The following is a 71,730-nucleotide window of genomic DNA, read 5'->3' as shown; positions in this document are numbered from 1 at the left end:
CGTTATGAACCTCTTGGTCATGTGACCCGAAGGCAGCACAAGGGTTAATCGATCAAGTTTTGCTTTATAGCTGCCTATGTCTTTTGAATTAAAGTGGGCAGTGAACTCGGACAGGTTGGAATCCGTGCCGGAGCTGTCAGAGCAGTTCATTTTTGCCACTGCTATACTGCCAAAATGGTGTAGTAAACAGTAAAGTCATGAGGGGTCCGGAGCTCTATAGGCCCTTATGAGTGTTGATGGTCCGCTGCTTTCGTGACTGTTCAGCGACATGCATCTGCAGGTATGCTTGGCTCAGGTCAATTTTGCTGAATCTTTTCCCTCCTGCTAAGCCAGCAAACAGATCCTCAATGAGAGGAAGCCGATATTGTTCCACTTCCAACACAGGGTTAACTGTCACCTTGAAATCCCCACAAATCCTGATCGATCCTTTTCTTTAAATTATAGGAACTATGGGCGTTGCCCATTTACTTACACCGACAGGCTCAAGCACGCCACTCTCTACTAACGATTGTAACTCTGCTTCCACTTTTGGTCTAAGAGCATAGGGCACCGCTCTGACTTTCACGAACCTTGGTTTGCTACCAGACTTCAGATCTAGTTTTAGTCACAATGTTCTTGATGCTTCCTAGTTCGTCTTTGAACACCTCTGCGTACTTCTCTAGTACTGTGGTTAACCCTGGTTCCGCCTTGGAGACCATGAAGATGGTTGTCCAGTCAAAATGCATCTTTTCCAGCCAACAACAGAGAGATGGATAATTGCCTTGCATAATGTAGAGCGGCAATGTAGCTGTTTGCTTATTCAGTTGGACCCCTACCTCAACTATGCCACTGACTGGCACCGTTTCACCAGTGTAGGTCTTTAAGAGGATGTTAGACTTTTTTTCTGGCAGATGTTTTAATGCCTTGTTGTAGATGCGGTCTGACTAAATTGACAGGTCCAGTGTCAATCTCCATGTGAGTGGGTTGCCCTTCCAATAATGGAGTAACCGAGTACCCCTGTGACCCTCCCTTAATGGTCAGTATGTGAACTCTTCGATCATCTGAGCTGCTACTATCTCCAGATGAGTCATTCTGGTATTTACATTTATGCATTTAGCAGACGCTTTTATCCAAAGCAACTTCTAAGAGAGAGCTTTACAAAAGAGCAAACATAGGTCACTGATCATAACAACGAGGTAGTCCCAAACATTGCAAGCAGCCAAAACATGAAGCATACATTGTGAAAAACTAAACAAGTGCCAAAGGGAAGACCCATAAGAGCATGCAGTTTTACAAGTTACAAATTAAAACAACAAAAAGTCCAAGACTGTACCTGTAGAAGAACAATCAACAGTAAAATATTTCACAGCGAGTACAAGTGTTCAAGAATAAACTTCGTTATAACTAACCTACAAGAGCAGCAAGTCTCTCAATAAGAGTCATTGTGATCCTGGAGGAAACTAACATCAGGTCCAATCAAGCATTCCTAAGTGCCATTGTACTCCCGTAACAAGTGCGTCTTAAGCCTTTTCTTGAAGGTGGGGAGACAGTCAGTGTCCCTGATGGAAGTGGGGAGCTGGTTCCACCATTGGGGGGCCAGGGAGGAGAAGAGCTTGTGTGGGACCACCAGGCGGTTGTCTGAAGAAGACCGTAGGTGACGGGTGGGCGTGTAAGGCTGCAGGAGAGACTTGATGTAGTCGGGTGCAGTCCCGTTCACTGCTCGGAAGGTCAGTACCAGGGTCTTCTGATATGGGCGTTGATGGGTAGCCAGTGGAGAGAGATGAGGAGCGGGGTAACATGGGAGCGTCTGGGTAGATTGTAGACCAGGCGGGCCACTGCGTTCTGAATCCTCTGAAGAGGGCGGGTTGCACATGCTGGGAGACCAGCGAGCAGCAGTAGTCCAACTTGGAGAGGACCAGTGCTTGGACTAGTAGCTGGGTGGAGTGCTCAGACAGGTATCTCCTGATCTTCCGGATGTTGTAGAGGGTGAATCTATACGACCAGGAGACTGCAGCAATGTGGGCCGTCAAGCAGAGCTCGTCATCCATGGTAACCCCAAGGTTCCTGGCAGAGGATGAAGGGGTAACCGTCGCAGATCCCAGGGTGATTGTCAAGTTATCAGGGGATTCTTAGTTTCTGCCCAAACTTGAAAAGGGCCTTGGTCATCAACAGGGTTAAAAATGGAAACAACTCAGGCTGTTTCTTCATTCTTCTTCTATTTATTTAAATGAGTCATTGATTCAGTGCGCCACACCTTTTCAGGTTGAAAACCTTTACAAGAAACAGACACAACACATTCAGCACTCATAAGTCTCACGAGATGGTTTCACCAAACAACACACTTCACACAAACACTACTCCCACTCTACAATAAACATGCCATTACATGAACTAACAAGCACACAACAGTCAGATATCAATTACTAACTAAACCCACCTAAGCACACTTCCACAATAGCTTATCATTAAAAACATCAACAGATAACAGTATCAACCCATTGTCCTACCAGTAGCATCCCTGGAAATGCCCAGCAAGCCAATTCACCAACCGTTAGCAGTCACCGTGTGCTTGACCAACCTCACACACACTACCTGTGCTTAAGTACCCTGCACTTCTTATTTCCTGGCATGAGGACCACTTCCTGTTTCAGAATAAAAGTTGTAGAACAAAAGTCCCTTCCCAGTTATGATCTGACTGCACAGTGATTGACAGATCGTGGGAGATGGAGGGTTTAGCCGGGGTGATGAGAAGTTCTGTTTTGGCGAGGTTCAGCTGGAGGTGGTGCTCGGTCATCCAGGCGGAGATGTCTGTGAGGCAGGCCTCAATCCTAGCTGAGATCCCCGGATCAGTCGGGGGAACGACAGGTACAGCTGCGTGTCATCAGCGTAGCAGTGGTAGGAGAAGCCATGGGAGGTGATGATTGGTCCAAGTGAGATGGTGTACAGGGAGAAGAGGAGGGGTCCAAGGACGAAGCCCATCTCAGAAAGTCTGGAGAGCAGGATCTGGTGGTTAACCGTATCAAACGCTGCAGAAAGGTCCAGTAGAATGATGACGGATTACCTGGAAGCTGCTCTGGCAGACTGAAGGGCAGTGGTGACTGAAAGGAGGGCAGTCTCTGTGGAGTGGCCAGTCTTGAAGCCCCATTGGTTGGGATCAAGCAGGTTGTTCGGAGAGAGAAAGTTTGACAGTTGGTTAGATGTTAGCACGTTCAATTGTTTTTTAAAAGAAGGGTAACAATGATACCGGTCTGTAGTTCTGGAGGACGGCAGGGTTAAGGGAGGATTTTTTGAGTAGAGGGGTAACTCTGGCCTGTTTGAAGGAAGAGGGAAAGGTGCCGGAGGTAGGAGAGGAGTTTAGGACATGGAAAAGAAAAGTTATGATGGAGGGGGAGATGGTTTGAAAGAGAGGGGATAGGATCAAGGGGACAGGAGGTGGGGCGATGAGAGAGAATGAAGTCAGAGATCTCTGCCTCGGACAAGGGAGTTTAGACTTAGTTGGGTCAGTCATGGAGGGTGAGAGAGTAGGAAAGGTGGGTTTAGGGAACCAACTGCTAATGTCGGCGACTTTTTTCTCAAATAAGGAAGAGAAGTCGTCTGCTGTCAGGGTGGAGGGAAGGGGTGGGGGAGGTGGGTTAAGAAGGGTGGAGAAGGTAGAGAAAAGTTTGTGGGGGTTTGAAGCAGAGTTAATTTTGTTCAGAAAGTAGAGGGTTTTAGCACCAGTTATGTGAAAAGTGAAAGATTTAAGGAGGGAGTGATACTTATCAAGGTCCAGACCGTCTTTGGACTTGCGCCATCTCCTCTCAGCTGCCCGAAGGGTGGACCGTTCTTCACAAATAACATCCGCAAGCCACGGGCAGGAGGGAGAAGATCGTGCAGGCCTGGTTGACAGGGGACAGAGAGAGTCGAGGGATGCAGTTAAAGTGGTTAACAGGGTGTTGTGGCAGTGTTAGTGGGGTGGGACGAGAACTCGTCAATGGGAGGGAGGGAGGATGTTACAATAGAGGAGAAATGGGAGGGGGATAGGGAGCGGAGGTTGCGCCGGAAAGTTACAAGGGGAGGGGAGGTAGGAGGAGTTGGAGGGAGAGAGACAGAGAATTGGATAAAGTAGTGATCAGAAATGTTCAGTGGGGTTACAGAGGTTATGTCAGTGATACAGTTACGTGTCAGGATGAGGTCTAGCTGTTTGCCTGCCTTGTGGGTCGCCGGTGTGCTCAGCAGCGTCAGGTCGAAGGAAGTCAGGAGAGACAAGAAGTCGACGGCCTGCGTTCCTTGGAGGTGGATGTTGAAATCCCCAAGGACTATCAGGGGGGTTCCATCATCCGGGAGGAGCATGTCCAGCTTCTCCACAAAGTCGGTTAGTGGTCCTGGTGGGTGATAAAGAACAGTTAAGCATGCTTTGATAGGATCAGTTAGTATCACATAATGGTGTTCAAATGATTTGGCAGTAACAGAGAGTGGTGTAGATGTGTATTTAATATGTGGGGAAAGAAGCAAACCCGTCCCACCACCCCGCCCGGTTGAGCGGGGTGAGTGAGTGAAGGAGTGGTTGACGGAGAGAGCAGTTGGAGTTGCAGTGTTCTCTGGGCAGATCCACGTCTCTGTCAGCGCAAGGGCATGAAGAGAAGCATGAGATGTAAATGCCGGGATGAAGTCTGCCTTGTTCACAGCAGAAGAGAGAGGGCAGGTGGAGAAGATCTGGATAGGTAGTGAAGGTTAAAAGTTGACCGTATATACTTTGTGACATATCTACGTCTATGGGTAGTGTACTGAACAGGAATGCTAAGGAAACACATGCTAGCTATGAATAAGTTCTAGGTAGAATATAATCTAAATGTCGTTCCAACAGCCCTGGGGTCTCATTTATAAAACTGTGCGTAGGATTCTTACTAAAAGTGTACGTACGCCCAAAAGCCTAAAATGGCGTACGCACACAAAAATTCAGATTTATAAAACCGTGCGTACGCACACCTGTACACACTGTTCCCTTTATAAATCACAGATTACCCACAAGTGTGCGTAAGGTGAATCAGCATTGTACCCCGCCCTGAACACGCCCATTTTTAACCATATATAGTCAATGCAAAGCACCTCATGAATGCTAATCTTGTATCTCATCATGACCCTGGCATACGATTGTTCTTTATGGTGAATCATAGCGCATGACAACTTCTCAGCAATGTTAGCCTATTGGTGGAACCCGAAAACTCCAAAAATGTGGTGGCCGGTGGATCACCAATAATTGGTCCAAACAGCTCCTGTTCGGATATAGTTTGTCCCCAATACGAGCCCCTCCAGACCCAACTTCCCGACCAAATTTTTTTGTGGGCGGGGATAAGTTGGGCTGGCAGCCAGGCTAGTTTCTTAAGTCTCTTTCCCAAAATTCTGCATTGGTGCAGAATTATTGCCACTACAAGTAGTTGCGCGCGCCATAACACCAACAGCAGAACGTTATCCACAAAACAACAAAGCGTACAACACTGCGTTACAGAATGTGTATTCACACACATACGTGATGCTATCTATCTTTACATTAGCGACAGTACCTCAGCTGATATCTGCAGAGCTAATGTTACAGCTAGATTCTAAGGGTAGCAAGGTAGGTAACCATATAGTAAGCAACAAAATGATATAGCGTTAGTTGACCTACTTGTCCGAGGTTTGTAGCTGGACCAAGGAGTACTGATCCAGAATTTAATTTCAGACGGTCAAAAAGGCCAACTTTGTATTGGCTCAAGTTAAGGAAACAGTGGTGGCTGAAATTTTTGGCGCAGACATGCCAAACTTTGAGAGGTTGTGTCGCGCATTTGCAGCAAAAATCAAATTAAGATACTGGTTGTGCAGAGGCTCCTTGTGACGTCACAAGGAGCAGATTTTCAAACGGATCGTTTGAGCCTTCATTTTCTCAAAGGCGGAGAAGAACACCCAGAGCTTGGTTTACACCTATTGAAAATTCAAGCCACTGGGGGACCAAAGGCAGGCTAGGGGAATTCATATTAATGCTAAATAACCTCCTAAAGTGAAGTTTTCATGTCATGTGACCTTTAAATAAACTTGGTTATATAAATCTCACGTACCCCTTACAGTACCTGTTGGGAAAATTGAAGATGTAGCACATTTATCCTGTATAAGAATGATTCTGTGTTCAGCATTCCTTTGTGTGTAGAGAGAGGCCTACCCCCAAATCTGAACTTTGGGGAACACGAGGCATATGTAAACAAGGTGACCTGGGCTGACCACTCTCTCTTACTAGAGAGGCCATAAAAGATGTCTGGCCTTATCTGTGTTGGGTGAATCATGTGGTCAAGCTTACAGGGGTCAAAAGGCACACACACTCAAACACGCACGCACACACTCCTGCGCCAGGTCTATGCAAGGAGCCAATGAAGAAGAGCAATGGAACATTTGCATGCCTTTGTCTTAACCAATGACTGTAAAGAGCGGTTCTGCTTAAATAGCTAGCTAGCACAACATGCTAGCGGACAAACTTTGTATTGCGGTCAGACTTTGTCTCCTTGCTGGCAAGCATTAAACTATTGTACTTTCTTTGAATCCGACGACTCTGTGCATTACTTGAGAAATTATCCTAACAAATTGGTCCTTGCGAGCCGGATCTCAATATCTTTTTCCGCTGTCCAGGGTCGGGACCGAATCCGTGCACGGCAGGGGTTTCTAAACTCCTGATAAAAAGACCTTGCAGCTAATTGCTGTTTCTCAAAGGCCGGTCCCACTGGAGGTTGGTAAAGAAGTGACGAGATTAAAAGAATAGCCTGAAGCACAGTCTCGTTGAATTTCAAGGTGAGAACAAGATTTGTGTTTTATTTTTACTAATATGTTTAAGGCCAAATTGATTTAAAAATTCCATAGTGTAGTCGTTAAAGGTGCACTCTGGTCCTTATCTGCTAAGATCTGGTTAAAGCCCAGTGCAGCAAGTAGGGCGTCATATTTACTGAGATCCGTGATCTGTGACGCATTGGGAGCAGAAAGATCGGTGAAGTAAATAGACAGTAGGTTTTGCTAAGAATATGGCGCCGGGAGATCCGGGAAACAGAATCAGTTACGGCCTGACCGACCAGAACTGAGATATTTGAAACATATCTGAGTTTGGTGGTAGTTAAATACCTAACCAAATGGAAAGATTATTGCTGATTTATGTGGGAATGCCATTGCAGTAAAACTGAGGGATGAAATACTCCGCTGTGAAGTTGTACACTAAAACTCTAAATGGATCCTGACCTGTAAATGTATATTGGTTGAATTTGACACATAATAACTGATTGTTATTGCTGATGAATTGGGAATTGTAATTTACACATGGTAAAGGCGTTTGACATGCCATTAGAGAGTGGAGTTCTGCATTAGTGCGTTTATTGTTGCTGAGATGTAATTGTTTTGATAGATCTGGGTCTGGTGGTAGACACGTGCCTTACAAACATGTGTTATTAAATCCTAGCCAAACGAACAGGTTGAGGCCTGGGCGACCAGGACTCAGATATATGTGTGAACAAAAGATAGGACTTTTCAGTGTACAATGCAGAATTTGAACTCTCGATTTTTAAGTTAAAGTTAAATTAGACGTGCAGTTCTATCACCTACATTTGCTTAATTCAGATCCAGTTGTGAGATAGTGAAGACTAATCACAGAGTCATACTCGCTAAGATATAGTGCCGGAGTCCGGGAAGCAGCGTTAGTAACCTATTTTACTAAGTTCTGTAGAATACCAGTGAAGCGGGTAGGCTGTCCACAGCCTGTGATAAGGCTACAGGTAAAAGATATCTCCGTGCGCCCGTAAAAAAGATCCAGTCTGAAGGACTGAAGTGTATACAAGGGGAAATAATTCGCGATTGTTGTTAAGGCCTAATTTTTATGTTGTTATTAAAATAGTACTAAGAGTTGATAGAATTGTAAATATCGAGGTTCTATATAAATATAACCATGGTTAATTGTTTTAAAAGTTGTACATTGGAAGTGTGAAATGCTTAGAAATATGGAAACCAAAATTCGGGTTCAATGGTGAAATTGAAGTTTGAATTCAGTTTTGGGGTTAAAGAGTGAGGAGAATGTGGTAATTTGTCTCAAATGAATCACAAAGAGGGCTGACATGATTCTAGGAATTTGCCAGTCCGCTGTCTGTTGAATAATGTCAGAAAAATTGCCAGAAAGACAGCGCTTGGATCGGAAGGATCAAGGCTGTGGTTTCGTGAGTGTCCAGGGAGACAGGAAAAATGGCAAAGGTATTTGTCAGAGTTTACAGACAGATTCAACGGCGATGGCGGCGGGTACAGGCTAGTAAAGGAATTGCAGCTTGACATATGAGATCAAAGATGAGTAATCGCATGACGCATGCGCAGAGAAATTGAGAGATTGAAAAAGACGCAAATTTAGAGAAATAGGCGAATTTCATATTAATGTGGTGATTTTTAAAAACATGTTACGTGATGAGTATTTTGAAATATTTGCTAACAAGGTTTTTGGTTGTTTGAGTACATTTTACATGAGTTTCAGAAATTCCGAGGAAAGGTGGGGGCTAAAATTGTCCCGTTACGTTGAAGTTTTACAAAGGTGATCCCAGAGGGTAATTCTGCATAAATATGTGAGTATTAATGCTGAAGGATGTGTCCGTTTGGATGAATTCGAAGTTTGGTGGTTAACGAATGCGTGATCAACATTTGTTGTAATTCCTAGCCAAACAGGGAGGTTTTTGGAGCCTTTCCGACCAGAACTTGTATTTATAAGCGGCATATCTGTGTGAAGGTATTCAATAAGAATGCAGAAATTACACCCCTGGTTTAAAAATTGGTTCTAATACCTACAATCAGAAGAGTTATAGAGCAAAAATAAGTGAATAGAAGGTAAACGCCAACTATCTGTGTTGTTTAAAGAAAAATAAGTTTTTGCTTTGTTCCAGAGCGCGCTGTTTGTTTGATTCGAGTTTGAAGCGGGCGCTGATGGAAACAATGTGATAGATTTGAGTTATTAAAAATTAAGAGTAATTGAGAAAGTAACAAGAGTGTTGCATTAGATCATAATACAAACTATAAAATATTAAAATTAAATATTTTCATTTAGGGTTTTTGGTCCGCAAAATTGAGATTTGAAGAATTGTCCGTGCATTACGCATGCCGTGGGCACAATGGCTGGTAAATATAAGAATATTCAAAGGAGTATTCTGTATTACATGCTTTGATAAGACTTTTGAGAAGTTATAGAATAAGGTTTTGTTTTACGGGCTTATTTTACTCTTGTTAAATTGTGAATTTAAAGGTTTAAAACAGAAAAAGGGAGAATTTATATTTTCTTTTGTCTTAAGGGCATTGTTTGGTTGACGTGATTACGGAGTGTAATACTGGCATGAGTGACTTAGGTCTGGGAGCAGTTTTAACTGTCCGAACATTGATTTGGTGAAACAACATTTATGATAACGATAGTTTAAAGCAAATTGAAATGTGACTCAGAGAATTAGTAGAAGGCTAATTTTGAAATCAAACGGTGAGATTTAGCCAATAATGGCAACCTTGTGTGTTATGGGAACTTATGGGAAGTTTGTGTTTACACAGGAAGGTTGTTTTTTTTATTTGGCGAAGGAATGTGTTTTGTTTAAGGATTTCAGTTCATTTGGAATTGTAACTTTATTATCTACATCTGATAACCACGTGCACATCAAATATCCATTGACATGAAAACAATTGATTGCACTTTTCCAGTTGGGTTGTTTTCACAAATGTTTTATTTGGGTTTGAAGAAATGTATGTGAAAAAGTTATGAGGAAATGATTAGAAAGTTACCTAAACGATTGGTTTAAGAGGATCATAGAAGGTTATGAAATGAAACAAGAGAACGTTTTGTGGTTGTGAAGAGATGATTGGTTTAAACACTTTGATGTTCTGAAAAGGGAACTATTGCATATACTTTAAGTATATGGGAAAACATTTTAAGTAAAAATAGTCAAATCTAGGGTTTTTAAGAGTTTTGATAAAGGTATTAGATGCAGTTTGGTTATAAATGAGAAAGAGAAAATAACTAAAATATACTTTTATTTTGAGTTTGATTGTAATTTGGCTTTAAGTTTTATTTTGATGTTTTGTCAAGAGCATGACACAATGGTTGGGATAAACAGTTAGTCTGTGGTGAGATTGTATTAATGAATGGTATTAGTGCATAAGGAGGGTTATTATAACCTTTTGTTCTGAAAGAATTTGGGAAGACTCATTGTCTGATAAATTGTGGTTATGATGGTTCGTGCTAATTAGCTTGTTTTGGACTGCAGCCAAAGCAGGTTATGAAGTTCTACCTATCTGACCTTTATAGAAAATATAGTTGGGAAAAAATGTTTGGTTACTTGCTACATTAAGAACATTATGTGGTTTATATTTTCATTTGAGAAACATACAGAATAAATTCTGGTTTGGGATGACAATGGTTTTTATCATATCTTTGACAAAAAGAGGTGTGATTTGGTTAAACAGAGAATCTAAAATGATATAGGTCTTAAACTTAACAGGTTTTAAACAAAGAAAGGTTTTTGGAGTGAAAGAAATTAGACTAACAGTTGATTTTGTTTAAAAGGGAACAAAGAAACAGATTTCTAGACATAAGTAATAGGAGTTGAATATCAAATGATGAGGTATTGTCTTGTTATATATGTTTGCTCAACAATGGATAAATAGGGCAATGATCACTTGGAAAGATAAGAATTCTGAAGAACTTGTGTTGGTTCTACTAGAAGTAGTCCAAATTCCTGAAGAGGTGGATCAAAACGTTAACCGATTTTATACAAAATGCTAACTAGAAAAGAGATATCTTCTGCTAAATTCTGTTCCAGGTGAAGCAGTAAACTAAAGCGTGGATGAGTTAAACCAGGAGATTGGGTATTGATTAAAGTTATTAAAAGAAAAAACTGGTCCAGCCCAGGTGGGGGGGACCATAACAGGTACTCCTCACCACACCCACTGCAGTCAAAATAGCAGAGAGGACGTCTTAGATGCATTTGTCACATTGTAAGAAAGTAAGGGACATTGATACAGGGACTGATTAGTTACGCACCACAGTCTTGAGGCACAAGTCTGACTACAAAGGGGAGTCATTCTCTTAAAGAAAGGCGCGTCTCAACCTCAGTGAAGAAACCAACAGCCAACAGAGACATAGGGTGTAGACTAAATAGGCTAAAAAGATAGGAGACAGTAAGCAGGGACAGGTAGAAAAGATGGATGACCTATTTCCTCATCCGTAGTATTGTGACATCCGTGGTACCATATTTAGCTTACTGTTGCTAATATTCATAATATTCTTCCCTATACTATGGTTTGAAAAAGTGATTGCTCCTGTATGATGCTCCTAGTGGAAACAATAGGACAGATAAAGACAACAACGCTGAAACGAGCAGAACACACTAGTATTAAGAACTGGATTTACTGACAGAAAATTAGTGGTTGGAATGGATAGTGTTTAAACTCGCAAAAAGGGAAGTCCAACTGTCTTGCATGCGCCAAGCTAGACCTCAACTAGGCACAGTGCTATTCCGGCTGATTCAACAGATTACACAGGGTATAATGTGTGCTTCAACATTATGACAATAGTTTTATGTTTACTGAACAATGAAATAGCATCTCATTACTGTTCGCTATGGTTAAAAGATGCAATGTTTTAACCTCAGTGACTATCTACAAGGAAAGACATTGATTATGAAGAATTTGTTTGCTCAACTAGAAGTTCATACTGATAACATTGATTTTATTTTTATGGGAATGCTAAAACATGTGTGGCAGCGAAAGAGGCAGCCATACAAGTCTGTCTGTCTTGACATTAGAAAAGGTATAATGGGGATGAGACTGTCTTGAGAGATATGCAAGAATTGTCACCAAAATGAGGGGTTGTGTAAATCCACAGGAGGAACTTATGTTACTGAAGAATCTATTTCGTTATGCTATAATATTGAGCCATGAGATTCATCATGTCTCAACAGGAGGGAGTGATAACGAAAGAGTGTTCACATCATGTGGATTTGCAAACTATTCAAGAAAACTTTAAGAAAAAACTTTTTTAGCATACCCGATTTGAGTGGGAGCAAGATATGCATGAACTTTATTGAGCTAAAGAAATGTTGTAAAGATTCAGGAATGGGCCGATGACGAGTCAGTTGCTTTCAACTGACCTCTGTGAGAACGTAATTTTAATTACTGTGTAGTCTACTTCTTCTGAAATTCGCAGACAGGAGAAAGATGCTGTCTCAATCCAGTGAGAGGTTCCTGACCTAAGGAGACTGGATTGTGGTGACGGATTTGACACGTTAAGTCCTGGAAAATGACCCAAGGTGAACGAGGTCATTCCTGTCTAGTTTCAGAGGTGATAAACAAGGAGATATCATGGTACACGTGAGTTAAGCGTGCATTTTGTTTGACGTCAAAATAAGGAAAACTCCGCGCTGTGCCTGTAGTACAGTGCATTGAGGTTGCCGTTGTAACTAGACTACATCTTCTACGAGAAGATTACACAATCACCATGCACACAATCATGGCATCCGTTTCAACAAATTGGACATTGAGAAACAAGGAAAAGTAAAGATTTAACTGTTTCATTGATAACAATACAAATGTTAAATAGATTTAGAAGTGAAGTTTTAATCTTGAGATAAGTAGGGAAACTTTTCTGTGGAATAAAATTTAGGTACAAACACTCCTATCATGATACGTTCTACCAGTTACGTAAATATGTTCCAGTTGATTTGTTATGTTCCAGGGCAGAAGTTTGAATGTTTTGAGAACAGTTATGGACTGTCGGAAGAGGTGATAACAATGCTGTTTCATTTATGTGACTTGATGAAGTATTACTTGGGAATTGCATTAAAGCTTCATGTTTAGTTTTTGAGAAACTTGGTTATACTACAGAAAATTGATATTAATTTGAGAAGAAACAGAAATTGATAACATATAATGAGATTTCAGGATTTGTGCCCAAGTGATGTCTTATCATGCAAAGGTTGTAAAAGAGTTAGCAGCAGGCTGGAAAGAAATGTCTGTTGATCGTAAGTCCTGACTGCTCTGTAGGAGATCACCTTCGGGGGAGGGGGAGAAGCTTTTGCCACCTATAAAATGGAGATAAGGTTGACTGGGGGAGTACATTTGGAGACAAAATCTGGGGTGACTTAAGGGTTAAACAGGGTTTTGTTTGGGTAACTGAGGTTTATGACTCCCTGACCTGGAGAGAAATGCTTATCACCTAACCTGGAGAGGAAGAGCACAATCAGGGCCTGTCTTAGAAAAACCTGACTGACAGTGTACTGAATGTTTGATGGTTTTAGAGATGACCATATTGACAACAAGTAGGCAAGCTCTTATATCCTGAAAATTTCTGTATTGATTTCTTTGTTGCAATCTTTGTTTCAATTTGATTTTGTGTGGTTAAGGAGATCTGAGATGAGGTCCAACTCATCAGACGTCAAATTACCATTCTGCTGCGTGATGACGGGTTTTACCCAATACCATGGGCTTCCCTCATGTCCAAGCATTCACACTACTAGACTATAATGCTGTGTAGTCTTATTGAATTTTACACATTTTTGATTTTTATGGATTATTTTATTTTATGTATTTTTATTTTATTGACTGTGTGTAGGCGTGGTTTTGGAATAAGACATTTTATTCAGGATAAACAGGAGGGATATGTTGGGAAAATTGAAGATGTAGCACATTTATCCTGTATAAGAATGATTCTGTGTTCAGCATTCCTTTGTGTGTAGAGAGAGGCCTACCCCCAAATCTGAACTTTGGGGAACACGAGGCATATGTAAACAAGGTGACCTGGGCTGACCACTCTCTCTTACTAGAGAGGCCATAAAAGATGTCTGGCCTTATCTGTGTTGGGTGAATCATGTGGTCAAGCTTACAGGGGTCAAAAGGCACACACACTCAAACACGCACGCACACACTCCTGCGCCAGGTCTATGCAAGGAGCCAATGAAGAAGAGCAATGGAACATTTGCATGCCTTTGTCTTAACCAATGACTGTAAAGAGCGGTTCTGCTTAAATAGCTAGCTAGCACAACATGCTAGCGGACAAACTTTGTATTGCGATCAGACTTTGTCTCCTTGCTGGCAAGCATTAAACTATTGTACTTTCTTTGAATCCGACGACTCTGTGCATTACTTGAGAAATTATCCTAACAGTACCCCATTTGAGAATCACTGCTATAGACTGTGTAGACAAGATACAACAAGCCTATAGGAAGACTGAGATACATCTTGGTACTAAGTGATCTGTCGCTTCAGTAGATAGAGAGGCAGTGCCAACTACCTCCTGCCTTTTGTTAAACAAAAAACCCAAACATTTGGCAGCCGAACCACAAGGTCTGCCATGAGAGGCGGCTGTATAGTTCCCTTAAAGAAAAGCACTTTTGGTAAATCCGCTTTCTCTGTGAGAGCTTCAAATGTCTGGAATACACTGCCATCAGACACACATAACTGCACCACCTATCACACTTTTACCAAAAACATGAAAACATGGCTAAAGGTCAACCAGATTTGTAAACATAATCCCTAGCTATGTATTGTCGCTTTCCATGTTGTTTGGCTTGTAAGGTGTGGAAACACTTTGTTGCTTTTATTGATTTTGTCTTGTTGCTAATTGTTATATGTTGCTCCATCTGTATGCTTTGTCTTGCTTGTCCTATGTTGCCCTGCATGTGTTTATTTTTCAATGATTGTCTGTAATGTAACAGCAGAGAATGTCTAATATAGAGAGAACTGCCACTCTCGGGAAACTTCCGGGTTCTGAACTGGTTGAAGTTCCATGTGAGGGCGCTAACGAGCGAGTGCAGAATGAATGGAGGTCTATGGAGCTAAACCCCCTTTAAAATCCACTTTTCTCAGGATAAAAATTTTTGTCTAGTAATTTGAATTCTGAATTTCTAAAGGGGAGGCAAAAAATATACACACTGCTGGCTAAAGTCGCCTTTCTGTTCTAAAAAGCTTTTGAAAATGTAATTGACGTCATACACATCGTACGACCAGAGCTACTGCTTTACGGCAAGCTCTGGTCACTTACTTTTTTCTCTCAGGCCATCGACAACACAGCAGACAGGTTAGGCTCTTCCTGTCAATACACATGCTAGAAAGAGTTTTGACTTGCTAATGTTGTTGCTAATGTTGCTAATGCTCTGACATTCTGATTCCGCTTCGGATGCCATCAAGCAAGAAGTCCTTCACTAACCATTCAGCATTCATTAGCAGAATGCTAGCGTGTTATAGGCAACAACGACTCACCCTGTAAGAAATCAAAAGGACATAAGTACTCGTTCATTCAACTTTTGACCTATAATCCATGTTGAAAATGCAAAAACTACAATCAATCGGAGATTTCTCAACGACAATCAGGCAAAAGAGATAAATTTAGCCGTTTAGCTCCATAGACTCCCATTCAACATGCACTCGCTCGCGATCACTCCCAGTGGAACTCTGGTGGAACTGCAACCAAACTCGGTACAATGGGGCTTAATAGGGAGTGGCAAGGTTCTCCTTAAACAGGCTCTGCGGATAGTCAGGAAAATCAGGAGGTACACGCAGAGCTCTGCGAGGGCTCTGCGAGGACACGCAGAGGGCGTTTCTTGACGGAGAGGGCGTTCCCCGTGTGCGTGTGCGTAAAAACGCGTATAGTATAAATCAGCCTTAAGTCGGGAAATTAACCAATCATTTGTTTCCTCTAACTACAGAGCCTATGCAGGTCACATGAAAAATGATCCAAAGACTCGTAGAAAGACCGAGTCGGGAAATGAACGAATCGTTTCCTCTAGCTACAGAGCCTATGCAGGTCACGTGAAAAATGATCCAAAGACTCGTAGAAAGACCGAGTCGGGAAATGAACGAATCACTCGTTGAGAGGACTCGTTACTCCCGAGTCCTTATAAGGATTCGTTCAAAATGAACGAATAGTTTACGAACGACACATCACTAATATCAACCCGTGCACCCCACGGCCCCACCAGCACAAGCTTATTATGAGTACGAGTGATTGTAATTCCTAAAGAGAAACCTTGGCTTTGGAGGATGTCATCCGACCACTTGGTCCCACCCTGGACAAATTCTGTTCCTCAATTGCATATTCTGCCCTCTCTTGGACGCCCCTCCTTGGAGAACCAGCCCCTTCCCAGAACTTCATCACACATCGCCTTCCCCAGAACCTCTTCACAGATCCCCTTATCCCTGAACATCATCAGACATCCCCCTTTTCCCTGAACATCTTCACAGATCCCCTTATCCCTGAACATCTTCACACATCCCCTTATCCCTGAACATCTTCACAGATCCCCTTATCCCTGAACATCTTCACAGATCCCCTTATCCCTGAACATCTTCACACATCCCCTTATCCCTGAACATCTTCACAGATCCCCTTATCCCTGAACATCTTCACAGATCCCCTTATCCCTGAATATCTTCACAGATCCCCTTATCCCTGGACATCATCAGACATCCCCCTTATCCCTGAACATCATCACACATCCCCCTTATCCCTGAACATCATCAGACATCCCCCTATTCCCTGAACATCATCAGACATCCCCCTATTCCCTGGACATCATCAGACATTCATCTTCATCCTCAAGTATTAGTCACAATGTTTCACAGTCACTCACTGTTATTATGTATTGCATGGAGCGCTGCCCCACTGTCTCAATTCATTCAAAAATCTAATACATGCCATTTCCATGTTGTTGTTCCCCTGTTTTGTTTTGTTGTCACCATATTGTATTGTTTTGTTGTCATTGCAGCATTTTTTGTATTAATGTCATTGTTTGTTTTGTTTGTCGTGTATAACAAGGGTTTTCAAAGTGGGTGCCGCGGCACCCTGGGGTGCCGTGACGCATGGTCAGGGGTGCCGTGGAATGGCCCATGGTTTGATCATTTGATAAAAAATCTTTTTTAAATTCATTTTATTGATACAATATCAATAACAAATTTAGGCTATTTGCGGCTCAAAAAACAATCGGCTACAGTTCACAGTTGATTCAGGGCTTAACAAAGAAGTAACCGTTTGGCCAAATAACACTGTGTAGTAGAGTAACAATTGGTCATACAAAGTTTTGTGTTGGACATCAAAATTCAAAATCAAAAATAAAGTCTATTTTTCAACTTTCAACTTTATTATCCAAAAAGCAACACAGCTAGCAGGCAACATGAATGATTTTATATTTGAAATATTATCTTCTATCTATAATTGCATTTGGTCTCGCACACGCTGAAGGATGTAGATTGTTTGTGTCTATTCCAATATGTAATGATGTTATTTAATGACACAAATATGTGTTCTAGAAAGAGTGGTCTGGAGTCTCAGAGGTCCGATAATATCAGCTTTAATGCAGCAGTTGGAAATCAACAAGTACAGAGCTCTGGGGCTGTCTACGTTTTCCTACCCGCAACACGAAGTCCAACTGGCTATCTGTCCCTGCCCTAGCATATATTATACAATGCAATTGAAACAGAAATATCCAAAAAGGGTTGTGCTTGGTCTTTCGTGTATCAGGGAGTTGTTCTTCCCTACGCATCCCACCTGCTCGGGTGCTCTCTCAGCCCGGTTTCAAGGTTGCTTCTGAAATGGAGAGATAACAACACAAAATACAGCCTGTTTCCCCCACCCTGTGTGAGACACAATGTTTTAAGCCTGAGCACACTTCTAAGTTCATAAGACATACATTTAATAAGCACAATACATAACTTTAATACATGCATCCTTTATAAAGAGTCTTGTTCCTGTTGCTATATAGTGCACAGTGCCCATGATGCATTTGGTGATTAAGTTGCCACAAATATTAATAGCTGGAATTATAGATAATGCCATGCCCGTGATACAGCTAATGATTATAGTTCTAGAATTGTACTGTAATGTATTATACATTCTTTAACGCAGACTGGACAACAGCTTCTTTCCAAGGGCCATCAGGCTTTTGAATGGACATTAATATGGACATTGACTCACTTCATACTAGTCACTTTAGACACTAAACTTGTGTCCAGTCTGACCTTGTTTTGTTCTGTGTATCTGACAATAAAAGACTTGAACTTGAACTGGTTTACCTAATTACAAAAACAATAGAAGGAGTTATGTGTCTATATACATTTTTCATTGATTTATTCTCTATGGGTCAATCACTAATCAACTTTATCAACAAACCAAAGGTTGGATAACTGGTTCAGATAGTAGTAGAAGAATGTGCAAAGAACTTTGACGCACAAGAAGTTTGACGTTTCTGTGGTCATTTCTGACAAAGATATTGAGAAAACACTGAAATATTGGTGCTTTTATTGATATTTTGGCTATGGCTCTGGTTAATCAATAATCATCTTTATCACCAAAGCTTGGACAACTTGGTCAGCTAAGAGTAGAAGAATGTGAAACAGGTCTCAAGTTTCTATGTTCATTTTTGACAAAGATATTGAGGAAACATTGAAATACTGGTATTTTTATTGATTTATTGGCTATGGGTTAATCAATAATCAAATTTATCATCAAACCAAAGGTTGTAAAACTTGTTCAGATAGTATTAGAAGAATGTGAAACAAGTTTTAAGTTACTGTGGTCATTTTTGGCAAATATATTGATGAAATACTGGAAAATGTGTGGTTTTATTGATTTATTGGCTATGGCCCTGGTTAATCAATAATCGTCTGTCACCAAACCAAAGCTTTGTCAACTTGTTCAGATAGTATTAGAAGAATGTGAAACAAGTTTGAAGTTTCTGTGCTCATTTTTGACAAATATATTGATTAAATACTGGAAAATGTGTGTTTTTATTGATTTATTGGCTACGGGTTCATCAATAATCAACATTATCACAAAACCAAAGGTTGAACAAATTGGTCAGTCAGTAGTAGAAGAATGTGCAACTAGTTTGAAGTTTGTATGGTCGATTTTGACAAAGATATTGAAGAAACATTCGGACTCTACTCTTTCACCCCGGTCCCTAGATATGACGCGGAGCTTGAACGGAGGTACGAATTTGAATGTCGAATCTCGAATATGAAACTGGTTTCACCTCGGTGACTTACCGGTTTTTCTTCTCTGTCACCTGTCGCCAATGCACGCCCTACATCTGACTTCAGAAACCCGTGAACAACAGGCTACCCGGAAATGGAAATTTTGTAGCAACTATCATGGTCGGGAAACGGAGTTTCTACAGTCTTCTGACTTTTATAATTTTACTTAGTTACATCTTAGAAATTGAGAACAATGGTAGGTTATATATAATTTACAAATAGTAGCTTATAATGTGGTCTGAACGCATCACATGCAATGGTGTAGCGTATTCCCGAAAATTACAATAATTTTGTAGGCACTGGAGATTATAAGACTTGGCTACGCTACTTTTATTTGGCATGCAGGTGTCCAAAACACTTCAGAATGTAATAGGTATTGCTTGTTTACTTTCAGATATTTTCAATGGACAGACATCTAAACCCGTCAGCTACACTGTGGTGAAACCTCAACTGATTCGGAGATGGAAAAGAAATTCAAACATCCCCAAAGAAAACAAGGTACAAACTTCTTAAACCATTTCACACTAGTTATATTTATATAGTTATATTAAACTAGTCATATTAATAGTTACATTAATGATTCATTTTATTCCAGGCAGACGAAACAGATCACCTGGCTTACACTTTGAACATAAATGACAACAAGCATATCCTCTATCTTAAAAAAAACAAGTATGGCTTGAATTTGCTGAACAATTTCTAAGTAGTCTCAAACGTTTCAGCAAAAATGCATGTTGAAATATTTGAATCCATTTTATCCACCAGAGACTTTCTATCACAAGACTTTGTTCAGTATTCTCATGACAAAAGTGGGTCCCCTAAAACAACGTACCCAAAACTAAATGTGAGTAAAATGTTTTTTTTTCTTGCAAGTATTATTTCTCTTGTAATTCCAGGAATCTGTGTGTGTGTGTGTGTGTGTGTACAAATTAGAATGGGTTTAGTTTCAAATCAGAGATCAGATCAGAGAACGAACCGGGCACTCGGCAAAGTTAATATCTTGCAGGTGTCCTCTTTATAACCCAACAGAGTACAGTGCCGCAATTGTCATTGTTTGCATAAGCATTTCAACATTAAATAATGAAAGATTATGAAAAAATAATTTGCCGCAGTTTGGCTTGCTCTCTTTGCGTCACGCTCCTTTACTCTGATTGGTCCTCTGGTCTGCAGCAAGTTTCCTATGAGAATGTCAACTCAAGACCACGGCACTCTGCAAAGTGTATAGGTTTAACAAGTACTTCAGAGATTACATAATTTCAATTGTGATCTGAGAAATATAGGTAGGATACCAAAACCACTGAGAAGAACTTTCCGCACCAGCTGCATCACGGGCACTGCACTGTCTATCTAAAATTCCAGAAATCTGTGTGTGTCACCAACATCATCGCAGCACTGTGCCCCGTCTATAATTCCAGGAACTTGTGTGTGTGTGCCACCAATTTAATTACATGCACTATGCACTATCTACAGTTCAAGTAATCTTTATTTGTATGTTTCACTGTCATCTCAATCACCGACTGCATCACGGGTACTATGCACTAGTAGGCTACTATAAAATAAAGCAAACATTTGTCTGTTTCAAGATCCTCCTGACTGATTAGGTCTGTCAGAAACTATCTTGTTTATGATTATATTATTATTTGCAGGACCATTGTTACTACCATGGGAAAGTAAAGGGACACGATGACTCGCTGGTTGTTCTCAGTACCTGCTCAGGTCTAAGGTACAAAATGCTTGGCTTCTCTCCTGTGGTGACTTCTCTCCTATTGATTCTGAATGTAAAATGAATTACAATGATATAACAAGTTTAGTTTCCTGTTTTGTCTGTTTATCTCAATCAGTTGACGATATTGTGGATTATATGCGTTGTAGATATACTTCATCGCCAAACTGTATTTCTAAACTTTTATTATGCATTGATTCTGCTTCAGGGGTGTAATTCTTGTTAGCAATGAGTCTTATGGCATTGAACCAGCCCCACAGTTTACAGCCAACGAGCACCTTCTGTACCACCTTAAGCACAGCCACTCTGAGGCCTTCGCCTGTGGAGTGACAGATGAGGACTCACACCATGAGAGTCATTATGTCTTTGACCCCGCCATGTCACTGACCGCACTTATACGGGTGAGGATGCTCAACATACAATTTACAGTTATAAACTGAGATTTAACCATTCCTGTAGTAAACAATTACCAATTACTTGTTTTCTATGTTGTCTTCACAGAAAAAACGTAACCTACCTCAAACTAGATATGTGGAGTTGGCATTAGTGGCAGACAATCTCAGGGTGAGAAACCAATGCCTCATTGTACAGTATGTGTTGATTTCACTGCAATAGAATCAAAATATAATCTGTACTGTATTTAGTTGCTGTCTACACGGTCGCAAGTACATCCATATCTTCAAGAGATTTCTCCTGTACTACTATATTTACAGTATAAATTCAAGAAAGAAAATGAGAGCGCAGTGCGACAGGAAATGGTAGAATTGGCAAATCTACTGGACGGAGTGAGAGGTTACATTAATTAATAAACATGGTGTCATTATTCCCTGATTCATTGATGATTAACTGAAGTTAAATACTTATTAATAATACAATTTTTGTATTATTATTTGGTTTTGAATGTATGATTCCAGTACTACAAGCAGCTGAATATCCGGGTGGTTTTGGTTGCTTTGGAGATATTTAAAACCGGGAATCCTTTTGACGTGGAAGGTTCTGCTGGGGAAGTTCTCGGGAGGTTTGTGGCCTGGAGAAAAGAGACCCTTTTACCTAAGAAAAGGAATGATGCCGGTCACCTCATTGTGTGAGTGTTTTCTATGAATAATAAATATTCTCTCGAGGCCTGAGTTACAAAATTGCTACATAGTTGAGGTCTCATCTTAAACACAAAAATATGTTTTCATGCAGTTTTGTTCTGTCTTACATTTCACATTTTGTTTCTACAGTGGTCGATCCTCTCCATATGGGGGTGGGATCCTGGGAATGGCGTTTGTGGGAACAGTGTGTTCGGCGGCAAGCTCTGGTGGAATTAACGTGGTCAGTTCAACACTATACTTTTTAACTTCTAGCGCTATTTGATATTATAGTCCTGTCAACCTGAAAACTGATACCATCTGCAATATTTATGAGCAGCTCTAAATGGCAACAGTGCCAAATGTTATCCTAGACAACATGAATAACAGAGGAGTCAAACAGGTTAGGCATTCAGGTTAGGAAATGACAGTGCAATGCCTTTGGGGATTGCTGCTGTGTGCCCTATGTGTTTAAAAACTTTCTGTGATAACTTCAATAAAATCCTCTCAACAGTTTAGTGACAACAGTCTACCCTACTTCTCCACTGTGGTGGCTCACGAATTGGGCCACAACCTAGGAATGAACCATGATACTGGCCGCTGCTCGTGTAATGGAGGAAGCTGTATCATGGATACGCATGCGACGTAAAAAAACACCTGAAACACACCTGAAAGGATTTCAGTTTTTTCATAGTAAATCTTCATGTGACCAAAAATTGGTTGTGCAGAGTTTTCATTTTATTATTTTGCTTCACAGCGGTTCTACCAGCTTTAGTATGTGCAGCGGGGACGATTTTGAGAGATTAGTTCTACGTGGAGATGGGGTGTGTCTGAAGAACCCGCCCTTGTTGTCAGATGTGGTCAACGTGGCTAAATGTGGCAATGGCATTCTGGAGGAGGGAGAGCAGTGTGACTGTAGCTCACCAGAGGTACAGCTTACCACAGAACAATAGGGCAAATGTGTCATGCCGAAACATGAGCTCAGACACACACAGTTATGAATGTGTGACTTACTTAATCATTAATCATCTAGAAGCTACTTAGTTTCATTGTGACCAAGGACAGCTTTGTGTTTTCAATTTTTTTTATAGGAATGCACAAATAAGTGCTGTGATGCAGCTACCTGCAAGTTCACCAGGGGGTCTTTCTGTGCACAGGGAAGTTGCTGCAACAACTGCCAGGTGAGTCTGTATCTGTATCCAAGAAATACTGTATAAATGAGAACAATTAGAAATAATTGAAAACATAGCCATAGATTTACATTTATTCATTTAGCAGACGCTTTTATCCAAAGCGACTTCCAAGAGAAAGCTTTACAAAAGTGCATAGGTCACTGATCATAACAACGAGATAGCCCCAAAAACATTGCGGGTAGCCAAAACATGAAGCATACATTGTGAAAAAACAAATAAGTGCCAATGGGAAGAACCATAAGCGCATGCCGTTAAACAAGTTACAATTAAACAATATGAACCTCAAAAGTGCAAGAGTTTACCTGTAGAAAAGCAAGCAACAATAATATAATTCACAGCGAGTACAAGAAGTTAAATCAGTTACAACTAACCAGCAAGAGCAACAAGTCCCTCAGTAAGAGTCATTGTGTTCCTGGAGGAAACTAATGCGTTCTGAATCCTCTGGAGAGGGCGGGTTGCGCATGCTGGGAGACTGGCGAGCAGCTAGTAGTTGCAGTAGTCCAACTTGGAGAGGACAAGTGCTTGGACTAGCAGCTGGGTGGAATGCCTAGATGTGTTTCAAGTTGTTCTTAAACTCTGATACAGTACCACGTGTGCATTCTGTATTGCTGTGTTTTAGGTCAGCGTTTCAGGAACACCATGCAGAAGCTCTGTAAATTCATGTGACCTGCCTGAGTTCTGCAATGGGAAATCTGCCTTCTGTCCCACTGACCACTACATCATGGATGGCGGGACCTGTGAGAACAATGCAGCTTACTGTTATGAGGGTCGTTGTCAGACATATGACTACCAGTGCAAACATCTATTTGAGAAAGGTTATTCTATGTATAACTTGAAGCTCTTACTGCTCACTTGTTACTATCTAAATATCTTTTGAGGACATGATGAAGCATTTTCTAACCTCTAGTTTGACTTCTAGGTGCTACAAAGGCAGCAGATATTTGCTTTCAACATGCCAACACAAAGGGGGATTTGTTTGGTAACTGTGGGATAACCAGCACAGGAGCCTATATCAAGTGTAGTGTGAGGTAAGAAGGTCTTTGAATGCCTTGTTGGTAGGTAGGGGTTGAGGACCCTTCTTGACATTTTAGGGTGCTGGTTCGGGCCCCCACCTCACCACTTTAAAGTCAGCAGGAAGTTATGTATCTACCGTCTGTGTCAGTCCTTAAGTTTTAGCCTTAATCCTTCCGATGTGCCTTTGAGCAAACCACTAAACTCTTAAAACTAACTAAATCCATTCAGTGGAGTGCACAGTGGCTTTCTTGTAAATGACAAGAAGTGCATTTACTGTAACAATGGAATAATTAATTATGTAATCTCCTTTGCTGCAGCAATGCCATGTGTGGAAAGGTTCAGTGCACCAATGTAGACACAAACAATCCCCCTCCTGGTGCGCAGGTCAGCATACAAGTGATTGATGGGGCTTCGTGTGTGAATGCAGACTTCAACCTCGGAAGTGATGTGCTGGACCCTGCTTATGTGAATGAAGGGAGTCTCTGTGACAAGGGAAAGGTGTGTGTCACTACAAAAGGATTTCTAACAATACTGACAAAGCCATGTAAACATATTGGTTGAAACAAGTTAGTGAGATGTTTTACTTCTAACAGGCCTGCATTGACTTCAAGTGTGTGAACGCCACGGCTCTGCTGCCACAACTTAACTGTGATGCCCAGAACATCTGTAATGGTCATGGGGTGAGAGGCACATTGTTTGAGGGGAGCTGTTTTTATTTGAATTTTTAAATTTTGTTTAGAGGAAAATGTTTTGTTATAATTGGTTGATATAACAAAGAACACTTTTGGTTATATTAGGTTGTTATAAAGTTTGTGTGGCTAGTTTACTTGTTTTATGGTTTTCATAGCAAACAACAACATTAACAGACAAAACAATTAACATTGTTTTGTTTTACGGTACTGCACTGTACAGTATGCATTGATGACAGTCTTGATTTTTTGTGATTTCCCGGCTAGAACTTATCTGTGTATTCTGTGTTTTCCTCAGGTGTGCAATGACCAAGGGAACTGCCACTGTAATGATGGCTGGGCCCCTCCTTTCTGTGATAGGTCAGGGAGAGGAGGCAGCATAGACAGTGGTCCTGCCCAGATAGGTAGGCCAACCATGTCTGTTTTTAAAGTTATGTATAAACATTTTCCATGATATGTGTATTTTGCATGTAAAGTATCACTTCATGACATGTTGGTCAGTCATCTTCACTGACCTTTAATCTTTGTTCTCAGACTACTCCCTCAGGAACGGCTTGCTAATCTTCTTCCTGTTAGTGGTACCCATCCTGGTCCTGCTGGTTCTAGTTCTGCTGTATGTGTTCAAACAAGATACTCTGAAGTGTGTAAAACAAAGTTGTGCCACTCACCACAGGTAATCATGCTCTAAAGACAAAGTAGTCTACACACTTAAAATTATATTCATTTAGCAGACGCTTTTATCCAAAGGGACATACAGTGAGGGATTTGTTGTTGATCCCCTGCTGATTTTGTATATGTTTGCCCACTGAAAAAGAAATGATAAGTCTATAATTTTAATGGTAGGTTTATTTGAACCGTGAGAGACAGAATAACAACAACAAGAAAATTGAAGAAAAACACATTTCAACATTTTTATAAATTGATTTGCATTTTAATAAGTGAATTGAGTGTTCGACCTCTCTGCAAAACATGACTTAGTACTTGGTGGCAAAACCCTTGTTGGCAATCACAGAAGTCAGACGTTTCTTGTAGTTGGCCACCGGTTTGCACACATCTCAACAGGGATTTTGTCCCACTCCTCTTTGCAGATCTTCTCCAAGTCATTAAGGTTTCAAGGCTGACATTTGGCAACTCAAACTTTCAGGTCCCTCCACAGATTTTCTATGGGATTAAGGTCTGGTGACTAGCTAGGCCACTCCAGAACCTTAAGGTGCTTCTTCTTGAGCCACTCCTTTGTTGCCTTGGCCAGGTGGTTTGGGTCATTTTCATGCTGGAATCTCCATCCACAACCCATTTTCAATACCCCCAACTGAGGGAAGGAAGTTCTCACCCAAAATTTGACGGTACACTGCCGCATCCATCATCCCTGTGATGCGATGACGTTGTCCTGTCCCCTTGGCAGAAAAACACCCCCAAAGCATAATGTTTCCACCTCCGTGTTTGATGTTGGGGATGGTGTTCTTGGGGTCAAAGGCAGCATTCCTCCTCCTCCAAACACGGCTCGATTTTGTTCTCATCTGACCACAACACTTTCACCCAGTTCTCCTCTGAATCATTCAGATGTTCATTGGCAAACTTCAGACGGGCCTGTACATGTGCTTTCTTAAGCAGGGGGACCTTGCGGGCACTGCAGGATTTTAGTCCTTCACAGCTTAGTGTGTTACCGAGTGTTTTCTTGGTCCTAGCTGCCTTGATATCATTGACAAGATCCTCCCGTGTAGTTCTGGGATGATTCCTCACTGTTCTCATGATCATTGCAACTCTGAGGTGAGATCTTGGATGGAGCCTTGACAGTGATTGACAGTTATTTTGTGTTTCTTCCATTTGCGAATAATTGCACCAACTGTTGTCACCTTCTCACCAAGCTGCTTAGCGATGGTCTTGTAGCCCATTCCAGCCTTGTGTAGGTCTACAATCTTGTCCCTGACATCCTTGGACAACTCTTTGGTCTTGGCCATGGTGGAGAGTTTTGAATCTGATTGATTGATTGCTTCTGTGGATAAGTGTCTTTTTAACTCTCTTAAAGGGAATGCTCCTAATCTCAGTTTGTTACCTGTATAAAAGACACCTGGGAGCCCGAAATCTTTCTGATTGAGAAGGGGTCAAATACTTATTTCACTCATTAAAATGCAAATCAATTTATAACAATTTTGACATGCGTTTTTTTGGATTTTGTTGTTGTTATTCTGTCTCTCACTGTTCAATTAAACATACCATTAAAATTATATACTGATCATTTATTTGTCAGTGGGCAAACGTACAAAATCAGCAGGGGATCAAAAAATATATATCCCTCACTGTATGCGCACAAGGGGCAGGATTTGAACCTAGGACCACTTAATTTGCAGGCAAATGCTCTACCAATGAGCATTGCAGATTTTTATACTTGACATAAGTTATTTTTGTATTGTGAACACAGGTCCCAAAATGCTGCTAATGGTCAAGCCAACAGCCAGACAGATGTTCCTGCAAACCCCACTGCACAACCTCACAGACATGGCCCTCCTACTCAGGTAAGTTAACTATTTAGTTGGGAGCACAGTTTTTTAAAACTGAACTAGACACATTTCTATCAGCTCACTTATTAAGACATCATGTGTACATGTTGGTCTAGCCATAATAAGCATTAACTGAACATGATCAGGAACCAATAGTCAAAAGCTTCTAGCACTGCTATTTTATGTTACAATTACAACTCTAAAATCTTTGTTTCTGATTTTATATCAGACTATTACCCCAGACCCTGCCTTAGAACAAACATCCAGGTATTTATCTCTACATCATATATATATACAGTACCAGTTAAAAGTTTGGACACATTTTCCCCATCTTTTATGTATGGGTTGTAAGGATATTTCTTGTTTGACCAACACTTTATTCTTGCATATTCCATTATTTTCAAGGTGTGTTCAATATATTTTTTGACTGGCCCATTTCAGGAATGGAGATTTGTATCCCTGGAATACAGAATCAGCCTCTGTCCCCAATCCACTTGTTCACCAGCAGGGCCCAGGGGTTCCCAGACCTATTCCATCCAAGCAAATAACACACTAACATCCTAGGTGTTTTGCTGTGCTTTCTTAAAAGGTAGTTCCACTACGTTAATGTCCTTATTTGTACTTTAAATCTCAAAGGGTTAACGTTTCATAAGGAAAAACATTTTTTGGCATTACTTAAAACTTAAACTCTGAACTGTCATTTTTGTTGTACTGCTACAGAAATTATTTTAGCTGATTTAAATCTGACTCGATGACAATAAATACTAATGTTGTGTAAAGTTTGCCTTACCCTTATTCATGTGTATAAACCTCCTGCCCATTAGGGTTGCAGTAAAAGGTTAAACTTGAAGGTTTAACTCTGTTAAAAAGCTAGTATGTGTCCTTGATTAGATCTGTGTTGGATTACGGAAGTGTTACATATGGTTCAGCAGCCAGGTTTCTTATAAGGAAATTGGATGTGATTCAAGGACAGGCATTAAAAGTGTGCAGTGTGAAATTTGTGAAAACATTGCCAGTACCTGCATTACTGGTAGAAATGGGAGAGATACTGTTGGAATTATTAGGATGGTAAATTACTGAGCTGATTTAGAAGATGTCATTATCCTCTCCCCAGAAAAGGAGTTTTGCAGGAGTACTGGGAGAATGGGAGGTATAAGAGGAATTACTATGGTCAAATGACAAAATCAGCAAAACTCAAGAGAGTACAATTTCTGGGGAAATTGTAGGGTGTGCTTGCTTGTGTCGGTTGCAGGTGGTCCGTCCCCTTAATTTTTCCCCTTCTAGTGATATTTTCAAGCATTTAGCCTATTCATATTGCATAATAAAAAGAACACCCTTTGAAACAACAAACCCAGCTAAAATTGAACGTTCCAAGAACGTTCCCGTTGGTGTAAAGGACATCGTCCAATATTGTCTCAATGCAGAGTTCTTTCAAGGGTAGAAGGACATTATTTCGGGGCCTTTCAGGACGTACTGGGAATGTTTAGGGAACCATTATAGGACCTTTCCTCTGTATCAATGCTAACCTTTGCAGAACCTTTTAGTGACATAAAACCTTCAGGGGACCAACCTATAATGTGTTTTCGGTCCTTATCCCATTACCTGAACAACTATTGGAACAATATTGCTTCATCTTTATGGAAAATGAACACGTATAGGCTACATCAACTTTGCTACAAATATAAGGAGACCATCATGGGCTATTAGCAGTATTTTAGCTACTTGATTCAACCTGGATTTTCGTGTGTGGGTATTAAAATAAAGAGACACAATTCAAGTTAATGATCTTTTATTATCAGACTGTGTGTTGATGCCATCAAGCTCTTAACTTGCTTGTAACTTGCTTAACTACATGCTCTTATGGTTTCTTCTCTTTAGCACTTATTTTTTGGTTGTTCACAATGTATGCTTCTTGTTTTTGGCTACCCGCAATGCTTTGGGGCTATCTTGTTGTTATTATCAGTAACCTATGCACTTTGTAAAGCTCTTTCTTATAAGTCGCTTTGGATAAAAACGTCTGCTAAATGAATAAATGTAAAATGTAAATGTTAAATGTTAAAATAACTCCAACACAGAAAAGAGAGAACATTATTCATAACATTATTATTGTTATGTTTGACATAACATGTATATGTTTATTTTGCTCTGTTAGCTACATCTCTTTAACATTTCTGACCAGTGTGTCAAGAGCTAGCCTACTGGAAAAAAAACTAACTGTAATTTCACAGGTGTAATCTGGCATCCCAGCTGCCAGTTCCTGTTTTTTTATGCAGTTTTTTTTTTTTTACACTGTAGGCTATAGCTAGACCTAGCACAAGGGACCCCAACCGGCTGTCTGTCAGGGATGGAGTCCAATAGCTCCTCAGACTGCCCTCACATCTGTGCCCAGTCACAGACATAATTTCCCGACTCTCCAGACCAGCCCGGGACAGCGGTGCTGCGCAAACTATGGTTGGTATACTTTCAGTGATGGGCAGCAACTAGCTTAACTACATGTGTCAGTAGCTTGGCGGTAACGTCGCTACTTACAAAACCAAGTAACTTTTCAGTAGCTAGGCTCTTTAATTGATCAAGTAGCGCAGTAGCGTCCTCGGAAGCTACTTTCTCCTGGACATTTCTGATGTTCATACAGGTTGGTGGATTATTGTGTTGACAAAGCACTGAAAAAGCATCTCACATTTTCCGTTCTGCTGTCTCACGAGAGCTGAGTACTGCGAGGGCTGTCATCGTCTCATCTCCACTCACACAGCGCCTGCGCTGCCAGTCTGACTAGATAATAGCAAAATATTTCATCTTTGTATTCGCGGGAAAAATATCAGAACAGAAAAGACAGGATCGCAGAGAGCCCAAGAGCCGTAGACGAGTCTGAACAAGTGACAGTGGCACCGTGGCCATGTTTTCAGATGCCGTTGTAATCCAAAGAAAAAGTTCCTGTCAACTTCAACAACATCCAACACAAACATACGAACACACGTTCAGGTGATTGAATTTCATTTCTACAGTTTTTCCATTTTGCATCAATGAATGAAATTAGGTTTAAATCAGCCAACTAAACAAATAAGTAGGAAAGAGGTGGGATACATGAATAATAGATTATGTTAAAACTGTTTGATAACTCATGCTAACCAGCAGAGGGAACAATAAACTCTAGGTCCACTGATTTCAATACATTAGTTCTTAATTTCATGATTCAGGTATTGCACCCACTGTGGACTGTGGAGAGGCCAGAATATATAGAACTATTCTGTGAAATTCTACCCTCCAGGCAGTTAGTATCAAGACGCACGTTGGGGAGACTGTTAGATGATCAATATTCATTGGTGAAGAACACACTGGTCAAAATACTGTCCAAACAGAACCATGTATGCACAACAACAGATGCATGGTCATCAAAAAACAGAAGCTTCCTTGGCGTGACCACCCACTGGATAGACGAGGAAAGCTAACGGTGCGTTCACACGGCAGCGTTTTTTACCGCTCTGCACCGCTGGCCTTCCCACAGTGCTCCACGCTCGGGGGCGTATTAAAAAAGTTAATACAGAGTTGTAGTTCTCTAAGGTCACTGTTGTAATTTGTGTAAAACGGTGTCATGGACAAGTGTGCAGACTTGAGTTCATGTATTTACAATAGCGATCATTATTGATATATAGGTGCTCCTGTCTTGATCAAAATACAGCTTTTACACGGCATGATGCAAGGAATCAGATACGCTGGCTAGATGTTGCATGATCTTGTCAACTAGGCTATAGGCTACAGTACTGTACAGCACTTCAAACATTTTTCCAGTAACATTCACTTGGTTATGGCCACTACACATTTACTGTATGGCTAGCGAGTGACTGCCAACCAGCATTTCAACGTTGAATGTTAATCATGTGCCGGGTAAACTATACTACTGCAGCTAAACTAGTACAGTATGCAGCTAGCACAGAAGTTAGAGCTAGGTTATGTACTGTTGCTAGCTAAAGTGACGAGACTGAACTTAACACACCAGGGACACCGACAACCGCGGCAATCCTGCGCCAGGTATACATTTTTTGTTAACGTCTCTTTAATCGTACAGAGGCGTATAAAACAAGACTGAGTGCGTAGACACACATACGATGAGTTGCTCTTCCATCTTGAAATTGTCAAACCTAGAAATGTTTACCATGACCAACAGTTGCTACGTCACAAGAAACAAGAAACCAACCAGATTGGTCAACGCTAGCGTTTTCACGCTCCTCATTTACATGAAGTTGAGAAAATCCAACTTTCGACGCCCCGCTCACCTTCCCACAATGCCCTACGCGAGCGTCGACGCCCCGCTCGCCTTCCCACAATGCCCTACGCGAGCGTCAACGCCTGGTTTCATTGAAAATGAATGGGAAGCCGAAGCCCCGCTCTGCCCGCCCCGCTGCAGTGTGAACGCACCGTTACACATTTGCTCTGGAGCATTAGCCTGTCGTAGGCTTGCAGGGCGGCACACGTATGATGTTTTAGCAGAGATGCTTGACGATATCCACCGAGGTTTTACCCTAAAAGAAAAGGTGACCGTTGGATCCACGGATAATGGTTCTAATTTTGTGAAGGCATTCAGTATGTTCGCAGAGGTTCAAAGAACCATCAAAGGCAGTGGAGAAGAGGATGAAGACGACGAAGACGAGGAACAACCTGTCTTCATCAATGTCACACATATCCTGAATGAAGCAGACTCAGAGGCAGATTATAGTCTCCCAGCTCACCAGAGATGCACCTGCCACACCCTTAATCTAGTTGCTACAAGAGACATTGGCCGCGTTTCCCAGATTCCTTAAGAAGCTCTTAAGCGCTGAAACCTTCTTAGGAGCGCTCTTAAGAGCGCTGTGAAAGAAGGACGTGTTTCCCAGAGTCGTTCTTAGCTTAAGAAGATCTTTCACTAAGAAGGAAATGTAAGATCAGCCTGACCCACTCTTAACAGCCTTCTTAGCGACCAAACGCTCACTGCAGCCGCGTCAGAGAAAGTTATATCTGACACAAAGGAATACTAAAACCATGCGTGATGATAAATGTGCGCCCACAGCTGCAGAACACTGACGCAAGAAAAATAATAGCATAAGAAGAAAAATAACGATATAAAAATAAATAATTGCCCATGTGTTCCTGTAGCTACATAAATACAATTAATCATCATTACTATCACTCATTACGTTTTCACAAACATTCGGCATCTGCATGAGTTGACATAGATATAAAAACATCAACAACCCTGTGGTATTTCACAGAAATCAGGGAAACTGACAGGTGTAATTGAACTCGGCTGGAACCTCATCAAGAGAGGCTCCACCTGCCAGTCTATATAAAGGCGTTGCTGAGGTCCACGCGAGTGAGACACCATGGCTGCAATACAGCATATTCTCGCTGCTAACCAACAGCGTCGCCGTGCGCGAAGCCAGACGGTTCATATAAATGCATATGTGCGTCAGCACTTCTCCCCATTGAATGTGCTGACAGACCGGGCTGTCCAGTCCAAGTACCGGCTTCCCCGTGTGGAGATCCAACGCCTCGTCAGGATAGTGTCACCACACATCCGGAGGGCAACCCGCTGCAATTTTGCCCTCAGCCCGGAGGTGCAGCTCCTGGCTGCGCTGCGTTTTTACGCAGTGGGGAGCTTCCTGGAGGTGGTGGGGGACGGCACCGGCCTCAGCAAGGCATCGGTTTCACGGAGTGTGGCAGCCGTGACACCGATCCTCCTGCGCCATGCCCGGGCACACATCAAAATGCCCAACACACGGGACGAGGTCCGCCAGGTCCACAGTGGATTTCACGCCATGGCTGGGATCCCCCGGGTAATCGGTGTCGTGGATGGCACACTCATCCCAATCCACAATCCCTCCCTGGTGGATCCGTGCTGGATTGGGAGGAAACACTACGCTGCCATCAACGTCCAGGTGGCAGTGGACCACGATGGCCTCATCACTGACATCGTTGCCAGGTGGCCAGGAGGCACACACGACAGCTTTGTGTGGGCCAACTCAGCTGAGGGGCAGAAGGCTGGCAGAGGAGAGTTCGGCAGGAGCATCTTCCTCGGGGACAGTGGCTACCCTCTCCGGAGTTACCTCGTGACACCGGTGAACAACCCAGCAACACCACAGGAGGAGAGGTTCAATGAGGCCCACACACACACCAGGACCCACATTGAACGGGTGTTTGGCAGGTGGAAGGGACGTTTTCGAAGTATCCATCGTTCGTCGGGGGGGCTGCGCTTGTCACCTGCAAAGTGTTGCCGCGTGATTGTTGTCACAGCCATGCTGCATAACATTGCAGTGCGCGTTGGCGCAGACGAGCCGCCTCCTGAGGATGAGGATGAAGATGGGGAATCCTCAGAAGATGAAGCCCCCAACCTCGCCCCCCGCGAAACCCGAGCAGCACTCCACCAAGCTGGTGTCCGGACCAGAGAGGAGCTTGTCCATCTGTTTTGATGTCCATCATCCCCTACCCAGTCACCACGCACTGTTATCAGCACCACCCTACTCCCAACAATAAACCACCTACCACTACATCACACAACCCATATAAACTATCATGTATAGGGCTCAAGGCCGTAGCCATGGAGTCAACATTGGGGGGACACATTTATGATAATTTCGGACAGCTTGTGTGGTTGCCTGTCGTAGCGTATAGCACATTTATATTTTCATATCAATATATTGGGGTGGACATTTTTACCAGACTTGAATATTGGGGGGGGATGTGTCCCCCTCAATATGTATTATGATTACGGCCTTGATAGGGCTTGAAAGCTAGGAAATGACGCAAAATGATCCACACAACACATGGTTGAAAAGGAAAAGTAGTTTATTCAACTACAACAAAAAACTAAGAGGAACAAAAAGCAGTGGCACCTCTGGCTCACGGGGCGTCTGCCTCACCTGCAATGAAGGGAGATTGATTAGTGAAATTGAACAGGATACATTGTGCAATGCGGAGAAATCAAATAGAAATGCCCCTTACCTCCATCCTGGGGGAGAATTATTGGGACCGAGATGGAGGGACGGTTAAATTGCGCCTTGGCCAGTGCGAGCTGTCTTTGCTGGAGATCCAACTTCAGGCGTTTTATCTGCACCATCTCCTCCTGGAGGGCAGTCTGTCTCTCCAGGTGGCCCTCTATCCCCCGCAGCACCACCAGTTTCTCTTTTTCTAATTGTATCAGCGTCTCGCTGCAGGTGCAGGTCATTATGGGGGGCCGCCTTCTTAGGCCCCCCCGTATGCGGACACCGGGCCCTGCTGGTTGGCGCGCGGGGACAGTACGGGGGTGGTCCTCTCCTGGAGATGTGTATGTAGGTACTCCGCTCCCCGATGGCTCCTCCTCCTCCTCGTCCTCACTGTTCCCCGAGAGGCCCTCGTCCCCTAGCATATCAATGCCTCCTCCAATTCCCTCAGAGGCCGTCTTTCCAATGATGGAAATAACTTTTTCTTCTTCAGGGGTGAGTGTTGTGGCACCGGGTGCGCCACCACCCGTGCCCGTGGTGTCTTGCCTCACCGTAGCACTTTTCTTCTTGGTTTGGCTCTGAAATACTTGCCATTTTTTTCTGACCGCACCCCAGTCCCGGAGACCACAGGGGCTAGAGGGGGACATCCTTTGGGCTATGCCCTGCCAAATGCGTTTTTTTAGAACAAGGGTTTTTTTACCCTTTGTTCCACCAAATAGCTCATCCCGGTGCTGGCTTACCTAATCTATTAGGACGGCCATCTCCTCCGGGGTAAAGGAGGGTGCCCTCTTACCTCGTTTCGTCCCTGTTTTATCCATTCTCACATATGTGTGCCTAGCCACAGGGGGGTATATATGCGTTAATGGGCTTGATTACTACTTGAATACACCTGTTAGCTGTGATCACACACACACACGCGCGCGTGGATTAATTGCAGCTGTGTGTGGGGACCACAGGGTGTTGTGTGTGATTTATGCGCTTATAAAGTGGTGGGTGATCGACTTTCCTGGCATCGATTGATTTAGTTTCAACACCACGGCGGTGGACAGCTCCCACTAAGAACTTCTTAAGAGGCTTCTTTGGCGGGATCTTAAGAAGGCAGTTAAGAACGTGTCTGGGAAACACCCCTATCTTAGCACTCCTTCTTAGCCGAACCCTTCTTAAGAGCCTTCTTAAATCCTTAAGAACGATCGAATCTGGGAAACGCGGCCATTGAAAGTGCCTTAAGCCAGTCAGAGCCCTATAAGAAAATATCAAGATCAACACTTGCCAAATGCCAGGTGTTATGGAACAAGCAACATACAAGTATTCAAGCTTCAGATACCATTAAAGAAAAGTTAGGTCGCCAACTGACAGTGCCCGTGTCAACCCGGTGGAACTCCACGTACCATGCCATGGAGCACTTGGATACTGACACAAGGACAAGAACTCTACGAAATCTACGAGAAGCTGCGGGTGACTCGCTTCAAAGCCGCAGAACTAACCTTCATACAGGAGTATGTCCATTTTGATATTCACTACGTATGTGCCACATATCCATATCAACATAAATCCAACAACAGTCGTAGTTTTCCAGGTTAATACAAATAATAATAATAATATAAACTTTTTCACTTTCTTATTTTTTTGTGTCTATATCAGGTGGTGATGCCCCTAGCCATGGCCCTTGATGTCCTACAGTCTGACAAAATGGCCTACACAGGAGTGTTGGTGCCAACAATCTCAGTTCTCCTTGAAAAGATGGAGCAAATGAACCATGGGATCCACCTACATCACTGTAACCCACTGGTAGATGTCATCATCTATGGGGTTAAAAAGAGGTTTGAATATATTTTTCAAGATCAAGGGTTGCTCATAGCCTCTGCAGCTTATCCAATGTTCAGGCTGACCTACATCCCTTCTGAAAAGAAAACGCATGTGGTGTCAAACCTAAAAGCGGAAGTGAACCGGTTACAAACACAGTCTTCAGATCACATGGAGACAGAGCATGAAGACCCAAGTGATAATGGTGATGAAGTAACAGGGTATTTCCCATCTCTGACATCGCCAACAGTACAGAATGAGGTGGAGATCTTCTTGCAGTCATCTGAAACCAAACTCGTCAGTGCATTCCAAAATCTGCCATTGATGAAGATCTTCCTGAAATACAACACAGGAGTTCCATCAAGTGCTCCCTCTGAAAGACTCTTTAGTGTAGGAAGCGCCATTTTCCGTCCAAAGAGAAACCGCCTTTCTGATGCAAATTTTGAGAAGCTTCTCTTGTGTCGTGTAAACAAACACCTGTTGTGAATAAGTTGAGGGCCCTGGGGGGTATTCCAAGTAGCGGGTTGAGTGAAAACTTTGAGTAGTTCAACCCTGAAAAGAGGCATACTCCGAGTTCCACGTTCCAGAAAGAGAGGTAACGAAACATTTTGGTAAGTTGCCATGGTAACTTGCGCTGTGAAACTAACCTGATCGCTAGCAGGTTTTACATGAAAAACTCATGGAAAAAACTCGCGTTTTCCTAGCAATCCCCACCCACTTTCGGATCTTGAAACAGTTTGCAGACATGGGGTGTCCTTTCCTGGGTCGGCCGATCGATTACGAGCAAAATATAATTCGCATAGCCTTGCGCCAGGAGAGGATTTTAAGACCGCGATTGGATGTACTTTCATTCCCCGATGAATACCGACGCGAACAAAACCGTTTTTCATCACATTCCATAATTTATCTCACCAACATTCTCCATTCATGCATTGCTAATGTAACACACCGTGGACGTGCTCTCAGGACCGACCAAATGCTTTGCATTGCTCTCCGTTTCTTTGCCAACGGGAGTTTCCTCTACAACATTGGCGATGCAGAACATCTCGGCAAAGCAACAGTCTGCCGAACCATAAGGAAAGTGGCCCTGGCACTGAAAGGCCTACTGCAGACCTACGTTGTCCTTCCTGGGCACAAACCTCTAAGGACCATCAAATAGGAATTTCACATTATTTCAGGTGACTGATGTAGCACACATTCAGTTTAAGTCAATGAAGAAATTTGAAATCATGTGAATGACAATGTTGCAATCTCAGACTGGGATGAGTAAATCCTTTCCATTTTGCAGGATTTCCCAATGTGATTTCCCAATGTGGCTGCATTGATGGCACCCACATCCCCATCATAGCTCCATCCATCAATGAAGGAGACTGTGAATAGGAAGTCATTTCACAGCATTAATGTGTAGGTAGATTTACTGTCTTACAATTATAAAGACTACAGCACAACTTTAAACTATTGCAGCTAATATCTCTTCTCTGCACTGGCAAGATTATATGTGATGCAGCACATTTGATTTCAAATGTGGAGGCCAAATGGCCTGGCTCGGTACATGATTCAAGGATATATCGCGAGTCTACCCTGAGCAACAGAGTTGCAAATGGTAAGTTAAGCTTTGAACAAATAACATTCCCTTGTCTCCCTCTTCTACCACACTCACAATGTACCCACTATATACTTACAGGAGAGTTTCATGGCCACCTGCTTGGTGACAGAGGGTACCCATGCCAGCCCACTCTGATGACCCCTTACCATGACCCAAAGCCGGGCCCTCAGCAGTGGTACAATGTGGCCCACTGCAGGACTAGAGCACGGGTGGAGATGACCATAGGTATTCTCAAAGCCCGGTTCCAGTGCCCATGTAGACTGAGGGTAACCCCAGAGAGGGCATGTGATATTATTGTGGCATGTGTTGTTCTTCATAATATTGCTACTATTAGAGGAGAGCAACACCCTGCCATACAAAATGACCCTGAGGACGACCATCCCCTCCACCCTGCAGATATCCAAGATGGAAGAGCAATCAGAGACATACTGTGCCGCACACAATTCCACCAACCCTGACATTGAAATAAACACACATCATAACCATTTCATTTTGTCTTCTTTATTGCCTACAAATAGAAATGCAACAATCAATATTTATATATTGTTCTGACAATTAACACTCACTCACCTTTGACCATGCACCCACCTGCAGCTGCTGTTCTAGCAATTCAATTTCTAGATCCGTCTTCTTTATCTTCCGTCCCAAATAAACCATCTCTTGGTCAATTTTCTCCATTTGTTTTAACAAATGGAGTTTGTATAAATCCTTAACTGGTAACTGGGAATACATTAGGATGGCATTAAATCCCAGTTCTACACACATAATTCACCTGCCATTTACTGAACATCTCACTGTCTGTAGCTGTGCTTTGGAGGTTGATGGACCCCTCTCCTGGCAAGGCTCATCCATGCTCTGTTCAACAGGATCAGACTGTGCATTTAGTTTTTACATTCATTACTCTCATCACTTCAGTGTACATTTTGAACTGACAATTACACCTAAGACTGTAAATAAAGTATCTGGAGAGAGAACTATCACATATGTAGCTACCATATATGTAGGCCTCTCTGCAACCCCGTCTGTGGCAGCAGTCATTGTGTCCTCATCATCATCATCATCCTGTGATGAAAGGTATTGTTTCAGGATAGTCACCACTACTATGCATAATGGAGTATTGAGTGGCCTACTTACAAGTGGTACCGTTGTGCAAAGGCTTGCAGGAGGCTCAACCACTCGGATTACACCATCAGTGACTAGAAGTGGACCAGAGTGGAATATGAAAACACATTTACACACATACTGTAGGCACTTACATCTTATGTAGGCACTTACATCTTATGTAGGCACTTACATCTTATGTAGGCACTTACATCTTATGTAGGCACTTACATCTTATGTCGGCACTTGTGTCCTGTGGGGTGATTGGCTCTGAAGAGCTACCTACGGGGACGCCTTCAGCCACTGGACGGCCAATGTTGTGGCTCAGAGCCAGCTCCTCTGCAGAGGTCAGAGGTGCTGGTGGTGGCCCTCCACCCATATTGCGTGCCTCTGCCTTCTTTCTATTTGCTGAATTGAAATCAGTGTTAATTTAAGCAAGATATCAGGCGACAGGACATTGTGTGTTTCCGCCACTACAAGATAAAATAGGCAATGAGGATATTCACTTTGAATGTCAAATATGATACCAAAGTGACGGAAGCTACAATCATGAACCTATAGGCCAAAAGGCTAAATATGCCTTACCTGTTTGTATTACGTTTTTATATTTCATTTTCAGTTGTTGCCAAGTGCGCTTCACGCCTGTGGGATTGCACCTATATGAACATTGTATTTGATTAAATTACAATTTTTCACCTGTAATATTAACAGACATTAAATGTTCGATTTATGGACTAAATTCAAACTTACGCATTGACATGATCAGCAATTCTTTCCCACGCCAATTGTCTGTCCTTAGCAGCTACAGCCATATTACTTTTTTTCCGAGATATGTGCTCGGACTCGCCATACGCACGGATTAAAATTTCCAATTCCATTGCGGTGAAATAGGAAGCCCTTTTTTTGTCGCCTTTTTCCATGGTGAATCCTGTTATCGGAGCTCCATAGATGTTGGCTTTTAGTAGAACTTGTGCACGCGCTAAACTCTGAGTTGACGTACTCCGAACCGAATTAACTAATTCATATCAGGTGTTCTGGAACAACATTTTCGGAGTTTCCCGTGTTAGAGTAACTCAACTCCGAGTTCAGGGTTAATCTCAGAGTTTGTTAAACCCGCTACCTGGAATACCCCCCTAGCAGTACTTTATGAGCCCGATATCTTTGCCAGACACGGCATATCATTTCCTGGTTCAACTGAGCGATCGAAAACAAAATTTAATTTGTTTAGTTACACACTGGGAGACTATTTTAAGATTGCGATTTGATGTGCTTTAATTTCCTGATGAATACCTAAATTAACGTTACCGTTTCGCGTCAAATCTGTAATTTATTTTAGCAACATTCTCAGCCCTTGGGCCTTTGTCTAAACTGGCGTTTCAGCATATCTATTTCAACATTGTATGAGGTCAATATTGGCCACACAACCGAAACTAATTCCCCTATGGTTTAAGGAAGATGGGAAACTGAACAGTGTATTAACATTAACCAAATAATTCCAATACCATGGAATGATTTCTGGGTTAAATCAGAGCAAGAATGGTCAAATTAAGGTTAAATAATTGTTATCATATTGCAAATGAATGATATCAATGAAGGTTAACTGTTATGCCTACTCTACCATGATTATTGTAAACCAGAGATAGAAAGCAAGAGGTGAGGAAGAAGGAGTAGGACAAGCTAGAGCTGAGGAGAACGTCTCAGGAGATCAATAATCCACAGAACAATGCTTCACAATTCCTTAAGAACAACTACAATCACACCAGAATCTTGACCCTAACTTATCAACATGACTAGCATTGCTACAGTAAGACTCCATCCAGTAACTCCATATTTTACCATATGAAAGGTGGGGGCAGGTTGATAGCCTTACAAGATCATCCTTTATTCTTCTGCCCTCAGTACACCATCTCTTGGTCAAAATAGAAATTCAGAAAATTAAACTATTAATATTCATATAGGTTATTGTTCCTACAATTAACATCACCTGTGACCATGCATCCTCTCGTAACTGGTGTTCCAGTAAATCTTTTTCGCCTTTATTCTTCTACCCTAAGTAGGCCTACACCATCTCTTGGTCAGTTTTTGGCACTTTTTTCACCAGGTGCAGTTTGTACAACTAATTTACTTGTAACTGGGTATACATGAGATTACATTAGCTACATTTCACTGCTCCACATGCAAAATGTACCTGCCATTAAATGAACATCCTTCTGTGAGCCCTCTGTGACATGCTTGCGTGTAAAAAGGGCTATACAAATACATTTGATTTGATTTTGATTTGAACATCTCACTGTTGTCAGAATGTGCAAATTGTTTTTATATTCATTATTCTCATAATGTCAGTGTAACTGACAATTACAAAAAAAGCCTGTAAATAAAAGTAGGCTACATGGAGAGAGAACTATCAGTAGCTACCATACATAATTCTGCATCGATTTCTGCGGCAGCAGTCATTATTGTCTCTTCGTCATCGTAATCATCATCATCATCCTTTGATAAAAAGCATTCTGTTGAGGGAAACTGCTACTACAAGTTGAAATAGGCACCAATTGAAATGTAAACGTTGTGAGGCTACAATCACAAGCGTAGCCTATAAGCAAAATATGCATTAGTTCCTAGTATGTTTTTATATGTAATATAAAAGCTTTGTGTAAAGCTTTTTTCCGGAATATGTGCTCAGATTGACCATGGACACAAAATAAAACTTGTGTGGTGAATTTGGACGTTCCCATGTTAGAGTAACTCAACTCAGAGTTCAGGATTAATCTCAGAGACACACACACACAAACGCACAATCACACACACACACACACACACACAAACGCATACACACACTCACCTCACACCAAGTCTTATTTAGAAGACTGTTATTCAATCTATGTGACTTAATGATAAATAATAAGGCTGTATAATGGTAGTGGTAGTAACGATTGTTTTCCTAAACAGCGGTCGGAGACATTTGTAAACTCATGCATTTGTTTTTTGTGTATTAGGCTATTGTTGGCCAATAAATTAATCTAAACATATTTCAGCCTTTATCTGACTGACCGTTGTGTTGATCACAAAAATTGCAGAGACTTGGCATGCAGTTTGTTTAACTGAAAGTACCTACTAATGTATCAAGCTACTTTTGACAGATTTTTGTGACTTAGCTCGCTACATTTTTATGAGTGGTAGCTTCTGTGTAGTGAAGCTGAATTTATTGTAGAGTAGCTTGTATCTTAGCTCACTACACATATCAAGTAGCTTGCCCATTACTGTATACTTTCTGGACATGCCCGCTGCCTGGCTGATTTTGGACAGCATTTGTCCAAGGAAATTGTGTCCCATGGCCTCCCGACAGTACCAGACATCCTGCTGGTTAAGCTGCTGCTGGTCCTTTTTTAGAGGGTGCAGGTAAATGCATCGGCATTAGGTGGGCAAAGGGATACATACTTTTTTAAACTGGCAACTGGACAATTTGGATTTTCAGGCTCCGCAAAAATGTAGCCACGGTAATTTCCTTTAATAGGAACTTTGGCATCTTTGTGGTTTTTTGTCTCTGCGTTGTATGCTAGAGAAATATACTCTATTCAATTTTTGTCTTTGTTTAAAATATTGTAATATAATTAAAATATTGTATTTTATATTTTATTTTTATTGTATTCCACTTAGTATCGCTAGTTTATGTATCCTTAGTATAGTTAGACCACATATTTAAATTTAAGATTCCTAATATGTTTACTGTGTGCACCTTCCTGCCAAAGCAAATTCCTTGTCTGTGCAAACTTTCATGGCGAATAAATCCCTTTCTGATTCTGAAAATGAAAGAGTCCCTCTTTAAGTCCCAATTGCCCTGCCACGTCTTGGTAGATGCAGCTGGACATTGAACCACACCTTCTTGACCAAGCTGTGAGCTGTGTTGACATGATTCAGCGCAAGCTGTGTTGACATGATTCAGCACCTCGGAATTGATGAGCAGATCTAGGTCTGTCGCTGAAATCGGGGGGGCTTTCTGGTGTCTTTGATGACGGACTTGAACATGTCGTTGCTCGATTAAAAACTGCCAGAGTTCATTATGTCAAATGTAGAAAAGTGACATGCTATCCCTGCCCTAAGTGCGATGTAGCTTGCAATTGAGTATGATTGGCCTTTGCCATTCTGCACTGACGGATAAAAAGAGCGTATAGTACCTGATTTAGATTTTCGGCACTATAGTGCATGTCTAATGGCATTTTTTTTCCTATCAACCAGTCTTTGAAAACTGACATGGCCCATACTGTGCTCCTTTTAGTGTTGATTTCGTGTCGATCCTCTTCTAATTTGTTAATGTTTCCGTCATCCAAAACTTTGTGCTGCTTCGCTTCACTGCCCTCTTCTATGCTGCTGTCCTCTCTTGCTCTTGTCTTCACTGGCGATGGCAACAATTCAGCCTTTAACCAAGTGACAAAATCTCCGTACTTTCCAAAAGTATTAAATTAATCGGAAACTCATCCATTTTTGCCTGGTATAGGCTATACGTTTTATTCCAATAGGTTTTGGATCAGCTGATGTCGCTAAGCAATGGAGTGCTACGAAAGACGTGAATCCGAGGCAAAAAGGCCACTTCTCTTGACAGTGGTCAGTTATTCATAGCAACGGTCTGTTATCGAAAATTATACCATGCTCTGGGTGAATACTCAATTCTGATTGGCTGCAGGGGTGTCCATTATCGGGTGATAACGGACACCTACTGCGTCATTGCAGCAAAACTGTCTTTTCACCGTTTTAAATTATTCCGGCTACACAGGAGCCTGTACAAAATATGTGAAATAAGTAACCATAACAACAGTGACGGAGTCAAAGCCTCCATTTACAGTTTTGAAATACTTTAACAAGCTAACTTGTATTTAAAACAATGAGTGACTTCAATATTTATTTTAACCTATTTGCAAAATGTTTCTTTACTGAATGTGTCAGCGTCACGTAACCGCTCATCTCACATCCCATTCGCTATTCACCTCGCTAGTCAATCTACTTCAGAAAGGCTGTGGCCAACACGACAGTAGCAGCAGCTCTACAAATGGCCGATTATTTTCTTCTTAAAAATAATGATTTTATTTGGGGACAATGACATGGCTCGATAGTTGGCTCATCTTGTCGTTAAACATACTGTCAAATTAAAATCACTGTTTGGAAAAAATTTCAACTTTGATGCGGTCATCTCACATCCATTTGCTATTCAACTTGCTCCTCAGAATGCGGCCATTACTGTATCCTAGTACTATTATGGCCGATATGTTCGTGAAAATCTTGATATAGATTTTGGGACAGTGACATGGCTGGTTAGCTAGCAAATCTTATTGTCAAACATACTGTAAAATTATATTTACTGTTTGTCAACCGTACACAATGTTATTGCCTCTGAATCTTGCTAGCATAACATTAGCTTTGGGCTAATAACTCAGCCACGGGAAAGCCGGTGTTGGTTCTATAAGCTTAGCGGACTATAAAATATCAGAGTTGGCTAACGTAAAAAAACGTTAGATCTATTTTGCAAAACGCCCCAAAACATAAATTAATGTTTGTAAAAAAGAAAATTGTTGGCAAGTGACCATGGTATAAGCGGGATAATGCCCTTCGAGGTGTCCAATATCACCTGATAATGGACGATGCGGAGGCGTGAACCGTCCGACATGCAGCGGAGCTTCCACGGAGTCACTCTTCTGAGTGTTGATTGGGGAGTTTCAGTCACTGTTTTGACTGTTGTTTAAGGAGTTTCAGTCACTCTTCTGAGTGTTGCTTGGGGAGTTTCAGTCACTTCTGAGTGTTGCTTGGGGAGTTTCAGTCACTTCTGAGTGTTGCTTGGGGAGTTTCAGTCACTTCTGAGTGTTGCTTGGGGAGTTTCAGTCACTCTTCTGAGTGTTGCTTGGGGAGTTTCAGTCACTCTTCTGAGTGTTGCTTGGGGAGTTTCAGTCACTCTTCTGAGTGTTGCTTGGGGAGTTTCAGTCACTCTTCTGAGTGTTGATTGGGGAGTTTCAGTCACTCTTCTGAGTGTTGATTGGGGAGTTTCAGTCACTCTTCTGAGTGTTGCTTGGGGAGTTTCAGTCACTTCTGAGTGTTGCTTGGGGAGTTTCAGTCACTTCTGAGTGTTGCTTGGGGAGTTTCAGTCACTCTTCTGAGTGTTGCTTAAGGAGTTTCAGTCACTCTTCTGAGTGTTGCTTGGGGAGTTTCGGTCACTCTTCTGAGTGTTGATTGGGGAGTTTCAGTCACTGTTTTGACTGTTGTTTAAGGAGTTTCAGTCACTCTTCTGAGTGTTGCTTGGGGAGTTTCAGTCACTCTTCTGAGTGTTGCTTGGCGAGTTTCAGTCACTCTTCTGAGTGTTGCTTGGGGAGTTTCAGTCACTCTTCTGAGTGTTGCTTGGGGAGTTTCAGTCACTCTTCTGAGTGTTGCTTGGGGAGTTTCAGTCACTCTTCTGAGTGTTGCTTGGGGAGTTTCAGTCACTTCTGAGTGTTGCTTGGGGAGTTTCAGTCACTCTTTTGAGTGTTGATTGGGGAGTTTCAGTCACTCTTCTGAGTGTTGCTTGGGGAGTTTCAGTCACTCTTTTGAGTGTTGCTTGGGGCGTTTCAGTCACTCTTCTGAGTGTTGCTTGGGGAGTTTCAGTCACTCTTCTGAGTGTTGCTTGGGGAGTTTCAGTCACTCTTCTGAGTGTTGCTTGGGGAGTTTCAGTCACTTCTGAGTGTTGCTTGGGGAGTTTCAGTCACTTCTGAGTGTTGCTTGGGGAGTTTCAGTCACTCTTCTGAGTGTTGCTTGGGGAGTTTCAGTCACTCTTCTGAGTGTTGCTTGGGGAGTTTCAGTCACTCTTCTGAGTGTTGCTTGGGGAGTTTCAGTCACTCTTCTGAGTGTTGCTTGGGGAGTTTCAGTCACTTCTGAGTGTTGCTTGGGGAGTTTCAGTCACTCTTCTGAGTGTTGCTTGGGGAGTTTAAGTCACTTCTGAGTGTTGCTTGGGGAGTTTCAGTCACTCTTCTGAGTGTTGCTTGGGGAGTTTCAGTCACTTCTGAGTGTTGCTTGGGGAGTTTCAATCACTCTTCTGAGTGTTGCTTGGGGAGTTTCAGTCACTCTTCTGAGTGTTGCTTGGGGAGTTTCAGTCACTCTTCTGAGTGTTGCTTGGGGAGTTTCAGTCACTTCTGAGTGTTGATTGGGGAATTTCAGTCACTCTTCTGAGTGTTGCTTGGGGAGTTTCAGTCACTCTTCTGAGTGTTGATTGGGGAGTTTCAGTCACTTCTGAGTGTTGCTTGGGGAGTTTCAGTCACTCTTCTGAGTGTTGCTTGGGGAGTTTCAGTCACTCTTCTGAGTGTTGATTGGGGAGTTTCAGTCACTGTTTTGACTGTTGTTTAAGGAGTTTCAGTCACTCTTCTGAGTGTTGCTTGGGGAGTTTCAGTCACTCTTCTGAGTGTTGATTGGGGAGTTTCAGTCACTCTTCTGAGTGTTGCTTGGGGAGTTTCAGTCACTCTTCTGAGTGTTGCTTGGGGAGTTTCAGTCACTCTTCTGAGTGTTGCTTGGGGAGTTTCATTCACTCTTCTGAGTGTTGATTGGGGAGTTTCAGTCACTGTTTTGACTGTTGTTTAAGGAGTTTCAGTCACTGTTTTGACTGTTGTTTAAGGAGTTTCAGTCACTCTTCTGAGTGTTGCTTGGGGAGTTTCATTCACTCTTCTGAGTGTTGCTTAAGGAGTTTCAGTCACTCTTCTGAGTGTTGCTTGGGGAGTTTCAGTCACTTCTGAGTGTTGCTTGGGGAGTTTCAGTCACTCTTCTGAGTGTTGCTTGGGGAGTTTCAGTCACTTCTGACTGTTGCTTGGGGAGTTTCAGTCACTCTTCTGAGTGTTGCTTGGGGAGTTTCAGTCACTCTTCTGAGTGTTGCTTAAGGAGTTTCAGTCACTTCTGAGTGTTGCTTGGGGAGTTTCAGTCACTTCTGAGTGTTGCTTGGGGAGTTTCAGTCACTCTTCTGAGTGTTGCTTGGGGAGTTTCAGTCACTCTTCTGAGTGTTGATTGGGGAGTTTCAGTCACTGTTTTGACTGTTGTTTAAGGAGTTTCAGTCACTCTTCTGAGTGTTGCTTGGGGAGTTTCAGTTACTCTTCTGAGTGTTGCTTGGGGAGTTTCAGTCACTCTTCTGAGTGTTGCTTGGGGAGTTTCAGTCACTCTTCTGAGTGTTGCTTGGGGAGTTTCAGTCACTCTTCTGAGTGTTGCTTGGGGAGTTTCAGTCACTTCTGACTGTTGCTTGGGGAGTTTCAGTCACTCTTCTGAGTGTTGCTTGGGGAGTTTCAGTCACTTCTGAGTGTTGCTTGGGGAGTTTCAGTCACTCTTCTGAGTGTTTCTTGGGGAGTTTCAGTCACTTCTGAGTGTTGCTTGGGGAGTTTCAATCACTCTTCTGAGTGTTGCTTGGGGAGTTTCAGTCACTCTTCTGAGTGTTGCTTGGGGAGTTTCAGTAACTCTTCTGAGTGTTGCTTGGGGAGTTTCAGTCACTCTTCTGAGTATTGCTTGGGGAGTTTCAGTCACTTCTGAGTGTTGCTTGGGGAGTTTCAGTCACTCTTCTGACTGTTGATTGGGGAATTTCAGTCACTCTTCTGAGTGTTGCTTGGGGAGTTTCAGTCACTCTTCTGAGTGTTGATTGGGGAGTTTCAGTCACTTCTGAGTGTTGCTTGGGGAGTTTCAGTCACTCTTCTGAGTGTTGCTTGGGGAGTTTCAGTCACTCTTCTGAGTGTTGATTGGGGAGTTTCAGTCACTGTTTTGACTGTTGTTTAAGGAGTTTCAGTCACTCTTCTGAGTGTTGCCTGGGGAGTTTCAGTCACTCTTCTGAGTGTTGATTGGGGAGTTTCAGTCACTCTTCTGAGTGTTGCTTGGGGAGTTTCAGTCACTCTTCTGAGTGTTGCTTGGGGAGTTTCAGTCACTCTTCTGAGTGTTGCTTGGGGAGTTTCAGTCACTCTTCTGAGTGTTGCTTGGGGAGTTTCAGTCACTCTTCTGAGTGTTGCTTGGGGAGTTTCAGTCACTCTTCTGAGTGTTGCTTGGGGAGTTTCAGTCACTCTTCTGAGTGTTGCTTGGGGAGTTTCAGTCACTTCTGAGTGTTGCTTGGGGAGTTTCAGTCACTCTTCTGAGTGTTGCTTGGGGAGTTTCAGTCACTTCTGAGTGTTGCTTGGGGAGTTTCAGTCACTCTTCTGAGTGTTGCTTGGGGAGTTTCAGTCACTTCTGAGTGTTGCTTGGGGAGTTTCAATCACTCTTCTGAGTGTTGCTTGGGGAGTTTCAGTCACTCTTCTGAGTGTTGCTTGGGGAGTTTCAGTCACTCTTCTGAGTGTTGCTTGGGGAGTTTCAGTCACTTCTGAGTGTTGATTGGGGAATTTCAGTCACTCTTCTGAGTGTTGCTTGGGGAGTTTCAGTCACTCTTCTGAGTGTTGCTTGGGGAGTTTCAGTCACTCTTCTGAGTGTTGCTTGGGGAGTTTCAGTCACTCTTCTGAGTGTTGATTGGGGAGTTTCAGTCACTCTTCTGAGTGTTGCTTGGGGAGTTTCAGTCACTCTTCTGAGTGTTGCTTGGGGAGTTTCAGTCACTCTTCTGAGTGTTGATTGGGGAGTTTCAGTCACTCTTCTGAGTGTTGATTGGGGAGTTTCAGTCACTCTTCTGAGTGTTGATTGGGGAGTTTCAGTCACTCTTCTGAGTGTTGATTGGGGAGTTTCTATGGGGCTCTGTGCCATAGCACTTGGAGTTTGGAAGATATCTTCTGTATCACTTTCACCTTAAACATAACATTAGACAAGATGGGAATTAGTTGTCGTCTTATGCTTTGTGTTAATGAAAAAGATTGACAATTTGGGAAATAAATTACCTTGTCTGACTCAGTTTTGTTTTCACACAAATTACAGTGTTCCAGTTTCTCAACACAGTCCTTGAGGCCCACATATTTCAACTATAGCTCACCTGATTTAGTCCACTTATCAAGCTGTTTCATAGTAGAATCAGGTGGAGGAATATGGCAAAAGTGTGTGAGGTCAGGGAGAAGCCTCAAAGGTAACGTTGAGAATCTGCACAACAGTTCTTTCAACTAACTAGCAAATGTACCAATAGCCTTAAAGCGGGCAATCACTTTCCTTGCTTCTGTTGGCCTTAGGATGTTGAGAAGGTCTGACTCCCTGAAATACTTCATATCTTCCAGGCATTCCACTCCTGATGTCTTCAAAGTGTCTTGCAAAGACTGTTGTCAGAATCAGAAAGGGATTTATTCACCATGAAAGTTTGGACAGTCAAGGAATTTACTTTGGCAGGAAGGTGCATACAATAAACATATAGGAACCTAAAATAAAAATATGTGGACTATCTATACTAAGGGTATATAAACTAGCAGTACTAAGTGAAATTAGAATTAAATAATGTACAATAAAATAAAATATAAGTTGCCAGAAATAAAATATAAGTTGCTAAATTACAATATGAAAATACAAAAAATTCAAATATTACAAAAGTTACAAATGTACAAGGTAGAATTGTGTAGATGTAATTTGTTTTTAGCAGGAAGTCATTTAGAGTGTGTGGACCCTTGGCCTTGTTGAAGAGGTCAACAGTGGAAGGGAAAACTTTTTTTTTGTGGCGTGAAGTATTGGTCCTGATGGACCGCAGCCTTCTGCCGAAGGGGAGTGACTGAAAAAGGGAGTGTCCAGGGTGGGAGGAGTCGGCCACAATCTTCCTCGCTCGCCTCAGGGTCCTCGAGGTGTGCAGGTCCTCGAGGGAAGGCAGATTGCAACCAATCACCTTCTCAGCATTGCGGATGATACGCTGCAGCCTGCTCTTGTCCTTGGCAGTGGCAGCAGCGTACCAGACGGTGATGGAGGAGGTGAGGATGGACTCAATGATGGCTGAGTAGAAGTGCACCATCATTGTCTTTGGCAGTTTGAATTTCTTCAGCTGCCGAAGGAAGTACATGCTCTGTTGTGCTTTCTTGATGAGGGAGCCGATGTTCAGTTCCCACTTGAGGTCCTGGGAGAGGATAGGGCCCAGGAAGCGGAAGGACTCCACAGTGTTGACTGGGGAGTCACTCGGGGTAATGGGGGTGAGTGGGGCTGTGTTCTTCCTGAAGTCTACAACCATCTCCACTGCCTTAAGAGCATTGAGCTCTAGGTTGTTTTGGCTGCACCAGGTCACCAGGTTGGCCGCTTCCCACCTATAATCAGACTTGTCTCCACCAGAGATGAGTCCAATAAGGGTGGTGTCATCCGCAAACTTCAGGAGTTTGACGGACGGATGACTGGAGGTGCAGCTGTTGATGTACAGGGAGAAGAGCAGAGGGGAAAGGACGCAGCCCTGAGGTGATCCTGTGCTGATGGGCCGAGAGTCAGAGACTTGTGTTCCCAGCTTAACGCACTGCTTCCTGTCAGACAGGAAGTCTGTGATCCACCTGCAGGTGGAATCAGGCACGTTCAGCTGGGAGAGCTTGTCCTGAAGCAGAGCGGGATGATGGTATTAAAGGCAGAGCTGAAGTCCACCAACAGGATCCTGGCGTAGGATGCTGGGGAGTCCAGGTGCTGTAGGATGAAGTGGAGGGCCATATTAACTGCATCGTCCACAGACCTGTTGGCTCTGTAGGCAAACTGCAGGGGGTCCAGTAGAGAGTCTGTGATGGATTTAAGGTGTTCCAGCACCTGGCGCTCAAAATACTTCATTACCACAGAGGTCAGGGCGACGGGTCTGTAGTCATTATGTCCAGTTGGCCTGGGCTTTTTGAGCACAGGGATGATGGTGGTGGACTTGAGACACGCTGGCACATGGCATGTCTCCAGGGAGGTGTTGAAGATGTAAACACCGGAGACAGCTGGTCAGCGCAGTTCTTGAGGGTGGCTGGAGAGACAGAGTCCGGCCCAGCTGCTTTGCGGGGGTTCTGTCTCTTGAACAGTTTGCTCACTTCTCTCTCCTGAATGGAGATGGTCGTCACTGTAGAGGGGGGAGGCCTCCCGGGTGGAAAGGAGTTGTACAGGACTGTTCAATTGTCTTTCAAATCTGCAGTAGAACTTGTTCAGGTCGTTGGCCAGACGAGAGTCGTTAGTGGAGTGGGGGGCTCTGGGCTTGAAGTTGGTGATCTGCCTGAGCCCTCTCCAGACAGAAGCAGAGTCGTTAGCAGAGAACTGGCGCTTCAGCCTCTCTGAGTACAGTCGTTTAGCCTCTCTCACCGCCTTGCTAAACCTGTTCTTCGACTCCTTGAATCTGTCCCTGTCCCCACTCCTAAACGCGGCCTCTTTGTCCAGCCTCAGCCTTCTGAGGTTATATATATATATATATATATATATATATATATCTCGAAAGGATACAATACATACTTGTTTGTGAAAAGGTTACAAAAACAATCCATCATTAAAGAGAAATTGAATTTGCAATCATGATTTAAAATAGGTGTTTATCACTTAATCTACATACCTCTCAGCGCTCCTTTCAGTTGTGACCTCCTCAAACAGCTTGACAACATCCACTGTTTCTTTAACAATGTCCCATTCCTCTAGGGATAAGGTTGGCAGAGAAGCATTCACAAGTGCCAGGGTGGAGATGACAGGATCTTTGACCTCTAGAATTCTTTTCAACATGTAGAATGTTGAATTCCACCTTGTGGCCACATCCTGCTTAAGCGTAATTGCTCTTGTCCCATCTGTAGCTGTGTGGCCTTGAGCTTCTCTGAAGCCACTGTGCTCCTGTGAAAGAACTCAACAATGGCTTTGACCTTTTGCACAATACTTTCGACCATCTTCAGGGCACCTCTAACAATTAGGTTCAGAACATGTGCAAAACAGGGTATGTGGTCCCAGTGAAGGTCTCTCACAGCTGATACAATGTTGGCAGCATTGTCTGTAACACAGGCTACAATGTTGTCCTTTACACCCCATTCTTCACTAACCCTGGTCAGCTCCCTTGCAAGATTGTCAGCAGTGTATCTCTCTGTCATGACAAAACAGTCCAGGAGATTTGAAGTCATTTGAAAATCCTCCATGAAATGACAATGTAACTTGTGGTAGTTACTGAGGTCCAGCAGTCTGTTGTGAGACATACCGCCGTGGCAGACTTGATTTTGTCCATCACCTCAGTTCTTAATTTCTCATACATCATAGGTAGAACTAGTTGTTGATATAGTTTTTCTACCTGGTAGACTGTATGATGGGTCCAGAAGCTTTGAATATTCCCTGAAGCCTTTGTCTTCAACCACAGAAAAGGGCGGGAAATCGCAAGCAATCATTTTGACTAGAGCCTCATCCAGTTTACTCTGACTCAACGGATCCATTGGCCTTGTCACAAAACTGCCCATTGAGGTTTGTTGTTGTGGCCTCCGTGGCCTAACTGCTGCTTGGGTGGTGGTAAGTGCTGCTGGAATAGTGGATGATGTGGACATGGTCTAGGTAGCAGTTGCAGGCCCAGTTGTAGAGGTGCTGGTGGAAACATCTCCTGCTGCCGCAGTATCATCACTGTCTCCTCTAACTTGTGCTAAGAGCACAGTTGGATGTGCAGATTTAAGGTGCCTTCTCAAGTTTTAGGTGGTTCCTCCTTGAATGGATAAAAGTATGCTTTTTTGTGTTGAGCCTTTGTGTGGCAGATCATATTTTGTTTTAAAGGAAACCTCTATTAAATACAGTACAACATGACAGTTTGTATGGTTTTAAATGGTCATTTATTATCACACTATCAGGTGAAAAAATGATCCAAAGACTCGTAGAAAGACCAAGTCGGGACATGAACAAATCGTTCGTTTCCCCTAGCTACCAGTACAGAGCCTATGCAGGTCACGTGAAAAATGATCCAAAGACTCGTAGAAAGACCAAGTCGGGACATGAACAAATCGTTCGTTTCCCCTAGCTACCAGTACAAAGCCTATGCAGGTCATGTGAAAAAGGACTCGGTTGGCAGAAAACACGGTTGGAAGGTGAACGATTCGTTCATCTGCCGGGTATGACTCTTTGGATCCTTTTTCAGGTGACTCAGAAGAGGAAACAGAAATAATTTGTTTACCTCGTTCACTTTCGCGTGACAAGGTTTATTACGTGAATGATACTTGTTAGCAGTATTAGTAGCCTAATAATGACAGGTTTTGTTATTGTAACTTTTTTTGTACTTTACTTATAGTTCAATGCAGTATAATTGTTTGCAGCAATAATGAAATGCTAGTGTGATAATAAATGACCAAATCATACAAACTTATTTTTATGCAGGAATTTGTTCTAAAATAGTATCTGCTGGTGCACATGCACTAACCTACTTGAGAATACGATACGTGTTTGCAGTGGACTGACCGTGTTTGCAGTAGCACCCCCCCCCCCACCCCCAAACAAAAAGATTTGTTCATTATACTGGACGAGATTCAAAGAACCGAATCAGTAAAATGTACACTTTCAGTTGTATATGTGAGAGGTAACATTTTCAGTTGTGTGTGTGTGAGAGGTTACATTTTCAGTTGAGTTGTGCGCATAAGAGAGGTTCTCACTCATGAGTATAATAGGTATTCAGTTGTCATTGTGTGAGCTTCCATTTTCAATAGTATACGTGAGAGGTGTTCAGTAGTGAATGTGAGTGTATTTCAGTAGTGTTTATGAGAGGCAAGTTTGAATTATGGCCTACACAGCCCCTCATAAAAGATGTTCTCGGGACGTCCACCGCTCAAGATCCTGACAAAAAGCCCTTCCAGGTCTCTGCCACTCACGTCAGTAGATGAGTCTGACAGAACACTTGAAAAATGTGCCGCTTTAATTTCTGCAACATGGCTCTCCCACAGCTCATTAAATATAACATCAACAAACCTGAAAACAAACAAAACACAAGTTTAGACAACTACAATATTGGGGGTATTTAATTTATTCACTCGCCTGTTTTCTTATTTTATTCGCAACAGACAAAGAACTTTAAACAGTCTAATAAATTAGATATCTAAAATGAGCTCCCTAGCCACTAGTGTAATGTTACATGCAATTGCTGTTAGTATTTAGTGTCTATTTGTTCACTTATTGCACTTTACACGTGCCATGTTCTGCACTTTTTCCACTTCTGGTTAGATGCTAAACTACATTTTGTTGCCTCAGTACTGTACTGACAATAAAGTTGAATCTAAAACATGCTATGCTGGGCTCTCGGCAGTTGGTTATTATGAGGCTACCATAGGTTGGCTAGAACATAGATAGCTAATGTGGCTCGGAAGGGGAGCTCATTGTTCACAATATGGTAATCGGTGTTGACTCAATCTCACTCATGACACTCAAGCAGTCACATTTTGTGTCTACCATCCTTTGTGAACAAAGTTACAGCAACGTAATAGTAATCTAGCAGAGTAACTTACCTTCGACATGCTACATCAGTGAGGTACTGAGAACCAACGTCTTCTCCATTCTTCTTCAGAAGTGCAACCGTTCTCTCGTAAGCGGTGAAGGGGAGCTCACTGTTAATGATGTGGTAAGCGGTGTTGATTAACTTTACTATCTGACCGATTGTGTCGTTGTTTGTCCGTTATGTAAAGTCATGAAGTGGCCCAGCGAATTGGTTGTCCGCGACCCGCTTTGCCAGCACACATTGCAAATGTTGGCGGCTGTTGGAAATGTTTGAGCAACATTGTTATATAGTCTGAAAAGAATATTGCTGTGTATGATATGTTTGTGCTCAGGGAGAGAAGTACTGCACCCCAATACGGTTAAGCGTAAGAGAGACACCCAAGGAACGTTTCTGTTTGTCTTAAACTTAATGCTTTGCTAAAAAGTTGAGCCTTTGATGTCTTGCAAATGCATGTATGAAGAGCTGGTGTAGCAGAATGTCATCCAAGGGTCACAGACTCTCACCTCCACATGTTGGAGGTGGAAAGTCTTGTCTCCATCCTGTAACATGTTTTGAACCATGTATGTAAGAACTGCCCATTACTGTAAAGCTTTAAGCAACTCTGTATCGACACTATGGAAGGCCGATTGTGCCAAAACATCTGAACTCTCGTTCGTGTACAGACGTGACATTTTAACGTGTACAGACGTACATTTTTTTACGTCTGTACACGTACATTTTTGACATCTGTACACGTAATGACGTCTTTACACGGCCGTTTTAGACGTCTGTACTTGTTTGGAACATCTATGCTTCCATTCTATTGGTTGCCTTCAACATAGCCACCCCCGTTTTTACATAGTGTCTGCAGTAGGCTGTACGTAGTCCTATTGTGACCATGTGGGCTCTTACGTAGCTGTCATTTAGTATCCAGTCCAGTAGGTAATTGTTTTCTAAAATATATATGCATTTGGCCATTGTCTTGTGTTTTCATTTCCTTTAGGTTATAATATTAAGAGGGAAGTTTTGGGAGGATTATTTATGGAAACTGTGGAGCACTAGCCAAGATTTGGGATTTCATTCACTGCCTTTTAATATACATTGTTATAATAATAATAATAATAATTAAGCCTCTATATTGCGAATATATATGGCTAATTAATTCCTAGTCAAGTCAATAGCGTAGGCTATATTTTGCTGGAGCCTTATGTTTTGTGGTGGGTTTGGCCTCCGACAGTTTAGAAAAAAGCAGAGAACTGATGTTTAAATGTACAGTGCATTATGTACACTGCATAATATACTAACCCCCTTGGGTTAGAATATTAATCTAGGCCTACGTAATCTAAATTGGCCAACTTTAGACATTTCATAAACAACTTGTTCAACTTTATGCATAAATATATGTGACTCTGTAGCCTACACATAGGCCTACAATTTGTTTTTCTAATCAACAACACAATCAATTCATGGCAAACTGTTCAGTGTCATTCATTTTATAATAATGATGCACCTCGAGTGGGGAACAGGGATGAATGCAACCATAGCCTATAATGACTCAAAGCACAGAGCATGCAAGGCGATTGTAAATGATGAAAGGTCATATACACATTTATAAAAAATTTGTTTTGGCATGAAATAGTTAATGCGGAAACTTTACAACCACCAAAGTGTGAGTGAAAAAAGAAATGTGTGCCCTATGCCCCATGCATGGTCAGAGGGTATTCAAACATTCAATAGCCTACCAAATAGGCAAAGGAATGCACCAGATATCTGGCCAAAGGTGCTGCTCAGGCAATGCAATATAGCAGCATGGAGATTAAATCTGTTCACATTTGTTACATACTGTATTTGTTCTTACAGCCGATATGGCCCAGCTTCCAAGACATGGATTAAGCCTAGGCATTTTTCTCTTACTTTTGGACTAGAACTACAGGTTTAATCCATGTCTAGGAAACGGGGCCATTAATAATGTGCGCTCCTTGCTTAGGTTTAATTAATGGCACTCTGTTCCTTGCTCCACTAATTTACAACTCCATTCAAACATGCTCTGACTAATGCTGGGTACACACCATAAGATAATCGGGCAGATTTTGGGCCGATTTCCCCCTTCCCACCTTCCAACAATCCTAGGTAATGTCCCGACAATCCTAGTTTATGTCCTGATTATCTACAAATTATTTTATCAGATTTTCCCTTGATCTGAGGTGTGTTCAGAGTGGCCAACTTTGCTCGGAAGAACGTCGGAGCCGCTCTGAAATAATGCTATGCAGAAGCCTGCTTATAACCAGGGGTGCACATAAGTGGTACGCAGGTACGCATGTGCAACAAAAACCAGGAATGCATAATGCCACTTGTATTATGGCGCGCCTTTGCGTACTTGACTGATATCTAACCTTACACATGACACGTTGGTTGTCAACTATGGTCAGAGATGTCCAAAAATCAACAGATATTCAGCAGCTTTCTTGGCGTTTCGCCATCTACAAAGAAACGCCAACTGGAGCCAGAGCCGAAAAAAATCCAAGATGTGCAGCTTCAAGATGTGCAGTGGCTTGAAGCTAACGATCAAGAGCGCACTGAGTGGTGCAAGATTTGCGTCTCAAATCCACATCTAGCAAACAAAACAGGTCCTTTTTAACCATCCTTTATTTAAAAAAAATGAAAATAGCAAGCAGCACACGAATGTGGCGCAAGCCATCGCTAATAAACAAGCTAGCCGAGAAATGTCTAGTCGCACACTTGCCAGATGGCGAGACTCTGTTTAATATTTTTCTCCTCGCCTTAAAGCTAAACACGCACGTCCCATGTCTTCCTATTCTGAATGTATTACTTTACTGAAGCAGCTAGGAGTAAATGTCAGAGGTGCATATGTATATCATCCACGTGAAGGGGGCACACGGATCAGAGCATCGCTCACACAATCAGCGGGGATTTACGTGCCAAGTTGCAGTCTGCTGAATTTTGGGGGCTGCGTACCAGACACCATCTCCTGGTACTCACCTGCAAAACTCACTGAAAAAGTTATGTGCACCCCTGCTTATAACCATTCATTTTAATCAGGTGTTTTGGAGCAGGGAAACATCTCAAACATGCTGGACAGGGGTGCCCTGAGGACCAGGGTTGGGAACCACTACCACTACTGTTCCCATCCCTATCCAGGGGGAAAAAAACAGACGCTGTACATTTTCATTTACTCTCAATTACATAAAAAATATGTTGTATATTCCCTGTGTTGGATATTGCCATGGGTATTACGTGTTTTATTTCTTGAATAAGGCTTCTATGTGTACTGTCCAGCTGTCTTCAACCCTGTGTATTCCTAACCTGTTTTATTTTAATGTTATTTTGCTTGCTGTTGCGCCACAATTTATCCTTGGGTATACTCATCGCATTGACCAGAGGCTCTGCCCTTATTATTTTTGCACTCACAATGCCATCTAGTGGGCATTTTAACAAACTTAAATGTACATCTTTTTCGAAATGTGAATATGATAGTGTACAAACGTAATTATTTTTTCAGTAACTTACAAAATAGCCTACAGTTGTTAATGTCACTGCCAATTTATATTAGCCTATTTCTTAACCTTAATTCAATCAAGATTGGTTGAGTGTGGACAGGTTTTCAATCTTGCAATAATCGTTATCTGGTTTCCCCTCAGAAAAACATGAAGTGGTAGCACCCAATTTTAAACGTGTACAGATGTTAAAAACGTCCATGTACAGATGTCATTACGTGTACAGACGTAAAAAACGGACGTGTACAACAAGAGTTCAGACGTTTTGGCACAATCGAACCATTGAACCTTCTTTAAACCCGACGACTCTGTGAGCATTTTGACAAATAAATATACCTAACACTGGGATTTGAGGGTGCTAGCAGACGATGGTCCGACTTCACGCTGCCCAGGAGCGAGTCGACCACCCGACTTATGGTCTCACTGCTTCCGTCAACGGACTCTTCCGGAAGGACTTCGTCGTCCCCCGTGTCGATAGTCGTGCGTCTGACAATCGGACAACTGTCGAAAACAACGTTGTTGTCCATCGGAGTCCCTCGAAGCATGACCTGTTCAAACTCAAAAGCTTTTGACCTTTGGGTTTTGTCAGGGGTCGACCTCTGACCCTCACTGCGCTCCAGAATCGGACTCTTCTTCTTGGCCTGAGTCAGGCTGCTCGATCCTCTCCTCGTGGCCACAGAGGAGAAAACCCAAATGAGCTCCCACTACTCGAAGGCTAACGCACAAACAACAAAGGGCTACTCACACAACAACTTACAACAAGGCCCTACGCTCACTGCTCTACTCTGAGCATATCGCATACTAAACACATAAAAGTATGAAGCATGTGAAAGAAGACTCCGAAGATCAGTTCCATGGTGAAATGAACAATCCTTGTTTTATTGTATTATATGCAGGTAAAAGCCCTATGGGGAAAAAGCCTCTGAGGTTGTGGTTTTACATTTAAAAAAATGTGCTTCAAATAATGTGAGATAGAAATGAAAAACCTTAAGTCTGTGCAACATGTATGCATACAGTCAGTGAACACTGAAATGAATTTGAGGATTATAGGTCACATGACCAAAAAGCTATTGACATTTGAAGGTTTATTTTGAAAAAAGAAAAAATGTATAACTTGAGATGAAAATGAACAAAATAAAGGCTGTGCAGCATGAATGCATACATCTTCAACAGTTTAACATTATTTTGACACTTCTAATTCATGTGGTTGAGAAGCTATTGACTTTTGAAACGTGTAATTTGTTGATGGTGAAAATACAGAAATGAGAAAATACCCACAAGCTGAAACAGAGACAGGCCCTGTCCGGGTCTGGGACACAGGCAGGGAGCCAGGGACAGGCCCTGTCTGGGTCTGGGACACAGGCAGGGAGCCAGAGACAGGCCCTGTCCGGGTCTGGGACACAGGCAGGGAGCCAGAGACAGGCCCTGTCCGGGTCTGGGACACAGGCAGGGAGCCAGAGACAGGCCCTGTCCGGGTCTGGGACACAGGCAGGGAGCCAGTGACAGGCCCTGTCCGGGTCTGGGACACAGGCAGGGAGCCAGTGACAGGCCCTGTCTGGGTCTGGGACACAGGCAGGGAGCCAGTGACAGGCCCTGTCCGGGTCTGGGACACAGGCAGGGAGCCAGAGACAGGCCCTGTCCGGGTCTGGGACACACCTGGAGACACACCTGGAGACACGGTGTTGGTTGCTGGGGACAGGAGGTAGAGCGTCTATGAGTTTCTGGTTGTGTTTGTGTGTGTGTGTTTGTACATGTGATTTAACAGGACAATTGGTCAGAATACACACCACACTAGAAGGACATTTTGTATTAACAGGACAGGAGCAGTGTCCTGCTAATTTCAACAACATTCTAAAATTGTAGAATGGTTTCTATTGGTCCATTAACCCTAAAAATGCAAAAAACCCAAGATGTCCGTTTAATACATATAAACCTGATTTTTGTGTGTACAATCTGTGTATCACCACAGTGCCCCCTATAGCAAGTTGTGTACTAGCAAGACCTCACGAATATGCACACAACGTCTAATGCTGATTAGTTGTCTGCCGGAAGGTCCTGATAATTACTACACTGTCCTTCCAATTCAAGTCGCTATTTACACAGGGGATGAGTTAGCAATATGATAAAAGCAAAATGTATTATAAACCATTTATCTTGAAATATTGAATGAAATTAACAAAACTTTGCTTAAATAAATTGTTTTCTTCTTCCTGAATAATTCAAACATTATGCTCTTTAGAAACAAAAAAGGAATTCTTATTTTGTCACACCCCTCCTCTTCTATCAACGTGGTACAATCCGTCAAGTTTTGCTGCGAAACATTAGTATTAAACACCTTTCATTCCTGCATGCGTTGAGGACGAGGTAAGACCCATTTAATATGCCTTACACATTTAGGTACATATTGTTATGTAATCTGCTTAAACAATGACTAAAGGTAAATTATGCAGAATGGATTAGGTTACTTGATGTTTGTATGCACCAAAACATCTGATCTATGACAGTTTATCTAGTTATCAGCAAGCGGCCAGTGACGTGCGGTGAGGTTTGTGGCTGGGGAGGCACGTAGGCATACTGACTCTTTCAAATTCAGATTTACATATATATTTATTCAACAGAGCAGCTGCTTGCACATTGACTAATGGTTATGTTTCATATCCCTAACAAGTAACACTAGCAGGTAGTAACATTGCTACAAGTATTATGCTAGGTTGCTAGGTAACCGAAGCTAACTAGAGGTAGCTAGCTTTCGTTTTGGAAAAATAACTGGAAGAGTCGGTAATATTACTAATTACTACTAATATTACTAACTACTTACTAACCTCGACTGTTCGGTCATGCCGGGAAATATCAAACCTCGGCTTTACCGGCAAAGCTTTGCCAGCAAAGCCGAGGTTTGATATTTCCCGGCATGACCGAAGGTCGAGGTTGGTAAGTAATTTATTATATGGCATTTTTAGCTTTTTTTCATTTTGTAAACGAAAATAAATGGTACCTCTAGGCTAATTGTGGCTAGCTCTCAAGTCTTCTCACGCTGTGTTTCATGTGTTGCCTAGCAACTCATTACTTTTGATAGAAATCGGACAACATGGTTCTGCTAAAATGGCCTTAATTTCAACACAAAATAACGACACAAGTGATTAAAAGAGTCTAGTCTTCATCCTCACTTTCGATTACAAATCTTTTCAGCATCATCTGGATAGTAAAACTCACAGCTGACTCATCGCTCATTTTGGAGATGACGTCAGAGGGCAATACAGAGCCGTATTGACCACTGAGGAGGGCAATATGCGTCTGGCATGACTACCCATTAGCCAATCAGAAAGCTTGTACCGTCGTTGCCATATAATAATATTCTTTATTCATACTTTTCACATACAATATCATTAAATCATATTGTATACAGTAATGTGTTGTTGCTCTAGTTAACAACATCTGATCTCTGCAGGAGATGGCAGGAACAAGGCCACAGAGAGCGAAAAAAAATCCTAAAGATGATGCTAGTTATTATTGCTCCTTGGGTAAAGATAAAGAAAGGTTTGATGTCAAATATATAAATTCATAAAAAAGTGAGTTGTGAGTTGATTAAGCAAAGGTTTCAGAACATCTTTCTTATTTCAAAGGAGACAAACAACTGCTCAAAATAGAAGCTCTTATTTTTTATAATTTTCTTGGGAAGATAATTGTATATCTAGATATATACTTACTTTAACAATTGTTTATGGATTAATCCACAGAAACATTTTAGAAAAGTTAAACATTGTAAAAAGTTTAACTAATCACAGAAATACATCAAATTAAATAAATTAACTGATTTAGGCTGTGAAACTAGTCTGGTCAGGGTCAGACTAACTGTCAGGCTTAGCGTGACTTGGTGCTTAACCAGACGTTCCTGTAACACTGACCCAACGGGAAAACGATAATTTACCACGTATATTCTCATTTTCTTATTGTCATCAGTTCAATCTGTTCAACATTGATAGAAAATCAACCTAAATAGCCTACATAGGCTACAACATTTAGCCTAATGCTTATTGCATACTTGATACTTCAGTGTTGATGCTGCCAGAGAGGATGGATCATTAGGGAGACTGGTAAATGATGAAGAGGCAAATCCAAACAGCAAAATGAAAGTTACAAGAGTGTATGGAAGACCCTATCTCTGTTTATTTGCACTCAAAGATATTGGTCCAGGGGAAGAAATCACTTATAATTATGGTGATTCTGACTGGCCGTGGAGAAGCAAGGTATATAGAATTGCAACGGTACTGTCAAAAATTATTCTACAAGCTTTGAACACAATTTTAAAGGGTATATCAAGTTGTAGGACACAGTGTCAATATAGTCAAAAATATAGAAGTGATGAAAATAGTGCCTAAAAAAGCTAATTTAGCAGTAAGACATAATCAGACTACACTATTTCAACTTATTCAGTACTACAATGTTACAAACTGTCACATGTAGATAGATTTATGCTGATCTTATATTTATAAATATTAACTGGTATGTGATATATTTGAGTGTCTAGACACACAGGTCCTGTGTAATACTCAACATGTAAGGCGCAGGAATAAGGAGGACTGAGTTTTGTACATGAGAGACAAACTCACATTCAGTGATTGTTCTTTACATTTCAGATCTCCAAAGATATGCCATGTCAGGCTGAGGATGTGGACGCATGCGGATCCTTTTCAGGCAACACACTAGAGGTAAGTTTCATCTTTTAAGACTTTTTTACATTTACTTTATTTAAATATGAATTCATAAGAATGGCATTCAGCTGTGTATAGATTCACAGGTATTGTGTAATTTCACATTTAAGTTAATACATTATGAAAACTATAAATCCACTTCAACTCTGTGTACACTACCAGTCAAAAGTTTAAAGTTATTTTCACTTTACATTTAAACTTACAGTTTAGTGCAGTGTTATTGTTTGACGTGATAATTAAATGCTAGTGTGATAATACATGACCAGATCATACAAACTCATGATACATTATTTTAATGCAGGAATTTCTTTTGAAATAGTATCTGCTGGTGCACATGTCATGCACTAACCTACATGAGAATATCATACGTGTTTGCAGTGGACGTATAGACCCCCCCCCCCCCCCGTTGAAATGAACGAATGACTCAAAAAGATTCGTTCATTTTACTGAACGAGATTCAAAGAACCGAATCAGTAAAATGAACCGAACTTCCTATCACTTCAGTGAATGTGGGGCCGGAAACCCTGAGCTCCTCAGGTCAACACAATTACGCAAACATGTTGCAACTTTGTCTCAGATCTTGAATCTCAAGAATCCCGAGTTGGACCAAGTTGCTAACTTCCTAGGCCACGATATTCGCGTTCATCATGAATATTACAGACTTCCTGAGGCTACTACCCAGCTGGCCAAAATATCCAAACTGCTGCTTGCCATGGAGAAAGGGTCTCTCAGAAACCTTCAAGGCAAAACACTTGACGAGATAGAAATTGAAGGTAATGCTATTTCAAGTTGTTTACATTAAAAATTAGACCTGTTTCTAGCAAATGTATGGTAGCAAAATGGAACACACATTGTGTGTAGACAATTTATAACACTTTAACCTCACATTAAGGCAATATAATTTATTTTATTAGATAACCTACAGTTGAGTGAGGTTGATGCTGAGAGTGAGGTCGATGCTGAGAATGAGGTCGATGCTGAGAATGAGGTCGATGCAGGAAATCTCATATCCACACTTTTTTCTTCTGAAATTTGTTTTATTTATGGTGATGATATTTTATTTGTCACCAAATGGTTAGCCTTTTAACAGTGTAACTACATGTTATGTTGTATTCCTAACCCATTTTAATTTCACTGTCAAGTTAGTAACTAACATTTCTGACTGTTTACTAGTATTTCAGACATATATTAAGGGGGTGTTAATTTGTATCTGAAATACTAGAAAATGTTAAGGGCCTGAATGACTTGTCCCAGATAGCAATTGAGTGCTCATGCAAACAGACATCCACAGTTGGTTTGCATTCTACTCGTGGGCCTCTATGAAGTCACATATAAAGATGGCAAAGGGAGCCATATGCCAATTAGATTGTTCAATGTTTCCTGGTTTATTCTGTGAAAGTCTGCTTTTGTCCAAACTTAACTGCATGTGCCAAATGAAATTAAGTCTCAAGGAATTACAATTTCAGTGGAAAAGGCATATAATCATAAGATATCTCATTATTATTATTAGAAGAGTAAACATTACCTTTGCACATGGTAAAGGTAACTTAAGTTAACCAAACTTTCTCTGTAATACTCATCTTTATTTCTATGTATGTAATGAAGTATATTATATTTTATTACAGGTTGTGCAGAACTGTTGATGGTCAGGCAACCTGTCAAGGAACCTGCGCTATCACAAGGTTAACTCTTATCCTCAGTCTACAAACATGTCACCTTCTTTGATTGCTTGTAGGCTATGAAATAATGCATTGTGGATTCAGACCTTCACTCATTTCAATTTTGTTGTCACGGCAACAGTTCAGATAAATGGGAGGCATGTAAGCTAAATTTCAAGTGATGTGAATGTAGATTACAGAAGTAGTAGCTTTAACTGATGACCAGGAAATAATTTTCAATCTAACAATTAACTTTTTGAATACGTTACAGTGCAACAAGGAACATATAGGCCTAGCTGCTGCTTTTCAATACGCACGACAGCAACTACAGTGCCTTGGCTTGCACTTCAAAATAAAAGCACTTATCATATCATTCACAATGACAAATCAACTTGTAAGCAAATAATGTTCCAGCCTAAGTGCTTTACAGTAAATTGATTTGTTATTATTCATCCATCAGTTGCTTAACCCCATAAAGGAGCATATTGGATTTCACCGTATTTAAGGACCCTACCCTACAACAAATAAATGCTCATCCATTGCTATTTTTCTTTTTTTCTTCATTTCAGCACAAAGTAAACACACAGATGCTAAGGGGGAAGAACCCAACAAAAGTCCTAAAAAAGGACAAAGAGCCCAGCAGAAAAAAGAACACGAAGAAACATTCTGGTAAACGCGAAAACACATACTCAAAAGTCACTAACCACCAAGTTACTTAAGTACAACTGAAGAATGATAAAAATAAATTATCCATGCCACCTAAAGGCAATATGATGATCATTCTCTTCTTTCTGCGGGATACTGTTTATACTACTTTCTCTATGCCAATTTTAATCCTTAATGCATTGTTATATTTTTTCTAAATAGCAAAGCACCAAAAAACTGTAAGCATAGCAATGGGAATAATATATATTTTCTAATTAGGTTATTAAGTTAGATTTAGTAAACCAGGGTTCTCAACCATTGGGCCGATGCTGCACTTGTAGACAAATGTATTTTGGTGAAGTCAGTAAGATGGTTCTGAGTGGGATCTCCTTCACTGGGAAACAAGACTTGGGACCAGCATGAGAAGGAGAAGTCTCTTTTGGCTTTGGATGGTTCTTCACAAGCTGCTAAAGCCTGTTTGTCAAACAAATACCATTTTTTAATTACGAAAATGTATTTTCTTCGGAATTCAATCATATAATCAACGGCAGAATAAGCTGTTTGGCATTGGCAGAATTAATTTTTCATCTGTGCAACCCACATGCTAATTTCTGTAGCTTGTCCCACTAATGTATGTTCTTTTATGAATGCACATTTAAAAAGGGGAATAAACGGGTATTACATCAATACATAATTTATAGCCAAGAAACATTGTTACAACAAATGATAAACCAAACATAAATTTCCTTATTTAAAAAAATGTTTTTGGGAGTTGGTTTTAATTGATTTATTTGTCTTTTTTTCTAGTATCTCTGGAAAGTGCCAGGAGAGCAAAAAAGCATCTTTGGTCTCCCATGGAGGTTGCCGCAGTCATGAGACATTTTGGCGAACACATCAAAAAAGGGAAACTGGCCACTATGATTGAATGCCAGCAATGCAAGAAGGCTGAAGATCTTGCTCTGACTGGTTGCTCTATCCAAAACATTTGAGATTTTGTAAGGAATTGGGGCGTAAGTTTGTAAAGAAAAGAAAATCCTGGATAGATATAACACCCTGCGACAGAGCTGGATCATATCCAACAACATCACATCCAAGACATCTAACTTCATACAGCTACAGTACATCCCATCCAACATCACATCTGACACCATACAGCTACAGTACATCACATCTAACACCATACAGCTACAGTACATCACATCCAACATCACATCTAACACCATACAGCTATAGTACATCACATCTAACACCATACAGCTACAGTACATCCCATCCAACATCACATCTGACACCATACAGCTACAGTGCATCCCATCCAACATCACATCTAACACCACACAGCTATAGCTTAAGTACATCACATCCAACATCACATCTAACACCACATCCAACATTAGGCCGGTTGTAACTGGGACACTGTCAGCCTTCCTCCTGCCTCCACAAGACATGCTTCATTTCATTTAGCCATTTATAAATGTTTTCCTTTCTATTCACAAATACATTTCTGTTGCTCTGATACTTCTACTTTCTGTTAAGTCATATTCCATTTATCCACGTTTGGCCTTTTTTAATACACAAATTTCACATTTGTGTATGTGTATGGCTATGGTCCTGGCAATTACGGTTTGTATCATGGGGGGACTAAGTACCTCATTATCTTGTGTCCTCTTAATACAGCATTCTGTCAGGTTCTTGTATCTTGAGTTCTGATGTGTGTATCTAAATTTGGAAGTGAGATTTGTGCTGTATGGCTCAAATATTTTTTTTTGAAGATTCACAACATCTTTCCAGCATAAGTGGAAAGAGGTGTCCGTTTAGTGTTGCAAAAAAATGGTTTGAAAAAATAGTCCCTTTAATACATAAGGACCAGTATGTGTGTGTATGTGAATGTCTATTCAAAGCCTGTGTAACAAAACTGGTCCCATCTCAGACCCTGTCCAGTCTGTACTTACAGATAAAGTCATGGTGTGGAGATGTCTGTGTGTCAGGTTGGGCTGCTTTGGATTTTGCATTTTACAGAAGTAAAACCAGTTAGCAAAAAAAGGGTCTCTGCACATCAGAAGAACTAAACATGCTGTAACTAATTTACAGACGGTTAAAAAACAATACAACCGACAAATAACCAAACAAAGTGAATTAAAAAATCAACAAAGCCACTGACTTGTATTTAAAGTGAAACATAAAACAAGAGAGCACGCACTTCCTGATCCTGTCCCACTGTGGAGGACTCAGACTCCTGGACTCCCAGACCTGTGGTGGAGGACTGGGAGCTCCCAGACAGGTTTTCAATCACCTGGTCCACAATGACCGTGGAGAGGAGACTCACGGCCTGCTGGAAGATCTCCGAGGAATTCTGGGAGGAGGAGTAGCTGGAGGGGGTGAGGCTGCAGACGGGCTCCTCGAGGAAGAGCAGGCGTCTCACTGACCGCTCAGCGAAGCCGTACACCAACTCAGGGGGGACGGCCGTCTCTGGTTGAGGGTCGCCGCAATTACCATTGCGCTTAATCAGCACCGTGTCTGAAAAGCTCCTCCTATCCCCAACCTGGGTGTTCAACTGGTCAAGCAGGTTTCTGGACAAGTCCCAAAGCCTGGCTGGGTCGAGCCGGGGATCTGAGGGCGCTAGCAGACGAAGATCGACTTCACACTGCCCAGGAGCGAGTCAACCACCCGACTTATGGTCTCACTGCCTCCGTCAACGGACTCCTCCGGAAGGTCGTCGCCCCCCCCCGTGGTGACAGTCGTGCGTCAACTGTCAAAAACGACTTTCTTGTCGATCGGGGTGCCGGGCAGCGCAACCTGTTCAAACTCAATGACCTTTGGTTTGGATAGGGGTCGACCTATGACCCCGAATGCGCTCCAGAATCGGACTTTTCTTGGCCTGAGTCGGGTTGCTGGATCTTCTCCTCGCCGCCACAGAGGCAGGAGAGTCCGTCCGTTCTGGGCTCACCTCCGACGTGGCCTGGTCTGGAGACGGCTGGACGTAGCAACGACCGATCTTTCTCTGTAGTTCATCAATTAGCCTGAAGGCGAACAGCAGAGCCTGGGGCATAACGCCAGGCCCTCCTGCTGTTTCAGAGAGGGCCTGAATGTCATTCAGAAAAGCCTCCACGATCGCCGTAGCCTCCTGTTTCACATCCTGGTGGGTAAAGCCGGCACCTCCCTCGGAGGTCGCGGTGGGTTTCGCGGATGTCGATCGGACGAGTCTGCTCAGGAGAAGTCGCCAGGTCGGGCTCCGTCTGGTCCGAGTCTGACATGAGCTGGCTCTCAGAGGGAGAGGACTCCCTCAGCTGGTTGAGGATGCCGTCCACAAACAGCTCGCCCAGCTCCGGTGAGGATGAGCCCAGCTCCGGTGAGGATGAGTCCGTCAGAGCGGCAGAGGATAAGAACGTCTTTCTTTCACAAAATGCTAATCCTGACACTCCCTTTGCAAGATGACTCTTTGCCATCAAATCTCTTACCTATTCACAAAATGAAGATTGTGTTCTCATTTGGTACACACAGCCATATTTTCAAATGACACACACATACCAGTCATAACAGTACACACAATAAGCATTTGCTGCACACAGTTTTGAGAAAGACGTTATTGTTTTGAGAAACGTGTGTTAACAATTGTGAAAAACTGTAAACAAGCATTTAAACGATATACAGTAGGCTGCAGATTTCATTTAGCTGACAGATCCAATCCACTTGCTTTTATAATTTTTCATCAAGTTTAATTTATGTGCTGGCTTTATCATATAAGACACCTAGTTACAGTAGTTGGGCTTGCCAAAATCGCATTATGGTTTCAATATAACAAAACAAATAGTCTAAAAGTTTGTATTGCAGAAAATTATCATAAGTCACCAGATAATTGTACCTGAATTTTTTTGACGTTTAGCTAACTTAAATATGTTGAACAAGACTTGATTCACATACTTGGCGCAGTGACATGCGTGTCGTCATCATGAAATGTAAAAAACGAATAATATAAAATACAAATATTTGTCCACTGATCTGTGATAGAAATATTATTATTGTATGATTCCAAAGATTTTTAGAGCCAATATCGCTGAATTTGTGTATTTTCCTGTTCAAATACGGGGAAAGAAGCGGAAGGAGGCAGCAACTAGCTGTGCCTCCTATCAGATTGCGCAATCCCACACAAACAGGGCTGAGCTGCTAAATTTGTTTTGCTCAACTTGAGCACGTGCAATTTCATCTCTCTGTATGTCACCAATTTAATGTTTGTACACATTATGTATCCTCACATTTCATAGTCTTGGTCATGTATTTTACGTATTTGTATAACATTAAGTCTTGCTGATCGTACAAAACACTGCAGTGAAAAAGCAGGAGGGGAGGCAGCCAGTACCTCTACCTCACTGAAGGGGGCATGAGAGCAAACAAGCTTGTTGTACTATTGCTCTTCTTCATGTACAATAGACTAGGTTAAAATAAAAAAGTCAAGTGCCCCGTATCAGTTAGTATATTTTTTGATTGCCCTTACTGCAAAAATGGAAAATTACATTGATAAGGTAAAAGATTTCTCAAAACTGGACTTTCCAGCTAAATTGGAAGTGATAACTAATGGAAGGCCGATGCCGGAGCTTAACGATTTGCTGCAAACGACGGGACAGAAGATCACACGCTCTTTTCAAATGGAGTGGTACAGCCGAAAAGACTGGGGCTCTGTTTGAAAACATAGACAGCTGTCTTAATCCTTGATGTCTTACTAGACAGGTGTCTAACGAGACAGCTCTCTTCAGGGTAAGGTATCTTAAAAACCGTTGTTTTCGAACAGCCAATTAAGACAGGATGTACGTCATCGCGCTGCGTGTACTTATGTGCTCGCACTAGCGCGCTTTGTCAGACGGCAGTCAATTGCATAGAGTTTGTCAAACTAAAGTTAAGCTGTATTTAAACTTGTGTTAGATATAAGCTCAATAGCTCTTAACATTTGTGTTTGTATTTCACTCATTTGATAGGATTATGATAAAACGCAGCAACTAGCTAGTGTCTGCACTGCACTGCGATGCTAGCTACTGTACGTTATCGAAAAGTCGGAGCAAATTTACAAATTAGGAGTGTCATCAATAAAATAAGTACATTTTCAGCAACTACACTGCCCACTTCTCAATAAATTTTTATTCAGATGCTGATTTACAAGTATTTACTGATTTACGGGGACAGTGCCTCTGGACTGGCAGACCGGGGTGGTGGTTCCCCTCTTTAAAAAGGGGGACCGGAGGGTGTGCTCCAACTTTAGGGGGATCACACTCCTCAGCCTCCCTGGGAAAGTCTATTCAGGGGTCCTGGAGAGGAGGGTCCGCGGGATTGTCGAACCTCGGATTCAGGAGGAGCAATGTGGTTTTCGTCCTGGCCGTGGAACAGCGGACCAGCTCTATACCCTCCGCGGAGTCCTGGAGGGTACATGGGAGTTCGCCCAACCAGTCTACACATGTTTTGTGGATTTGGAAAAGGCGTTCGACCGTGTCCCTCGGGGGCTCATGTGGGGGGTGCTCCGAGAGTACGGGGTACCGGATTCCCTGATCGGGGCTGTCCGGTCCCTGTACGACCAGTGCCAGAATTTGGTCCGCATTGCCGGTAGTAAGTCGAACTTGTTTCCGGTGAGGGTTGGACTCCGCCAGGGCTGCCCTATGTCACCGATTCTGTTCATTACCTATATGGACAGGATTTCTAGGCGCAGCCAGGGTGTTGAGGGGGTCCGGTTTGGTGACCTCAGGATCGGGTCGCTGCTTTTTGCAGATGATGTGGTTCTGTTGGCTTCATCGGGCCGTGACTTTCAGCTCTCGCTGGAGCGGTTCGCAACCGAATGTGAAGCGGCTGGGATGCGAATCAGCACCTCCAAATCTGAGGCCATGGTTATCGACCGGAAAAGGGTGGATTGCCATCTCCGGGTCGGGGAGGAGATCCTGAACCAAGTGGAGGAGTTCAAGTATCTCGGGGTCTTGTTCACGAGTGAGGGAAGAATGGAGCGCGAGGTCGACAGGCGGATCGGTGCGGCGTCCGCAGTGATGCGGGCTCTGCATCGGTCCGTCGTGGTGAAGAAGGAGCTGAGTCGAAAGGCGAAGCTCTCTATTTACCAGTCGATCTACGTTCCTACCCTCACCTATGGTCACGAACTATGGGTAGTGACCGAAAGACCGAGATAGCGAATACAAGCGGCCGAAATGAGCTTTCTCCGCAGGGTGTCCGGGCTCTCCCTTAGAGATAGGGTGAGAAGCTCGGTCATCCGGGAGGGGCTCAGAGTAGAACCACTGCTCCTCCGCGTCGAGAGGAGCCAGCTGAGGTGGCTCGGGCATCTGATTAGGATGCCTCCTGGACGCCTCCCTGGTGAGGTGTTCCGGGCACGTCCCACTGGGAAGACCCAGGACACGCTGGAGGGACTATGTCACTCGGCTGGCCTGGGAACGCCTCGGGGTCCCCCAGGAAGAGGTGGTGGAAGTGGCCGGGGAGAGGGAAGCCTGGGCCTCCCTGCTTAGGTCGTTGCCCCCGCGACCCGATCCCCGGACAAGCGGCAGATGACGAGACGAGATTTACACGTACAGTTTAGCTGAAATATGAATTGTAAAAACTTAGAGCAATGGCGGTCAAAGGATTCTGTTTAACTTGTTGCTCACAGTAACTCTGCGCACAGAGTTATGGGTAATACGTGCCGCCATTAAGACAGCAAGGCAACTCATATGCTCTCTTAAAAAATGACCATTATGTGACGTATTTCAAGGTATCTTATTAGACAGGAAGAGAAGATTTAAGACATTTCGAACAGACCTCGATGTCTTAAAAGGAAGCATTTTAAGACATTTCGAACAGAGCCTGGCTGTGTGTTTGTGCTAGGAGAACCCGCCTTTTTCTGCTTTCCCTGCCTTTTGTTCTCTACGGCTGACAGTGTCTGGACCACAACGGGATTTTGTGATTAAAAAAATCTACCAAGAAGCCTCAGCAGACATGAACGTTCAACTAATCACATTCAAAGACAAAACATTTTTAAACGTTTTGAAGCACAATGATAGATTTGGCTTTGAACGAACAGCAGAGACTAAATATTCGCATCCACAATGCAAAGGCCAAGGAAAACCGAGAGATTTTAAAAGACTTCATTAATGTAACTTGCTTCCTAGCTAAACAGGAATTAGCATTTTGTGGTCACGATGAGAGTTAAATTTATTCAAACCGTGGCAACTATATAGAACTTTTACATGCTTTTGCCAAAAAAGATGATAGGTTAGCTAGATATTTTAAGACATCCACTGTGTTTTCTGGCTTATCGAACA

The 71,730-nt window shown here is 42.3% G+C and overlaps 2 protein-coding genes, 1 long non-coding RNA gene and 1 pseudogene across 5 annotated transcripts; 3 read left to right on the top strand and 1 right to left on the bottom strand.

The window, feature by feature from the left end:
* The first annotated feature begins 17,780 nt into the window (after positions 1-17,780).
* Positions 17,781-29,297, top strand: adam9b (ADAM metallopeptidase domain 9b). The gene is made up of 22 exons (XM_084671048.1): positions 17,781-19,198; positions 19,397-19,500; positions 19,598-19,674; positions 19,768-19,846; positions 20,649-20,725; positions 20,934-21,126; positions 21,227-21,289; positions 21,439-21,510; positions 21,640-21,809; positions 21,952-22,042; positions 22,313-22,443; positions 22,556-22,727; positions 22,890-22,979; positions 23,611-23,806; positions 23,911-24,019; positions 24,323-24,503; positions 24,599-24,685; positions 24,993-25,098; positions 25,229-25,367; positions 27,114-27,207; positions 27,422-27,459; positions 27,634-29,297. The coding sequence occupies exons 1-22, from the start codon at positions 19,120-19,122 to the stop codon at positions 27,746-27,748; spliced, it is 2,463 nt and encodes an 820-aa protein (XP_084527174.1). The 5' UTR covers positions 17,781-19,119; the 3' UTR covers positions 27,749-29,297.
* Positions 29,298-34,610: 5,313 nt separating this feature from the next.
* LOC146260499 (uncharacterized) lies at positions 34,611-38,036 on the top strand (annotated as a pseudogene). The gene is made up of 5 exons (XR_014729555.1): positions 34,611-34,637; positions 35,375-35,644; positions 35,780-37,123; positions 37,234-37,548; positions 37,630-38,036. The product of XR_014729555.1 is annotated as an uncharacterized LOC146260499 (transcript).
* A 303-nt stretch (positions 38,037-38,339) lies between these two features.
* Positions 38,340-39,382, bottom strand: LOC146260498 (uncharacterized). The gene is made up of 4 exons (XR_014729450.1): positions 39,238-39,382; positions 38,884-39,060; positions 38,545-38,747; positions 38,340-38,406 (listed from the first exon to the last, which is right to left on the bottom strand). It is a non-coding gene; the product is annotated as an uncharacterized LOC146260498 (long non-coding RNA).
* A 20,358-nt stretch (positions 39,383-59,740) lies between these two features.
* Positions 59,741-66,612, top strand: LOC146260497 (uncharacterized). 2 transcript variants are annotated; one of them, XM_084670574.1, is made up of 6 exons: positions 59,741-59,799; positions 62,073-62,144; positions 62,725-62,920; positions 63,773-63,829; positions 64,375-64,474; positions 65,258-66,607. In XM_084670574.1, the coding sequence occupies exons 2-6, from the start codon at positions 62,085-62,087 to the stop codon at positions 65,373-65,375; spliced, it is 531 nt and encodes a 176-aa protein (XP_084526700.1). In that variant the 5' UTR covers positions 59,741-59,799; positions 62,073-62,084; the 3' UTR covers positions 65,376-66,607. The 2 variants fall into 2 exon arrangements, with proteins under 2 accessions (XP_084526700.1, XP_084526699.1); XM_084670573.1 differs by lacking the exon at positions 59,741-59,799 and adding an exon at positions 61,473-61,682 and having other exon boundaries at positions 65,258-66,612.
* The last annotated feature ends 5,118 nt before the right edge of the window (positions 66,613-71,730 follow it).

The sequence above is a fragment of the Hypomesus nipponensis genome, chromosome 13 (assembly GCF_054491055.1).
Source record: "Hypomesus nipponensis isolate SF chromosome 13, ASM5449105v1, whole genome shotgun sequence".
Lineage (NCBI taxonomy): Eukaryota > Metazoa > Chordata > Actinopteri > Osmeriformes > Osmeridae > Hypomesus > Hypomesus nipponensis.
Note: the sequence above shows the minus strand (reverse complement) of the source record. Positions and strands in the feature narration are given on the sequence as shown.

Coding starts and splice junctions, on each gene's coding strand:
- adam9b (XM_084671048.1), top strand. CDS start 19,120: ATGGTCGGGAAACGGAGTTTCTACAGTCTTCTGACTTTTATAATTTTA. Junction 22,043..22,312: donor GCTCTGGTGGAATTAACGTG/GTCAGTTCAACA, acceptor TCCTCTCAACAG/TTTAGTGACAACAGTCTACC. Junction 24,020..24,322: donor TATATCAAGTGTAGTGTGAG/GTAAGAAGGTCT, acceptor CCTTTGCTGCAG/CAATGCCATGTGTGGAAAGG.
- LOC146260497 (XM_084670573.1), top strand. CDS start 61,563: ATGAAAGTTACAAGAGTGTATGGAAGACCCTATCTCTGTTTATTTGCA. Junction 61,683..62,072: donor ACTGGCCGTGGAGAAGCAAG/GTATATAGAATT, acceptor TTTACATTTCAG/ATCTCCAAAGATATGCCATG. Junction 62,921..63,772: donor TGACGAGATAGAAATTGAAG/GTAATGCTATTT, acceptor ATTTTATTACAG/GTTGTGCAGAACTGTTGATG.